The 61,197-nt window shown below is 34.9% G+C and overlaps 12 protein-coding genes and 1 long non-coding RNA gene across 15 annotated transcripts; 7 read left to right on the top strand and 6 right to left on the bottom strand.

The window, feature by feature from the left end:
* The first annotated feature begins 656 nt into the window (after positions 1–656).
* Positions 657–4,772, top strand: LOC135121849 (prolyl endopeptidase-like). The gene is made up of 15 exons (XM_064046131.1): positions 657–664; positions 936–1,192; positions 1,247–1,372; positions 1,432–1,716; positions 1,772–1,880; positions 1,935–1,996; positions 2,055–2,254; positions 2,307–2,370; positions 2,432–2,551; positions 2,601–2,699; positions 2,769–2,921; positions 2,976–3,039; positions 3,092–3,191; positions 3,412–3,628; positions 4,666–4,772. The coding sequence occupies exons 1-15, from the start codon at positions 657–659 to the stop codon at positions 4,770–4,772; spliced, it is 1,971 nt and encodes a 656-aa protein (XP_063902201.1).
* Positions 4,773–4,781: 9 nt separating this feature from the next.
* Positions 4,782–6,392, top strand: LOC135121842 (GPN-loop GTPase 1-like). The gene is made up of 11 exons (XM_064046123.1): positions 4,782–4,889; positions 4,945–5,078; positions 5,127–5,231; positions 5,285–5,342; positions 5,404–5,519; positions 5,586–5,674; positions 5,726–5,829; positions 5,891–5,944; positions 5,998–6,142; positions 6,198–6,254; positions 6,312–6,392. The coding sequence occupies exons 1-11, from the start codon at positions 4,806–4,808 to the stop codon at positions 6,344–6,346; spliced, it is 981 nt and encodes a 326-aa protein (XP_063902193.1). The 5' UTR covers positions 4,782–4,805; the 3' UTR covers positions 6,347–6,392.
* A 1,056-nt stretch (positions 6,393–7,448) lies between these two features.
* LOC135121837 (ABC transporter F family member 2-like) lies at positions 7,449–10,079 on the top strand. Its single transcript, XM_064046116.1, is given in 15 exon segments — positions 7,449–7,531; positions 7,608–7,770; positions 7,824–7,989; positions 8,046–8,144; positions 8,228–8,300; positions 8,358–8,487; positions 8,546–8,675; positions 8,730–8,749; positions 8,751–8,879; positions 8,947–9,053; positions 9,110–9,200; positions 9,261–9,410; positions 9,470–9,572; positions 9,636–9,824; positions 9,890–10,079. Coding segments are annotated over 15 exon segments (1,785 nt in total). The 5' UTR covers positions 7,449–7,457; the 3' UTR covers positions 10,051–10,079.
* A 30-nt stretch (positions 10,080–10,109) lies between these two features.
* LOC135121838 (mitochondrial carrier homolog 1-like) lies at positions 10,110–11,774 on the bottom strand. Of its 2 annotated transcripts, none has more exons than XM_064046117.1 (10): positions 11,732–11,774; positions 11,579–11,643; positions 11,440–11,524; positions 11,116–11,249; positions 10,928–11,045; positions 10,781–10,869; positions 10,609–10,726; positions 10,471–10,550; positions 10,289–10,411; positions 10,110–10,236 (listed from the first exon to the last, which is right to left on the bottom strand). In XM_064046117.1, the coding sequence occupies exons 1-10, from the start codon at positions 11,736–11,738 to the stop codon at positions 10,114–10,116; spliced, it is 942 nt and encodes a 313-aa protein (XP_063902187.1). In that variant the 5' UTR covers positions 11,739–11,774; the 3' UTR covers positions 10,110–10,113. The 2 variants fall into 2 exon arrangements, with proteins under 2 accessions (XP_063902187.1, XP_063902188.1); XM_064046118.1 differs by having other exon boundaries at positions 11,579–11,631; positions 11,732–11,755.
* A 2,757-nt stretch (positions 11,775–14,531) lies between these two features.
* Positions 14,532–15,396, top strand: LOC135121848 (guanylate kinase-like). Its single transcript, XM_064046129.1, has 5 exons — positions 14,532–14,652; positions 14,722–14,799; positions 14,862–14,959; positions 15,017–15,136; positions 15,214–15,396. Exons 1-5 carry the CDS (start codon positions 14,532–14,534, stop codon positions 15,394–15,396), a joined length of 600 nt encoding a protein of 199 aa, XP_063902199.1.
* Positions 15,397–15,444: 48 nt separating this feature from the next.
* On the bottom strand, positions 15,445–18,122 carry LOC135121845 (uncharacterized). 2 transcript variants are annotated; one of them, XM_064046126.1, is made up of 11 exons: positions 17,799–18,122; positions 17,585–17,701; positions 17,445–17,530; positions 17,334–17,388; positions 17,182–17,283; positions 17,020–17,088; positions 16,909–16,968; positions 16,513–16,617; positions 16,275–16,454; positions 15,623–15,677; positions 15,445–15,550 (listed from the first exon to the last, which is right to left on the bottom strand). In XM_064046126.1, the coding sequence occupies exons 1-11, from the start codon at positions 18,070–18,072 to the stop codon at positions 15,466–15,468; spliced, it is 1,188 nt and encodes a 395-aa protein (XP_063902196.1). In that variant the 5' UTR covers positions 18,073–18,122; the 3' UTR covers positions 15,445–15,465. The 2 variants fall into 2 exon arrangements, with proteins under 2 accessions (XP_063902196.1, XP_063902197.1); XM_064046127.1 differs by lacking the exon at positions 16,909–16,968.
* Positions 18,123–21,472: 3,350 nt separating this feature from the next.
* Positions 21,473–24,084, bottom strand: LOC135121839 (uncharacterized). Its single transcript, XM_064046120.1, has 18 exons — positions 24,081–24,084; positions 23,951–24,031; positions 23,782–23,903; positions 23,603–23,722; positions 23,430–23,537; positions 23,289–23,376; positions 23,085–23,230; positions 22,934–23,004; positions 22,802–22,874; positions 22,697–22,739; positions 22,573–22,642; positions 22,458–22,512; positions 22,261–22,407; positions 22,140–22,209; positions 22,019–22,087; positions 21,895–21,960; positions 21,751–21,843; positions 21,473–21,696 (listed from the first exon to the last, which is right to left on the bottom strand). The coding sequence occupies exons 2-18, from the start codon at positions 23,976–23,978 to the stop codon at positions 21,473–21,475; spliced, it is 1,593 nt and encodes a 530-aa protein (XP_063902190.1). The 5' UTR covers positions 23,979–24,031; positions 24,081–24,084.
* Positions 24,010–26,839, bottom strand: LOC135121840 (uncharacterized). Its single transcript, XM_064046121.1, has 17 exons — positions 26,778–26,839; positions 26,478–26,550; positions 26,327–26,423; positions 26,188–26,270; positions 26,010–26,094; positions 25,895–25,942; positions 25,694–25,844; positions 25,538–25,644; positions 25,370–25,466; positions 25,209–25,323; positions 25,088–25,146; positions 24,913–25,010; positions 24,778–24,847; positions 24,618–24,722; positions 24,411–24,535; positions 24,150–24,355; positions 24,010–24,093 (listed from the first exon to the last, which is right to left on the bottom strand). The coding sequence occupies exons 2-16, from the start codon at positions 26,525–26,527 to the stop codon at positions 24,242–24,244; spliced, it is 1,404 nt and encodes a 467-aa protein (XP_063902191.1). The 5' UTR covers positions 26,528–26,550; positions 26,778–26,839; the 3' UTR covers positions 24,010–24,093; positions 24,150–24,241.
* A 449-nt stretch (positions 26,840–27,288) lies between these two features.
* On the top strand, positions 27,289–29,929 carry LOC135121843 (uncharacterized). The gene is made up of 14 exons (XM_064046124.1): positions 27,289–27,371; positions 27,505–27,566; positions 27,751–28,010; positions 28,256–28,518; positions 28,578–28,644; positions 28,702–28,757; positions 28,811–28,863; positions 28,923–29,028; positions 29,086–29,184; positions 29,235–29,299; positions 29,352–29,454; positions 29,513–29,554; positions 29,612–29,703; positions 29,764–29,929. Exons 3-14 carry the CDS (start codon positions 27,818–27,820, stop codon positions 29,804–29,806), a joined length of 1,182 nt encoding a protein of 393 aa, XP_063902194.1. The 5' UTR covers positions 27,289–27,371; positions 27,505–27,566; positions 27,751–27,817; the 3' UTR covers positions 29,807–29,929.
* Positions 29,930–30,066: 137 nt separating this feature from the next.
* On the bottom strand, positions 30,067–31,476 carry LOC135121844 (exosome complex component RRP43-like). The gene is made up of 6 exons (XM_064046125.1): positions 31,393–31,476; positions 31,242–31,305; positions 30,807–30,926; positions 30,491–30,751; positions 30,316–30,435; positions 30,067–30,139 (listed from the first exon to the last, which is right to left on the bottom strand). The coding sequence occupies exons 1-5, from the start codon at positions 31,447–31,449 to the stop codon at positions 30,362–30,364; spliced, it is 576 nt and encodes a 191-aa protein (XP_063902195.1). The 5' UTR covers positions 31,450–31,476; the 3' UTR covers positions 30,067–30,139; positions 30,316–30,361.
* A 4,906-nt stretch (positions 31,477–36,382) lies between these two features.
* LOC135121847 (uncharacterized) lies at positions 36,383–37,736 on the top strand. Its single transcript, XM_064046128.1, has 6 exons — positions 36,383–36,423; positions 36,472–36,554; positions 36,617–36,735; positions 36,985–37,123; positions 37,251–37,490; positions 37,678–37,736. Exons 1-6 carry the CDS (start codon positions 36,383–36,385, stop codon positions 37,734–37,736), a joined length of 681 nt encoding a protein of 226 aa, XP_063902198.1.
* An 18,866-nt stretch (positions 37,737–56,602) lies between these two features.
* LOC135121841 (SWI/SNF-related matrix-associated actin-dependent regulator of chromatin subfamily A containing DEAD/H box 1-like) lies at positions 56,603–60,457 on the bottom strand (the record flags this gene model as incomplete). Its single annotated transcript, XM_064046122.1, is given in 25 exon segments — positions 56,603–56,715; positions 56,767–56,881; positions 56,953–57,067; positions 57,119–57,186; positions 57,239–57,284; positions 57,336–57,408; positions 57,461–57,553; positions 57,611–57,706; positions 57,764–57,882; positions 57,937–58,042; positions 58,105–58,223; positions 58,278–58,407; positions 58,464–58,661; positions 58,664–58,731; positions 58,780–58,839; positions 58,888–58,990; positions 59,044–59,105; positions 59,344–59,402; positions 59,458–59,520; positions 59,582–59,682; positions 59,745–59,890; positions 59,939–59,989; positions 60,049–60,125; positions 60,338–60,391; positions 60,444–60,457. Coding segments are annotated over 25 exon segments (2,214 nt in total), but the record flags the coding sequence as incomplete, so codon positions are not given.
* Positions 60,458–60,864: 407 nt separating this feature from the next.
* LOC135121836 (uncharacterized) lies at positions 60,865–61,197 on the top strand. The gene is made up of 3 exons (XR_010279138.1): positions 60,865–60,909; positions 61,027–61,077; positions 61,150–61,197. It is a non-coding gene; the product is annotated as an uncharacterized LOC135121836 (long non-coding RNA).

Genomic DNA, 61,197 nt, shown 5'->3' with positions numbered 1-61,197 from the left:
TAAAATACAAAATTGAAAAGAAAAAAAAACGACAATAAAGAATAAAATATTGTAAAACACTATTTAGCAAAACCGGCTGATTCTACTAAAATATTTGTTAATTCAAAATGACCAGAAAGAATTCGTGGAATACAATTGACTTGAACTTCTGTAGGCTTTTTATAACTTAATAAAGTGCATTGTCTATCGAGCCAAGAGTGAATTCCCAGATCCTTGAAGCTTTGAATGGGATTTCTTCCGTCACCATTGAAAAAAAAAGTAAAAGAATATGACATAAAGTAGTAGAACCCTACAATATTGGTAATTAATACCTTTCAACTTCTCTATATCGCTGTTTATAACATCTTCTTCCTTCATGCGTTAATATTTAAATAAGAGAAACCACTATAACCTGATGATGGGCCCTAACTGAAACACTTGCATCAACTAAGAAACGTGAAACGGGTCGCGTGCATATTTTTTGTTTCTTTTATGAAATAATCAATGAACCTTCCTGTTAAGTATTTGTTTACTTATAATGGATTAAATATCTTTAAAGATGTATATATTACTTTCAGCGATAGCTCACTGAAAAGGTTTTTACACAAAGGAGAGTTTACATATGCAAACGGTAATTACCGTGCGGGTAAAAAAGTGAATTTAACTAAGAACTTTCAATGGCTAAGTCAGCGAAGAATCAAAAATTATTTGTATTCTAAAGCATTCTTAAAAACTTTAAGACATTATAAATTATATAATTATCTAAAAAAGGAGAGTTCTATATTCCAAGAGTTTTTGCAAAATAATGTAGAAAAGCTTACAATTCTGTCCAATCATATTAATAAATTAAACTTAACCGTTCTTAATAATGAATTGGAAAGTTCCTTAAAAGTAGGAGACTACTTTTATACTGTAGTGCCTAATCAACGAGATTTACGCTTTTCAAAATGGTATAGAAGTAAAGCATGTTTGGAATTAAATCAAAACAGAATTTTACATGAAGCCGTTGTTTTCATAGATACTGAAGATTTGACTAACCGCTTAAATTCAAAAGATCCCTTAGTTGTTCACTACTTAAAGGTTAGCGGAGATCAAACCCATCTTGTCTACGGTTTTGGACCTGAACATACAATTTTTGGCATTAACGTAGTGGACGTGAGAGAAAAGCCATCAACTATATGTTTTATTAAAGGAGCTTATGATGCTGAACTTGGTAATATTACTCTGTTGTTTTTTAACTTTTTTTAAAAAAAAAACATTTTATTAGGTGGAAAAGTTTCTACCGGCAATTTATGTTTATTCTACACCATTTTAACTTCAAGTGGTCGACCATACCGACTTTACAAGAAATTTTTACATAAACTACCGTTGCAAAAGGAGCCATTTCTACATAGTATTTGTGTTAATAGTCGACCATTTACTTACTAATGTTCGGTTCCCGTTACTCTTTAGGGCTTTGGAACTTTTGTTACGCCTTTAATGTACCTACGGAGGATGAGCTACTTTTTGAAGAAAAAGATAATCGATTTTTCTTAAATATTTCTAGGACAAAAAACGGGCACTTAGTGTTGCTGGGTTCTCATTCAAAGACATCATCTGAGGTTTGGTTAGTCGATGCACACACATCCTCCCAGCCAACAGAGATACACACTCATTCCCGTTCAAAAATACAACTTTTATGTTCAAGAAATTCTAAAATAAAGTATTACGTAGAACACGTTAGCAGTGACATACCTGGTAAACTTTTTAAAAGGTAAGCTTTCTTTCGAGTAGTTTTAATTCACTGATACAGAAAACAGCTTTTACCTGCTTATTTGTCAAAAAACTGAAGCCACAGACTTGGAGATAGTAAAAGCTTATCATTTAGGAAGCGACCATACTTTAGGAGAGAAGCTTTTTAAGTAAGCAGTCGTTTATTAAGGAGGGCACTTTTATTATTTTGGTGTTCCATTAAGTTCGAACTCTGAAACAAAAATAGAAGAAGTTGACGTTTTTAATACATATTGTGTTATATACGGTACATTTAAAAGCGATTATATAATTAAACGTTAGAAAAAAATTATCAAAAACACTAGGAAAACTGAAAAGAACAGGTGATGCAAGCGTTAAGGTTTTGCATTACGACGGACGTAAAGTCGACGACGTTGAGTTGCCCGTCGCCTACTGCACTGTTGCGCCATGCCCCTCTTTAGATTATACTGCTGAAACTTTTAAGTTTACCTTATCATCTCCTATTTTGCCTCCCCTTCTTTTAGAATATGATACTGTTAAAAAGGTAGTAGATTTTTTTTTTTTAAATTATTATAGTTAAGCATGATATAAGTTAGGTTTATAAAACTCTTAAAACCTCAGAAGCAACCTCGGGCCTTATATTCCGCCTTTTTAGTTTAGGTGACTTCTCTTTTATTACTTATTAATAGTATTTTAGACTTGCGTGCTTTTTTATCTAAAGACCTAACTTCTTGTGAAATTAAAAGTATTACCGTGAGGCACGGCGACGTTTTAATTCCAGTCACTCTTATTCATAGTCAAAGTGTCATCGAAAACGGCAAAAACCCACTCATTTGCTATGGTTTTTTTTTGGCAGAAATGCTCAGTTTGCTTAAAGTGCATTCTTCTAGGTTATGGTGCTTACGGAGAATGCTTAAAACGCGACTTCGTGCTAGAGAGAATCCCTTTACTAGCAGACGGCTGGTTACTAGCGCTTTGCCACGTAAGAGGTAAAGATCATATTAAGAAAAGCAATATTTTCTTTCATATACACATTAAATCCAAACTATTGCTTGAAGGAGGAGGTGAGCTCGGTACGCACTGGCACGAACAGGGAAAACTAATGTTAAAAAAGAACAGCGTGGATGATTTTAAGGCCTGCATCGAGTGGCTACAAACAGAACGTCCGTATAGCAGTCCACAGCTAACCGTCATACACGGCTCCAGCGCTGGTAACTTTTTTTACTTCCCGGAAATAAAGTTTCAAGGTTATTTTGAAATATTAGGTGGCTTGTTAGTGGGGGCTATATATAATAAACAACCGAAAATGTTTTCTTGCGCGATAATGAGGTTTTCATTTTTTTTTTTTTATAATATTCAATTGGTTTGATAATGTATACAGAGCTCCTTTTTTAGACGTTTTAACGGAAATGCTCGATCCCAATCTTTTTTTAACGGAGCATGAACGTGATGAATGGGGAGATCCTCTAACGAATAAAGAGGTTGCTACTAAGTATGCTACAATTTAGGAGGCATTAAGACGTATTTGATCCTGGTTATTAATATCACAAAAGTTTTTGGTCTTTAATTTTGTAAACGAGAAGTGACTTTGTTTATAAATTAAGTCACTCTAGTTATTTCGTAAGGCAAAATTAACACGTATACTTTGTAGAGAAATAAAATTGATACTATTAATTTTTAATTACCATCCACTTATTTTAGGTTTATGACTACATCAAGTCTTACTCACCTTTAGAAACTCTAGAAAGATTTAGCCAATCCCCCCCTAATTTACTTATAACAACCAATTTATACGATTCCGTCGTCCCATTTTCTCACTCTGCGAAATATATTATAAAATTACGAAATTGTATGGAAAAAAAGAATTACAAATCGGAAGCTTTTCCTTTAATTTTGTTGAATGTTATTGAAAATTCTGGTCATTCTGCTTTAAGCTTGCACGATCTTGTAATTGAAATGTTGTTTATGTATAAGTCAGTTAACTTAGAGCTGAAGTTTTAGTACATCTGAAAAGTTGAAAATAACTAAAAGATCTATATTTTTAAAAAACTATTTTCTTTTACTTATTATTTGCCTGCACTATCTACGTCGTGTTAATTTAACTTCTCGAAAGCTGGTGCTAGCTTTATACCACATTGTTACATTTTTTTTAGCATTTTTAACTGTTAAAAAAGTTTAAAATGCAGATTTTTTAAAAGGATTACTATAAGATACACTAATTAAATGATCCAAAAAGTAGCAATTTTTCCGCCACCTTTTCTTTTAAGCAGCCCTATACTTTATTTAGTAGTTTTTTTAATACTCTAATAAGCTTAAAAACATAACGCAGAACTGTAAAACAAACAAGACAAAGAAAAACTGTATATTGAGTTCTTTAAACAAATATTTCAATTAAAAAATTAATAGTACTTTTAGTTCTTAGTTTACGATCAACTAATGAGGAATTAACCAAACGATGACCCTTTAAAAAAATTATACAAGTACGAAAATCATTAAAATACATTGTGAGAGTAGTTGTTTCTGTTAATTCTTTATTATGTTACCAATCTCCTTTTAGACTAAGTTTATAAAAAACCCAACCAAGTTAATTCCTAATAATAAATTAATGAAATTGTTATAATTGCTTTTTAGCAAAATTTAATATAACTTTAAACAGTAATCGAAGCTGTTATAATCCTGATTCCGAGCTAAGGAGTAAAGGATTTTATAATTATAAAACTCTAATTACCTAAAAGTGATTTTTAAAGATGTATATATATACATATGGAACTTAAGAGAAAAACGTTGGTCAAATATAACCCGCCTCTGCAGGTTATCACGTTTAACTAAACAATAATATATATAAAAAATATAAAATAAAAAGTTTTTAATAAATTTAAATTTACAAAACTTACTTGTATTATAAACGCTCAGTTGAATAATATTTAATGCTTCAATTCTAATAAAATGATTTAGTACAGCTGCAAGGTAAAGGATTAAACAAATACCATGAATGGTCAACGCCGTTCATGCTAAAGGTTTTAAGCATGACTAGCACGAACTTTCTCGCTATTGCGAACTGAATAGCTCGCTTTTGCCTTTATAATGTATATAATATGAACAGAGAGCCTAAATATTACGACTCTCCTGTTATCCTAGTTATAGGAATGGCTGGTTCTGGTAAAACCACTTTACTTCAGGTTTTATAACGTGTAAAATCTTTTACGAAATTTGAAGTTAATAACTACTCTCAAGCGCTTAAACGCCCATCTTTGTTCGGCTAGAAAAAGGCCTTACGTTTTAAATTTTGATCCCGCTGTACACACCGTTCCTTACCCTGTTAACATAGATATTCGGGATACAGTAAATTATAAGGAATTAATGAAGCAGTAAGTTTATTTCCTATGGATTTTTTTAAAAAACTTTAACTTGCGAAGGTATCAATTAGGACCTAATGGCGCTATTATTACATCCTTAAATCTGTTTTCTACCCGATTTGATAAAGTATTAGAAATTGTAGAAAAACGACAGCAAGATACTGAGTACCCCAATTTTTATTAGCTTTAAAGTTTTTATTTTTTTTAAGAAAACATAGTTTCTTTTTATGCGATACTCCAGGACAAATTGAAATATTTACCTGGTCAGCTGCGGGAGTATTGCTATCTGTTTTTTTAGATCAATATATTTATATATGTTTATCATATTTATATGTAGGCCGTTATCACCGAAGCCTTTTCAACCTCGTTTCCTACTTTGATTGCTTTTGTCATAGACACTCCTCGTTGCACCAGTCCAATAACTTTTATTTCTAATATGTTATATGCTTGCAGGTACCACTTTAACAGTAGATGAGAAGTATATATTAATATTATTAATAATTATCTTTTTACATTTAGCATTTTTTATAAAACCCGGTTACCCTTAATTCTTGTATTTAATAAGTGCGACATTGCCGACTTTGAATTTGCAGTTGAGTGGATGACAAGTTTTATTTATTAAAGTTATATAATAGTTTTCTCAATTTTTTTTTTTTTAGATTATGAATCTTTTCAAGATGCCATTGAAAAAGACACCTCATATATGGCGTCTTTAGCTAAATCACTAAGTTTAACTTTAAATGAATTTTATCAAAATATGAATGTTAATATATAGTATACTAATTTTAATTGTCACTTACGAAACCTTTTTTATTATTACAAAGTTTGTTGATGTATCTGCTGTCACTGGCTCTGGAATGGATCGTTTTTTTTCAAAAGTAATTATGACTATTTTTTTATAATTATTGATCTTTACTCTAAAAAAAAAAAGGTAGAACTTGCTGTCACTGAATTCAGAGAAGTTTATCTTCCTGAGCTGGAACGCCTCAAGAAGCATAAATTGCAGAAGCAAAAAGAGCTGGAGGAAGACGCATTAGAAAAAAATTTGGGCAAGGCAGCTCTTGTGTTTCGCTCGAGTTGTTTTTTCTTTTACATTTATCATTGGCTACTTTTAAATTTTATTTTCTTTAGAAGGAAATTGTGAAGATAATGACATCGAAAGTAGCTGTAGTGATTCCTGTCAATCAGGTCTTTATTATTTTCTTTTTTATTGTATATTTTCTGTTAAATAATGATCTCCTTTAGATTCTGATTCAGAAATAAGGAAGAAAGAAAATTAAGATTTTTTGCAAAAGCAAAAATATGTTAATTAATAAAATTATCAAGCATTTTACTTTTGAAAATTATTACATGCTTTAAAATGTTAAAGATATTTATTGTACTGAACGCGCAAGTTTATAAAACGATCCCTCAAGAGATGTTAAGGCAGAATTTTCCTTATAATTATTATAAGTTTTGTTTTACTAAAAAATCTTGTGGAAGTCTTCAAGCTAATGTTAATCGAGAAATAATTTCATACTAAGCAGTTAAAGTTAAATTTTTAATTTTAAACAAATTTACAAACTGTAGTATTTGAAAAGCACCTTTGTAATTGTGCTAAAAAAAAAGTTTTTTATTTTATTTTTTAATAAGTGCTCTATAAGATGGAGGACTTTAATCGCTTTAACATTTTACGTATTCGGCTTTAAAAATTTGCGCTTTTAAATTAAATGCTAATACGTAGACTTTGTAAGTGAAAAAACAGCTTAATGCGTTATATTAAAAAGCGTTGCTTGCAAATATTACATAAGATAATGTTTTTTTATATACACTATTTGCGTGTATTACCTAGTTAATTAAACTATATTAAGCCAAAAGTTACTGTATAAGTTGACCGGCAGTGCTATGGGTTTAATTTTATTTCATGTTATAACTTTCTTTTCCAACACATAGTTTTTAAGTTTCAGTAAAGTAAAAGTAAAGTCATTGAAGCATTTTAAACGATAAATCTAAAATTTAAATATGATAGCACTCTTTTAGCACAACATTTTTTTATATGGCGAAAGAATTCGATAATAACGCGCAAATCCAAAAATTAAAAGTAAAACAATTCCACTTACAAATAAAAATACACTTTACATAAACGTTTATACTATAAAAGTATATCTACAGCATGTTACTCTCATGCAACTAGTGCGAGGGCCACCGAGAATCTCGTAATTAAGTTTAAGCAAGCAACACTTGCAATTATAGCCAAAACAGGGATAAGGCTAAGTACAACTACAAAAAAATAAACATTTCAACAAATCCAGCCTCACGTGAGCCGGCATGCGTCAAATAAATGTACAAAACGTCCTTACGCGTATTAAGAAAACTTAAATGTTTTAAATTACAGTGCACCCATGAAGAAAAATGCCTACTAAAAGAAAGCCAAGAGGAAGGGCTGCAGCTAACTTACCTAAAAATGATTTACCTAAGAAGACGCCGTTCATTTTTTTAAAAAATTTTTAAAGCTCTATAAATTATTTTTATAAAGGTAGTTTCCTGCAACTTTTGCTTTAGGTTTACGATTACCGAGCTTCCGAAGACAAATATTGTAGAAGCAGCTATTAATGACCGTAACACAACTGGCGTCTTAGTGTCCAGGCCTGATGCTTTAGACATAAAGATTAATAACCTTTCCCTTTCGTATAAGGGGCAGGTGTTAATCCAAGCTACCACAACTGTACAGTTATTTTTCATTACTTAAATGTTATAATTTTTAAAAAAAAATTAAAGCTTGAACTTACAATGGGGCGGCGTTACGGTTTGCTGGGTAGAAACGGGAGTGGGAAAACAACTTTTTTAAAATCTCTTGCCGCTCGCGAATTTCCCATACCAGCGCATATTGATATATATCTGCTACAAGAGCAAGCAGAGCCTTCTGATATGAAACCTATTGAAGGCATTTTAATTATTTATTTTTATGTTATTGTTCTTCAACCTTATTTTTTTTTTTAGCTGTAACCCACTTCGCTAAGCAAATTCACAAGCAGCTCGAGGACGATATTGAGCGTGTTCTTGTTGAATTAGGGCCCGAATCTCCTCTTCTTTCAGAACGTAGGATTCTTTTTTTAATATTAGGGTTTAAGGGTTATTTTAATAGATTAAATGTTCATTACATAAGTATAATTCTTTAATAGTATATGAACGACTGGAAGTTTTGGATCCTGCAACCTTTGACAAACGCGCTGGCCTACTTTTGGCTGGCCTCGGGTTTTTCTTTTTATATAAGCTTTAAGTGTTTTTTTTTGTATTTCGAATTAATAACAGGTTTGGGCAGGAGATGCTTAATAAAGCCACGAAAGACATGTCCGGTGGATGGCGCATGCGAGTAGCACTTGCGAGAGCTCTTTTCGTGCGACCCACAATTTTGCTTTTGGACGAACCCACAAATCACCTGGCCTCTTTCACTCCTTTCTGAATGTATTTTTAAATCTTACAAGGGAATTTTATAACAGGACCTGCAGGCGTGCGTGTGGCTGGAAGAGTACTTGAAGCGGTACGACAAAATTTTGGTCATCGTTTCTCACTCGATCGACTTTATGAATGGCGTTTGCACAAATATCATGCATTTGACTTCAAAAAAGGGTGAACATTGTAAAGTTCCACGACACCGTGCACTAGTGACTTATTTTTTTTTAGAACTTCAGTTTTATAGCGGAAAATTACGACCAGTATGTAAAGACTAGAGAGGAAAATGAAGCGAACCAAATGAAACAGTATGCTAAGCAGCAGGAAGAGATTAGACACATTAAAGAATTTATTGCCAGCTGTGGGACATACGCCAATCTGGTCTGCACTGCTTTTTTCCCGAAAAGTAAAGGGTATTTATATACACTTCTACTGACGGCTATGCCAGGTGAGGCAGGGGAAGTCGCGGCAGAAGCAACTCGACAAAATGGTCGCTGAGGGACTGGTGGAACCCGTCGAGAAAGAGAAACCAGTCAACTTCAAATTTCCTTCCTGGTATACTCTTGTTTGTTTGTTTGTTTTATTTTGGTACACGCGACTTTTTGCCGCAGTGATACACTTTCTCCGCCAGTGTGCGCCTTCCAGAACGTCGGTTTTTCCTATAGCGGGAAAAAAGGCCCTATGCTTTACGTGGGTTTGGAGGTCGGCGTAGTTAAACTAATATATTGCGCCAAAAATAACAAAGAATTTCTTTATTCACAGTTTGGTATTGATCTTGACTCACGTATCGCGCTGGTGGGCCCTAACGGAGCAGGAAAGTCAACTTTGCTGAAGCTTATTAACCAGGAAGTGGCCCCCACCGTTGGCACAATTCAGAGGCACAGTCACCTGAGAATCGCTAGATACCATCAAGTATATAACTTCCCGCTGGCTAGCCTGCACCCCAACTAACATGTTACTCTTTGCTGAAGCATTCGGAAGACCAACTTGACCCGGAAATGACACCGCTAGAGTACATCCAGAGCCAATTTAGAGAAAAGGGGCTGGAGCTTGAGCAGTGGAGGCAACAATTAGGTCTTTTTCCCGAAAAAATATTACGCTATCGTTATCGATGTGAACCCTCTCAACGCCCGCTAGGACGCTTTGGTATCTCAGGGAAGTGTCAGACGTCGCCCATAAAGACACTGTCGGACGGGCAAAAGTCCAGAATAGTTTTCTGCTGGTTGGCGCAGAAGACACCGCATCTTCTCCTTTTTGACGAGCCCACGAATCACTTAGATATGGAAGCCATTGATGCGCTTGCTAAAGCCATCAACTCTTTTGAAGGTTTCCTCGTGACTATCACGGAAGAAACGCTGCATAAAAGCTTCCCTTTACTTTCTCTTGCGCAGGCGGCATGGTCCTTGTCTCGCACGACTTTCGCCTGCTTGATCAAGTGGCGAAAGAGATTTGGGTCTGCGATAAAAGAACAATTATGCCGTGGAGGGGCGACATTGTCTCGTATAAACGACATCTCCTTAAGGAAATGAAGGATATTCTCGATATTATTTAGAGAGAATTTAATGGAGAGAGACCAGTTTACTTTACACCTAAATAAAACTTTGTCTCGTTATAGTCAACTTGCTAATTGTCTTCCGCAAACGGTCTTCAAGGTATTACTACTGAGCACCCTATTGGTAAGCAACTGACTCCCCATGTACTGCACACGTGCTTCTCGAAGATAAGACCAGCAATGGGCCTGGTAAAGGTCGGCTTACATAGGTAATCAGTGCCATCTTTCCGTACAGTACCCAATTAGAAAAGCGAGGCCAGTCCGCAGTAACTTTCGGAAAGTCTTTTGAACAGGAGACGCACATGCGCGTCGTCACGTGAGAGAGAGGATAAAGGCAGTGCGCGACGACGACATGAATTGCCTATAGAAATATCCAACTTTCAATACCATTAAACGCAACCTTTTATTTTTCAGCGGGACCTTCAGCGTTAACTTAAGGAAAGCATCCGAATCGGTCTCAGTGCTGTCGAACTTCGATTCGGTCAGGTATCCGGTCTTGTCTTTACAAATAGTTAGGTGATTGCAAAAGTAAAAAAACACAGCGGAGCTCTATTGTACCAAGAGAGGGATTTATCAGAGAAGATAGAAGATAGACAGCCAATGGCCTCATAGCTCTTAAGAGCACCTCCGCTATCGCAAGAGGTACAAACGTGTTCATAAAAATTGGTCCAATGTGCTGTTTAACAACCAATCAGTAAGCATAGATTTGGTATAAATACTACAGAATGACGTTGTTGTCAAGAAGCGACAAGAGACAGGTCATCATGCCTGCGTTGGGACTGCCTTCTAAACAATACGCTACGGAACGGACGCTGGCAACTACGCAAAAAAAAAAAATGGCAGGCAACTTCTTGGTAGTAGTGCCGTTGCTTATCACCCAGGAAAGGCAGAGAGACAAAGGTTCCTACAATAGCAGCTGCGCACTCTATAGACATCTCCTTTAACATATTCTGGAAAGAATAATTTTTAACGTTTGCGCTTGTGCCTGTGGCCTCCTTGTTGGGATGGGCAACGTTAGAAGCATAAGAATGGCACGCAGTAGATCCATATGAAAACCCTGCATACCTCGTAAAAAAAGTTCTTATAAAAATAAGCTTTTGTGCTTCTAGTAACAATGTTGCGAAAAGCTGTGTGTAATAAAAAGGCAGGACAACCCATAAATATCTCAAGAAATCCTCGTTGCTTTAAGACATGGCGGGCTAAGATTAAAAAAAAAGTTTAACAGAAATGCCACGTATGTTACCTATAGTACAAAGTTACTTCTGAAAATAAGTTACCAATATTTAAATGAAATCTATAATATTTATAATAACTAGCAGCAGAGTAGTAATAAAAAGCTACGATGGTATTAGTTATAACAAACTATATTCAGATTAAGAGGGCAACTACCGTAGGTCCACGCTGAAGGGAGGTAATAATAATCTCTTCGAAACAACGTATACTTTTTTGGGGGGAGTGGTTCATAGCCAAGTTGCTATATGTACGGAAAGTAAAACAAAAAACCTCAAAAACAATATAAATTACGTACAATAAGGATTCTAACATATTCCAGAGGATACAAGAAAACTTGTAAAGCTACATCTAGTAAATTATCTATCAAAACTAATGTTTAAAATTTTAGATTGTGCAAGTTTTTTAAACAAGTAAAATTATTAGAAAAATTCAGGTAGTGGCACTTAACTGGTCATACAAAGACGAACTTTACTTAGTTAAAAAATAAAAACTAGTTACAGCTTCGCTCCTAAAAAATTCTGTGGTATGAAGCTAAAAGCGAATTGACTATCGTAATATAGGAGACTTGTAATGTTGCCAACGGGGCACATGCTTGAATGACGTGACCCTACCACTACGTTAAACGAGATGAGTTTTTGTAGTAAAATATTTTTCGCAGTCTCGCTTAAAGCATATTTTTTTCTAATTATATTATACAATTTAACATAATCTTCATTGATAGATCAATCGTTAATACAAGTGCACTGAGTTCCTTACAAGCAGTGTCCCGATTTAAAACAAACTTTTTTAAGTAGATTAGTACGTAGGAATGAAATGAGGAAGACTGAAAAAGGGTATCTAAAGTCAAACAGGTTTAGTTAAATCTACTAGTAAAAGTTTATGTGGGATAGTAATATAACCCTACAACTTTGTGCTTAGCCTTCAAATAAATTGTAAAAAATGGGCATAGTTTTATTTTCAATCTAAGCGCTAATTGCTGGTTTTTATTTTAAGGTAATGCATTTATTTTAAGAAGACTATTTTAAAGTTAGTCTATATTACCGAAGCCTCGAATGCAGCTTTTATCAGAATACCACTGTAAGCTTGCGCTTTCGTATTTTTTTCCGTGAACGCATTATCTTTATATGAAAGGCTTATGCAGAGAAGACCTACAAATAATAATTAAAAAAACCAAAGACAAAAATCGTATATACAAATCATAGATCGAGGCACTAAATTTTCTTGGGAGATGGCCTATCTTAAAAATTCGAAAAGCACTATATCTTAACCTTTCAGGATATCTTAAAAAAACAGAAACAAAATTTTTAAAATATTTTTTTTGTAGTTACTTGAAGTATGAACTATTACAACCTCAAAATAGGAGACAATTAATTTAAGAACTTAGTATCAAAAATTTTGTTCTACACGCTTTTATAAATAATTTTTTTTTTCATTGGTATCCTCATTCCGGTTATAACAAAATTCGTGTAACGGAAAATGCTATTATTTTTTTGCTAATTTAAATTTTTAAGAACTATATAAAAAGATCTTGATCATACTAGTACTATACCATTAATAATAAAGTGGTGGTATTAAAAACTCTATACCTATAAAGCAAGCGGAAGATGAGTTAATAGTGTACACCAACATAACTAATAATACAAGTTTTTAATCACAGCGTACAAAAAAGTTTGCGTACTGCAAGGATTAGATAAAATCTTGAAATAATTTATTTTTATTGAAGACATTAATAAAAGAAGTTATATTTACATCAAAACTAATAAGCTCGAATATATTTCTTTTATAAAAGAAATGATAATTTTATATAGTATAATATAAACTTTATAAATCAAAAAGGTTCAGAGGAAGGGAAAGGCTTCTAGTGCTGCCGAGCTGAGGTCCCAACCTATTGTATTTTTTTCGCCATCTTAACTTAATAAATCTTTTAGTAAGCAATATGGCAAGTAATTAGCTAAAATATTGTGACCGCTACAATATTTTAATAAAAAAGTAGCCTTCCGCCAAAATATATTTTTACAAAATTATGATTGACGGTTTGTAAAGGTCCATTTTTGGTTTAGTTCCAAGCTAAAATGAATAACTTTTCCCTTGAGGTCTGATACTTCAGTTAACTTTTAAATTTAGATACGTTTGGTACTTATAAAGATATATATACAACTTAAGCAAAGTATAAAGTAGTAACACTTTATCTTGCCCCTTAGCATTTTATTTACCGCTATACACCGTTATTGACCAAAGTAACAATGTAAATTATGCTCTTCTTATCATAACTCAGCTGCGTACCTATTATTTAGATTTCCTCGCGATAAATGCCCTACTAGTTATAAGGGTGCGCAGACTTGTAGAATTTCATTTTTTAGTAGTGTGTTTAGCGATGCGTTTACTTGATGACGATCTACTAAAGGCTTAAGTTAAAGCACTCAGCAATGTCTGTGTCTGTTTAAATATATAGTTGGGGTAAAGTTATAACTTTAGGATATAGAACAAGTCTCACAGACACGCAATATCTACATGAGAGTTTGTAAAAAAGCCTTTTGATTAATTATGTAAAAAAGCTTACCCACTCTAGGTTAAATACTAGGCCATTACGCAAAGCAAACCATTCTTTGTCCACAATGCGACCTTTATTGAGGATGCTACTACGAAAAATTTAGTTAGCACTAATATAAAATTTAGGATATAACATATACGCAACTCAACTTGTCACGTGCATAATCGTAGAATAAAAAAAAACAAAAATTAATTTACATCGTTCTTATCTGCATTGACACTATTTAATGTATGAAGTAGGTGGTTATGCCATCTTTCAAGTGGGAGTCTACCTTTTGTTTTATTAGTCCCGTCTTTTTTTTCCTTTCTACCTTAGTACAATAAAATTTGTTTTATTTATTATTACTGATAGTAAGTTTTCCGTTAATATGACTTTTCACAATTTCGCTTTTTCCTTTAGTTAACACAAGAAAGTATATGTATAGTAGTTGGCTTAATGTTTTAATAGTTTTAATAGTCTCTAACAGATTTCATTGGTCTTATATATTTATATAACTATTAACTATGGAAAAGAAATAAATAGCATTTGTATTAATCATGCTAACTACTTTTACTATATGAAGATGAAAACCGCGTAGTCCACCGACTAGAAGTTTAGAATGTGTTTAACGTTACACGTGGCTAGAGACTGACTGTGAGCTTATAGTGTTCTAATAAAATAGGACTTCTCTTTCGCTTTTTTTTGCCTCATTTAAAATATGCAGAGCAGCAGGTTATATAATACACTTGTCCTTTTTGGCCCTTCTGGAAGTGGGAAGTCAACCCTACTTAAAAACTTATTAGCAGAATTCCCTAATATTTTTGGCTATAGCATTTCGCGTTGGGCTTCTACTTTTTGCACTTTATAATAGCGTATATTTTAAAACTTTTTGATTTTAATTTTAACAGATACTACAAGGCAACCTCGTTTAGGAGAGATTGATGGGAAGGACTATCATTTTATTAGCAAAGCTGAAATGCTTGCAAGTTTTATTTTCCTGCTTTTCTATTAATAGTCTTTATGCAATTTATAACAAATAATTTAATAGAAATAGAAGATAATATGTTCATAGAAACTGCAGAATATTCCGGTAATTTATATGGGACCAGTAAATTTGCAATTGAGAGTGTGATATCAGAAAATAAGGTGGATAATTTATTTCATAACTTGGTTTGCCTTTAATTTTTTATTTAATGATAATAGATATGCCTTCTTGACATAGACATGGTTGGTGTTGAAAAACTTAAATCGCTTTCATTTCACCCCTTTATTATTTTTATAAGACCGCCTTCTATAAAAGTTCTAGAAGAAAGGCTGAGAAAGGTTAAAGGACAATTCGCAATTAAGTTTAAGCTTAAAGCAAATTCTTTTTCACCATTTAATTTTAAGTTAACTTTTAGCGTGGATCTGATCCAGAATGTTCTATACAGAAACGCTTAGAAATAGCTGAAAGAGAGTTGGAGTACGCTAGTAAGGCTGAGCACGTAAACTATGTTATAGTAAACGACAACTTGCAAGAAGCATACAGCAAACTTAGAAAAGTTGTTCTTCAGTGTGTTCTTAATAAAAAAGATACTGAATAAAAAAATTTAATTTTTGTTATTTTCGTTATTTTAATTAAAAAATTTCATAAGCTAAGAGTTTTTTTATTGTCAACTTCCTTTTCTTTTGCAGTATTTTATAAGAACGTCATCGGAGTAAGGCTGTGGGAAGGAATCTCCGTCAGGCGGATAGCACCTGAAAAAATTTAACATTAAAAAAATTAAATTTTAACTTTATCCAACTTTTCTTGGTTATTTCAGTCTTTACCAATAATTTATTGCAGTGTGACGTTTTCCAAAAGATTTTACGTTGTGAATCCAGCCTTTAAATTTCCAATTTTTAGCAAATGTTAAAACATTTGGGGTTTTAAAAATTTATTTAACTATTCATAATTTGAAATTAAATTAAATAAATTTTAAAAATTTAACTTTAGTTTTTTAGGTAAATAATAGATCCTTTTTAATTTAAATTATATTATTAAATTCAAAACTAATATTAAATATAATTTGATTACTTCTAAGATTAAATCTTGTTTTTAAAAAGTAAAGAAAATTAATTTAAAAATCTACTATATGATTAAAATGTGCTAAAAGTGAAAATCTTTTAGCATTTGTATTTATAAATTTCATAATTATTGAGTTGAATGGATAATAGCTAAGATAATATTTATTATAATACATCAAGTTAACTTAGCCAATATAGAGTTTAACACAAAACTTATTTAAGTATTACAGAGACATCTAACTTAAAGGTAAAACTGTTAGTTTTAACTAAACTAATAAATAAAATTCTTTCTGATTAAATTTTTAATGAGGTAAAAATATTTTGTTTTCTCTATTAATTTTATAATAACATCTGCAATCCTTTTTAATTGATTATTAAATTAAAAAAAATTAATAGTACGAGTAATAAATGAGACCAGCTGGTAAGTAGAGCATCTCGTTTTTGTTAACCAAAACTTTCAAAAATTTAATTTTAGAAAGCAAAGGAAATTCCTTTTCGGCCACTTTAGAAATCGCTTGGACGCGCGAGAAATTTTCGGGAAGTTTTTTGTTTAACTGAGAAGATATTTTTTCACTTGTTAATCCTTTTTGTTTTTCTAAAATATTTGTTGTGTAAAATAATTAGTCAAAAAAACTTAAAAAAAATAATTTTACTCTTTGTTTGAAGTTGAAGTAATAAATCCAACTTTTCTTCAATCAAGCAGTCTAACTGCTCCTTTTCAGTTTCACTTGTTGCGCACTCATAAAGATTTTCAATTTCTTTAAGATGAACCCAATAAAATTTAGGTTGAATATTTAAGAAGTATACAATATTAAAAATATAATCTTAAAGATAATAAAAATTTGAAGTGCATCTTATTATTTCTTGAGATAATTTCAGAAAACCATAAATTTTATATTATTAATTAAAATATATCTTTTACAGTTTTGCTCTGAAAATTTTTTGTTATACAACTTAGAATAATTTAATTTAAGTTTTTTTACGCAATTTTACAAGCTTCGCGAAACTGTAAAAAGTAGTATTGCTTAGAAAACTTTATAATTAACAACCCTTAAGTTGATACTTAATTTCTGTTTGCTTTTCCAATATTACAATGCTCTTTTCGAGACCTTTAATATAATAAAATTCAGTAAGATTTAAAAAGTTGTGTAGGCAAGAACCATATTCAGTAACGTCACTCATCCCTTCGTATAAAATTCTTCCGTTCTTAAAAATCTTTTTTAATTTGCCTATTTAAAATCACACCGAAACAGTTTAAGATAATTCGTACTTTTTGTACCAAAAAAAAGTATAAGTTCCTACAATAACATTAATAACTTGACCTTGTGTATAGACATGAGGAATGTCGAGAGGACTGGCAAGAGTAAATTCCTTTCTGCCATCCAGCAAAATGTACAAATTATCGTGATAGTCGTGATGGAGGCCTTTTCTCTAGTTATAACAGTTTTAACTTTTAAAAATATTACCTACAAACCTGAATTAGAGCCCTCAGGGCTGCATCCCATCCATAAATTTACTTGATGAAGAAGCTTTCTTATTTTATTTATTATTATCGAGCTAAATAAAGCTTTATAGAGGCGTAAACCAAATTCCCTAAAAGACTAGGAAAAGGTTGTGCTCCGCCCAAAAGTAATGATAAAGGTGGAGAATAAGCTGACAAGCGCAGATGCTCTTAAGAACTTTAAAAGTCAAGGTAAATAGAGGTTTCGGTAAGTAAATTATCACTATGCGTTTCGTCGTAGGCGATGCTTTCTTCAGCATGCTGAGGAGTTAAATAAAGAAATTTATTGCCTCTCTCAACTTCCGATAAAAAGTCAGAAAAAAGCATTTTCTTTTTCTTACCTAAGACAAATATACTATTATAGCAACACAGACATAAAACAAAATATTTAAAATTCTATAAGAAGCAGTTCGCATTAACTTAATAAATATTAACAACCTAAACCAAAGTTAACATTTTTCTTATTAATTCCATTGTGGGAAAAAGAAGTGTATTCAACTTCTACCAGACATTTTCCAGCCTTTTTCATCATGTATTCATTATTCCAATGCTGGACATATCTCTCAATTTCCAAAGGAATTGAACTGATGATACAGGGCTTTCTCTTAGATACATAGTCCGTATAAAAAGTAACCGGGTCCACCTCGTTTAGGTTAAGCCTGCCTATAGAAAGCTGGTTTTCGGTGAAGGAGTAACCGTTATAAGCCAGCATTGTCTACTAAGTTTAGCAATGCACGTATACTTTTGGAACTGCCTTGCAAGGTTTGCTTCTCCCATAACCGTGCTCTTTGTAACATACATCCACCCGTGATCTGACAGTTAACTCTTCGTTAAAGCCACCAGGTGTATCGCGTTAGTAAATACAGATATTAGCTAGTCGGTACCACCGACTAGTGTCGTCGTTATGAAGTCATAGTGCAGGAAAAAAAAAATTCATTTTTTCCTCTTCAGCGAAGTAGGGGGCCCCTACTGAAGATTTATTCATGAGCAACTTATCAAAATTATAAAAAACATTTCTTATTATGGTTCATTTACTCAAAGAATTTCGCTGTCTTCCAAACGCAATGAGTACATCTTTATTCACCTGAAAGCCTATGGGTTAGAAGACAAATAAAGCAGTTAAGAGTCTCTTATGATAAAAAAGCTGATATAGTTCTTGCGACAGAAACACACTTAATTAAAAAATATCTTTAAAGTGCCTAACTGCAGAATAAATCGTTAAGAAAGAGTTGACTCTTAGAAAGGATTATAGCAGTCCTAGTCAAAAGACACCTTCCCCACGCCGAGAATTTATTTAACTACTGATTTTATACATTTAAAGTGATGCAGCCATTAAGGCTTTTCTGTTAAGTTACGAAGGACGTCTTATGTGGCGACCTAAACTGTAAAATTTATAAAAAAAGTGGAATGGTAGAGTGAAAAATACTAATGGAGGAGCTTTCAACAAGTACGCCGATAAAAAAGGGTTAACTGTTTTGAGTCTAACCAACCCGATAGGCAAAACTAGGTGGGGTACTGCTATTGTATTAGGCATTGCCGTCATATAAAATAATTTACGTCTCGACTTTTCGCAGACGATTTTCACTGAGCTTCCTACTGTTCGCCTATCTATGGTTTTTGATAAAGGAACCTAACAAACTCTTTTACGTAAATCTATATTAGAATCTTTTCCAAAAAATTTGAATGAAAAAATTAAGGGCATCCCATGCGACCTAACTCTTTTGACTGACTCAATAGCTACCTTAAAAAGAACGGTCATTCAATCATCCCATGCAGCCTCTACCACTATAAAGCAATTACTTTTAAAACATGTCTGCGGCAGAAGTTGACGTTCTTCTTCATTTCACGAAATAGTAAAATAGGAAGGCGTTAACACCACTCCCTGAAGCTTAACGACTACTAAACGACCTTGATAAAAAGGTTAAAAGAAGCCTTCTTACGATTCAAAACTAAGAATTAAAGAATAAGCTTTTCCATCTGAAACAACAACCCTCATTCTTGTTTGTAATTCGTCAAATTTGTAAAAAGCCGTCATAAGCATTTTCCCTATGGCCGGGGAGGCCTGGCTGGCAAGGGTGCTGGCCGGTATCTCTAGGTGGCCTCGGGTTTTGTGCCCAAGGCTGTAACAGGCTAACTATGTGTAAAACATCATACCGGACTCGAGAGATGTCGTCGCAGCTCAGCGGTTAGAGCATCGACGCGCATACTCAAGGTAGTGGATCCGGCCCCCACCGACTCGACTCTCTTTTTCGGTCTTTGATGCTATTACCTATTTAACAGTTAGGCTGTTCCTCCCGGAGGTGGTTTTTAGTTGTTTACACTAGACCAAACGGTAGGACTCTGGGCAGGTTACTTTTTTTCCCGCTTTTCCGGTCTTTCTGGATAAACATTATAGCACTATGAAGAGCGTACACTGGTGGTTACTCGTGCCCTAACCCCTGCAGAAGAAGAAAATTCAGATCAAACGACTTAAGAACTCTTAGAAAGACCGGTCGTGGTATGGCAGTGATAAAAAAAACATATCCCTACATTTATGGCAAACACCTAGAATCGTTTACGCAGGTAAAAGAGCGCAGAAGTCTTTTCTCAGTGCCTCCTTTTTTAATGCCTATCCTTATAAAACTCTAGTGATTGGGTAGTAACTCTCGCACAAGTCGAAGTACCTTTAAATGAAATATACAGACTCCAAATAAGTGCAATCAATTATGAAAACAACTTTTCATCTAAAAATTGCACACCGCTCTTGTATAACAAACTTTATGGTAAAAACTTTCCCCCTCATTGTGGCCTCCCTTTCTTTCTCACAATTTCTAAATCATAAAAAAGTAGCTACAGTTATTTTTCTTGTAATAAGTCTGTTATTCTGCATTGGACTAAAAAGTTACTTCTAAGAGTACAGGGGTAACAAAAACAAACGCTTTGTATGTTTTTAAAAATTCTATGGTTCATATCAGATCTTAGCTACATCGAATTCTAAAGCTCTTTATGTTAAAGGGCTACCTTAATATAATTGCTGAGAAAACTTTTGCTAAAAGAAATATACGCTCCTAACTTAGTAGTTACGACCATGAAAAATATTGGGAGTATTTATACATTGGCATCTATTATTGAACTGAGCCTCATAAAGCCCTCCATTGGATATGTTTATTTTAACAAAAAAACGTTCGTATATATTTTAGGGAGGTAGCCTAAGGCCTAGTTTAGCTGCATACTATTATTGCGATAAATAGATAATCATTTTTTTATCAAGTAGAAGTTTCGAACGTAGTATGGCATGACTAACTTCAAAAAAGAAATCATTCTTCACGAAAAAGTTTATTTATTGAGTTTGTAAAGGGCTAAAAAACATAGCGAAAAAATTAAGTTTTTTCCTTGAATGTTTAACTGGTAAAAGCTTTTTTTTTAAAACGATTTTGACTTTTTAAAAATAATATCACCGGATAAATATAAGTTACTAAATAATGAATTTAGTTAGTGTCGCTCACCTTTTGGTCAAGCGAAGAGGACTCTCTTCAAACGTTGCTTTCACAGAAATTTAAATAATTTGAGGTATGTCATGTTTTTTTTTTAAACTTAAAAATGCTTTGGCTTTTGCTTACTTAAATTAATAAAGGAAGTTAAATCAACAACTTGTGACTAATTTTTTTGAGTAAGGTTTCAATACTAAATTCTGCATATTAAGCATAAATAGTTTGTCACATAAAACGTTGACTATAGCTTCAGTTAGATTATTAACAAATCGATTAACGACTAATGATTTGGCTGCGCCATAGCCGTATTATTAGGCATTACCTTTAAACATATGAGTATACGAAATAAACTTTGGATAAGACGGTTCAACAATGAATCATTGTTGACTTTAAATACAGCAAGGACACATTAGGCCATATGGCGTCCATTTTTCTTTAAATAATAGTAAAAAATGTTAAATGAACACGCTTATAATATGCATTAATAGCCTTTATAAACTTGTGAATATTTCTAAAAACTGCGTCGTCTAACAATTTTAAACATTTTTAAACACCTGTGGTTTCATAGTGGCAGGACAATAATTCCTTAGCGACAACGACTATAATTTTGAGTTAAAGCTTTATTATGTTTTAAGTGTACAGTCAACTTGACAAAAATTCCAGTACGTTAGCAGAAGTATCTTTTACAAGTTTCGCGGGGACAACATTCAGAGAATTTGGTGCAGAATTCGTACTTTTGAAAAAAGATCTTTTAAGAGCCGATTCTTCTCGAGCGTCCGCAAGGCTCGCCTGTTCGTTTGCAAACAGGGAATACAAATTTTGTATGGAAAGCTTACAGCCTTTAAACATGGTATCTTGTTTGTTGCCTGAGATAAGCTGAGTAAGAAAGAAAAGAAGGATGTTCAGTTTGTGCACCTTACCAACATAAATAACACTGCCAAACTCATAGCCGTCTACTCTTTCTTGAAAATATTGCATTAGAGAACCTTCCCCATACGAAAATAGAAGGATGCCTTTAAAAAAGGTAAAAAAAAGGGGGTAAAAAAAGCAGGAAGGTCGCATACCAGTCTGGCGGAGGTAGTCCAGCAGGACTGGCGCTTCCAGAAGAAGCCAGGCGGGAACATATATACCTAAAAGGTGTGATAATGGCCCGCTGGTAACACATACATGCAGTCAGATAGTATATACCTAACAAAGAATGGCTCTTCGCAAATAAAAGAGACTGATGAAGAGAGTCATCCTGATGAGCTGTTCTAGCTGGAGAGGAAATTATAGCTCTATAGAACCAGAGTTGCAGGTGCAAACTCGCCTGGGCTCGCCTGAATAAAAACGGGGAAGTTCGGCTGCTTCAAGTTCACCATCAAACAAACTGCTTTTACCTAAGTATATTCTATTAATGATATAGAGGATGAACTTTAAATAAAGCTCACATCTGAGGAGAAAATAAAGGAACGAGAGTTCCCAAATATAAGGATATAACTTAAGAGGGCATCAATGACCCCATCAAGCCTTGGAAAGGAAAGATTTTCATCTTGTTGCCCAAGGAAAAGGCAGATCCCAATACGAAGAGGAAAACGCTGTGGTATATTAAATGAATTGGTTTTTTGCAATGCCATGAAGCTTCTACTTGTAAAAGGTCATCAAGCTTATAGAAAGGCCGAGTGTGGCCCGTGTATAATTCACTAGTAAAATAGGCAATGGCGTAAGCAGGCGTAAAGAGGGTTGTTAAGATCCGCATTTACCAAAGCTCCTGGTATGTCAACGATGAAAAGGGGAGAGAAAGAACCTCGCCGGAACTAAGCGGGATCACAGCTGCAATGTAGCCAAAAGTAGGCCATTTAGAGTAGGTGACGAGGGAGAACTTACCGCGTGCGTCATCACTGACGACAAGGGAGCCATCCGCGAGAATCTGGGAGCGAGGGGCACCCAGAGGTGATAAATGCGACAAGTCATTAAATGGGGTCCGAATACCTTTAACTGCACTTTGATATATTCGGATTCCAAAGAAGTGAAAAAAGCCAGAGTGGAAGTACTACCATCAATACTAAATAAGATAATAACATTTATGGTACCCCGACGCTCTAACCAAAGATTACTGCCGACCTTTTTGCCTTGAGGTACTGTTTGTCTACGTAGTCCTTAACAGGCTCGTGCGGCAGGGAACCACGTAACGGCTTTTAAATGGTTACCATAGCACGCAAGGTACAATTTCTTTAGGAGTCACACGAGCTTACGACTAGTAACTAATACAAACCGGGTTGAGCCGCCAGTAAGACTTGCTTAACTGAAAAACTGAGGGGGGTAAGGAAGGCGTCCTCAAAGGGGTAATGACCATGTACTGAAATGTGACCGTCCCTAACATCTCGAGCTTACTGTTCATTAAAGCGCTCATTATAGTTCCTAATAAGAGGTGGAGGTAAGAAAGAAGCTACATGGGTTTAAGGGACACAGTATTCACCTTTCAAGTTTGCGAAAGAACTGGGAAGTACCATGGCGCGACCTACTAGTTCGGTGGACTGACTCCCGAAAACTGGCAGGACATCCAACTGTAGAATGTGGCGAAAAGAATGAGACCCTAGAGAGACGATTTGTAACGCACCTGCAAAGTCAAGTCTGAATAGTGATCCGCTTGGAAAGTAAAGCACTCCGTCGGATCCTGAATGGGCAATACAGCAAGTTGCGGTTTGGTATCGTTTTTACCATTGGCCTTTAAAGGACAATAAAGTTTCGGACCTTTAGCGCATTGCCATTAATAATGAAAGCAACACAGACCAAGCTTAGCACCAATCGCAGAGATAGAAAGTCATGCCACGAAGAATAAAACTTCACCGGCGAGTTACTGGGGTCAGCGTAATCGTGAACATCTACGCCTGTTTTTCCATGTGGCGTACGCTGCAGCGCAAAAAGGCAATTAAAGTTCTAAAAACATCTAATTATATTAATAGGCGCACCAGTTGTATGTTTAGCTGGAACTTGCCATTTAAATGGTTGTGTCCGTAACGGCGAAAGGGGATAGCGGGAGAAGACAAGCGTAACGGAGGCATCCTCCCGCTCGGTAGAGCACCAGAAACGTCTAATAAATAAGCAAGACAAGCACTAGTCGGGCACTGTTACGTTAACCATCACCATCGCCGCTTCGAGTATTCATATTAGTCTGAATGCTCGCTTCTTCTCCGGCGCCGGTCGCCTCAGAAGAGTTTGCTGGAGGAGAATAGTAAGTAGTCGCCAAGGGTAGTAAATACGCTGCAACTTCGATGTGGCCTCTGCGATGGAGCAATGTCCAATTAAACGTACATACCGCGACAACATCTTCTGCAACCTAAAGAGCGCATGGTCGCGTGGTGTCCAGCCTAGACCGTCAAGAAGAGCCACGGGGGCGTTTCCTGCACCCAACAGTGACCGTCATCAGGCCTAAAAATCCACGAAACAATAGAGAGGAAATGACTTTCCTTGCTCCACCAAAATCTTGACGCAAGACAGATGGCCGCGACTTGCCGCTTCAAATAACGGGCTCCACTTCGATAACTTATAATAGGCTAATAAAAACTATGCACATGAAAGTAGGAGCAAGGTTGTAAACCTTATCCACGTTGTCCACTCGAGCGTTACAGTTTAAAAGGGTCGCGCATATATCCGGGAAGCCATACCTGGAGCAGTAGTGCAAAGGAGTGAGCCCTTGGTCGTCCGCGTGGTTGACATCGACATCTATAGTCCAGAGGGGAGGGAAGAGTCAAGGCAAGTCAGCCAAATAAATAATTGAAAAAAAAAAAAGGATATGCTAGCGGGCCTCTTTGAATCAACAGGCCGACTATTTCGCGATTGCCGTAGATACAGGCTACCGCTAGAGGGGACATGTGGGTATTTGCTAGCCCAAAATATTGTTCTTCATTGCCTTTAACCAGTAAGCCAAGTAAATATATATTGAAAGGGGAGACGGGTCAAACAACCTTTGTCCAAAAGCATGATAGAGCAGTTTGTCCAACCATGTGCAATGGAATAAAACAACGGCGTATTTCCCTGTTTATAAAGATTATCGTAAGTTCGGGTTATAAAGAGATGCGTGGAGGTTAGGTATAACGCGCCTCGCAATCCTGCGCCGCCAAGTCGGGATCCCGAGAAAGCAACAGAGCCAAGACTGCTTCATTGCCGGTCATTGCGGCGTAGTGCAGAGGTTGCCTCCCTTCGCCGCATTTCCAATATAAAAATTACTTTGTCAGACTAGTTTAAAATTTAATGCAAAGGTAAAATAAAAGTCACCATTGACGTCGCTAACGTGCACACTGGCGCCTTTTTCTAGTAAAAAGTTCAGTGTCTTTCTACAAAAACAAAGGGAAAAACATTGTAAGCGCAGATTTTCTTAAATTTTATAGGGCACTACATTTGAAGGTGAATAACAGCCTTATGCAAGCCTGTCCGACCATTTCTGTCAGTAGTGTCCACAGATACAAAACCGCTTTTTAACATCAGTTCAATGACGTCGTGGTATTCAGGCCCTAAAAAAATGATAAGTGGCGGATTGCTGTAGTTCGCTTATGAGACCTTCATTGCACGCTCTCACGAAAGGAGGCCCCAATAAATAAGCAAAGGAATCCTGATTGCCTGTATTTCCTTGTTCGCTGCACTGCTGAGAAAGTTCCTATATGCCCCGCCCTTACAGGATAAGAGGGCCGCCGGGCAGAAAGGGAACAAAAGACGATTAAATAAAACTTTGAGGAAGTCCTCTATGCTCTCCAAATCATGGCCGACTACCGCGGACATAAGCCTTCGGGATTCCAGCCCTCGCCCTTGCACTCCCCTATTCTCTTTCGAGCGCACTAAAAGACTAGTGATTGCGCGAAGAAAAACTTATTCAAAAGAAAAAACAGTTGGCAAGGCGATCTGCTAGAGAAGAGAGATAAGAGTCTATAGAGGCAGCCAGTTTGTCCAAGACGGAGTGGTTAGTGCAGAAAGGCTGCAGGTAAACTTTGTGGCCAAGGTAGATCTCTTGGGTCTTCTGGCTTAATTTCTTGTCGTGCTAAAAAATCTGTGCGATACATAAGTGAACAAAAAACACAATTATATAACCTTCTTAAGTATTTTACGGAAACCAACGCGATTTAACTCCACAAAATCCTAAAAAAAAAAAAAGGAGGCGGCCTTAAAAAAAAAACTCCAGATTTGAAAGTTTATTAAAAGATACTTTAAGAAGAGAAAGTTCGCTTTTAAGCTGCGCAAATCCAACTTCCAAAGAACGAATACCCAAGAGATCTCTACATTCCTTTTGACTAATAAAAATAAGTTTATTTCCGTTAAGGTAAAAACAAAAAAAAATGACAAAAAACTTAATAAACTTAATAATGCAAAGCTTTAATTATAACCTTAAAAACGCTTTGGCTCTTCGAATAGCGCTTCCCAAACGTTTCTCTAGATTACTTAGCTCTCTTACATAAAAATTAGAAACCTTTTCATAATATTTTTAGTGACTTTAATATAGATTTCGTAAACGGGTAATGATACTTTGTCCAGGTCCCTATCCAAAACAAAAAAAAAGACTTCGTTGCCGTTCCTTGAAGATTTTATTAACTTTTTTAAGCCTTTATAATCTATATAATATCTATAAACGAAAATAAATTAAATTTTGTAAGACAACTCTAATGTATCATAAGACCTGGCCCAAGGAGGATAACGCTGCACAAGTAAAGTTTTACCAAATTTCATTAGTGTAACTTAATTAGTAAGGGCTGCTAAGATTTATCAGTAAATAGTTAAAAGTTTAAAAGTTGAAATAAAACGTGTGCCCGATCTTCATCGAAAGCAATAACATAATAAAGTTCTTAACCCTAACCACCCTCTCCTTATAGGTTGGCAATTTACTTGTGCACAATGCATTATGCTAAAGCTTGTATTAATAATTTTCCGCAAAGTAATATAACTTTTTAATATATAGAAAAAAATTTATTTTTGTAACCTTAAGCTTGGGAGGCTTCGCTCTCCTAAGCTCTTTCTGACTTAAAATATTACTAGATTTCTTTTGGCAAGCGTAAGGGGGTAGAGCTAGAAAAAACCCTGATAAGGATGCAAAAGAGCATTATTGTGACCATGGACACAGCCTTTTATGTTCCACGCTTGAACTGGTGCTTGCAAAGTTCTAAGTATATATAGAAACTATAATTTTTCCAGCACTCAATAAAGATATAATTATGATAATGAGCTCTTGTCATAAAAATTATTATAGTTGCTACTTTTTTGTAAGTTAACAAAAATAACGGAAAATTAGCCTGTTAAAGTTGTTTTTCCCTAACGAGTGATCTTTCCCACGTGGGCCTCACCCAATTTAGGCCATACAGTAAGGGTTATTTTTGAAAATGTTTGTTCTGTTTATACTTATCTTTTTATTCTTTAAAGTGAACGTCTTTATATAAACAAGTTTTTCTTTGAGATTGCGATTATGATAGAATACGAAAATGAGGAAGAACTTGATTTTGGTGCTGACTTAATTGAGGGAGATTTATCCACTAATCTTTTCGAAGAAAGTCAAAAAGATAATACTTCGTTAATAAAAGTTGTTTATAAAAATAAATTTTCCTTGTTTTTATAATAATTATATATATAATTTATTATAATTATCATTAAACATACAAAGTTTATTTGTAAAGATGTCCTAAATTTTTGTAAGACTAGACTTCTTTTTATAGGAAAATTTTCAAGTTGCAGATAATCTCAAAGAAAATCTTCCCAAACATCTTACGATAAAGAAGTTAGATGCTTTTTTATATTTTATACTGTTATATCTGATTTTTTATATAAAAATTTTAAGAAGAGTTATTAGAAGCCAATCTTTTAATTTATAAAGTATAAATCTGTTATTAAGTTTTATGTAATTTATATTGATATTATTTTATTATATAAAATAACAAGTATGTAAATTATTTACTTAATAGAGTCACTTCCAAAGAATTTCAACCAAATTCTGACGTTCAAAGTTTTCTAAGTGAAAACAATACTGAAATGATAAATAATGTTCAACTCGCTACTGGCTACAGTTCTGAGCTCAGAAAAATTTCTCCTCCGAAATTTTATTATAAAGAACAATTAGAAGAAAAGAATTTAGTGAAAATTCCCTTTAAAGATAGATCCGGACATAGACCCCTTAGGCGGCCCTTTTCAGCTGTACACTATCATTCTACTTCCAGAGAAGGAGGTTAGTCTGGGGTAGATCTCATCTTTAAAGCATATAACACTCTGTTCTGAAGCCCTTTTAAAGAATAGATTGTACGAAGGTGATTATAACACGTAATAGTACTATTGTAGTAAGCAATTATTACAAAAACCTTATAAATAACTATTATTGAAATTAGCTAATAGCTTTTAACAATGCTATCATAGTAACTAAAAAAGGGAACATGTGTATTTTGTTTGAATGCTTCTAAATTCTGTACTGAGCAGGGAGCTTGTTACCTATGGCCTTCCCGTTAGCCAGACCGCCCCCGTTGCTGCCCTTGGTTGTGCCGGGGCTCCCTTCCCCTTTTCTTCCCAGGCCCCTATTGGTCTATTCTCGCCCGTCAGCGTGTGACCTACGACCGGGTTCCGGTCACTATTCCCCGCGCGGTCGGTCTAATCAAGGCTGGCTTGCCCGGCCTCCTGTCTGTGTGGCTCCCATTTTCTTTGATTATCCGCTGGAGCGGGTGTATCCTGCCGAGTTGCCTCGAGTAGGCTTCTATTGGAGCTGAGTAGCAATATCTATTATACGCACTCCATTATATCACAGAAGCTACAGTATGAAATGATAATGCGTGGGGAAAACAAGGATAGAGGCTATTTATTACATAAAACAGGTGTGCTAGCATTCTGCAATTTTTTTTTACTATGTTCTGCTACCTGCTTTCGTAAAGGTTACCCTGAAGATTCTAATGATACCCATTTTATCAACAGAGAAAGGCGCCCTTGGGTTTATTAATTATTGTTTATTATTTGTTAAACCAGATTAAATATAACAAACAGCGGTCGGGAAGATTAAAGCTCTCAAGTAATAAAAAAGTTTCTGAGCGTTACGGGTGTGAAGCACATTATTTGCTGAAATAATATTTACGAGAATTTATGTGAACTTTCATAGTTCTGTACCTGGAGCACGTAGCCCTTACGTTAACCCCCGATTTCTTAGAATTGAACGCGCGCACGATTTAAATTTTAGATATGGAAAGAGGCGCCCTTACGAGGACGTGAGGCTTTTTTGCGATCGGCACATAATAAGTAGTAATAAATCACTTCTTTATTAGCAAGAAGAACACGTAACCCACAATGGCAAGCGCTTCCGCAGGGAAGACAGCGCGCGCCGAGATAAACAAATTTTTAAGCGAAAAAAGTTTAGGGAAAAAGTATAACTGCGCCCCCTTTTAGTTTTTTAAATCGCTAAACTTTCAATAAGCCTCCTACCAGACCTGAAGTCAAAAAATATAGGAGAAGCTGTAGCCCCCAAAATGGAATCAAGCGGTCAGAGCAGGAATTTTTTATGCGCATGCATAATTAGGTAACCTGGCAATAGAGCTGCTAAGAAAAACGGAGAAGTGTCCACTACAACAAAATTATTGAAGGACAGTGATAAACGTTCAGTCACTGTCGCGAACCTTTCTGCCGCTACAAGCCCCGTATTTCTCAGTATTTTACCAAAATTGATTAATTGCTGATAACATTAACGCCCAATAGACAACTTTAAAGAAAATGCTGAGTTCTGTGGGAATAGTTGAGGTTCTAGTGTTTTAACCCTACCGAATTATTCTTTGAAAGTGAATTAATACTCTTAAGCATGTTAAATTTTGCGACGATCCTGAAATAAAAGTAACTGCTACATTTGCGGAAAGCAGAGGGGCTCTCGCTTGTCGACGTCGATATCACAAGTTTCGTACTATAGCGAGGCATCACAAATTTACTTATTTAACAACTCTGCTTTGCTATAGGCATCTCCTAGACGGACGAGTGATCACCGTAACGTTACATTAAGGCCTTTAGAGAAGCCCTGATTTCCTTTGTAACTGCTACACAGCACTTAATTAAGAGAGTAATAAAACAAAAGTATTGGAGGGAGAACCACAGAGATATTGTAATCAACCAATAGGCGGTGGGTGTTCCTCCCGTTCACTACAAACCATTGGATAAACGTGCAAGTATCGCTGATAGGAACTATCAAAGATTATTTTGATAAGATCCTCGCTGACAGGGATTCCTCCGAGTTTTTGGAGATGGTGCACTTTTCCGTCTTTGCCTCTCGTAATGGTGACGGTGAAATCCGCCATCAACAGTTCATTTTTAGTGGGGTCCGCGATTATAAATTCCCTAGAGTTTAATTAAATATTAAACAGTTCTGAAAAAGACTAGCACTAATGCTGACAATAAATATTTTACTACAGTTTATAGTTAAAAATAGCGAAGTTGTTAGTTAAATAAGTGTAAACAAGTAAGTAGTAATTGTAATAAAAACAATGACAGTTAGATAGAATAGCAATTATTACTTGTTTACTAAAGAAAAGGTAGAGGACACTAAAAAGTCATTAATTTTTAAAGGCGAGCCGTTTTTGTATTAATTTGAGGAACATCCGAAGAACCCTTTGAAACAAGTTGAGGTAACTTGACTATTTTCGCCAAATTAATAAAATATTTTTTAAAGAACTTTTTTTATATTCTTACCGCTCTGTAAAGCACTTTGAAAAGCCATCATCACTGCATCCTCTAAAGCACCGTCGTCATCCAGACACGTGATGTCGGCGTACAATACCCAAACGATTTCTTTCTCAACGATGCACAGTTGATTCAAGTCCACCACTATACTGGCTTTGTTACCCGTTGCGAGCACTCTTTGCACTATAAGATTTGTAAGGTGAGCCGCATAGTCTGTAGCTTGTTTCCTATTTTTAGAGGAGCAGACAGGCGAGATGACGACTGCAGGCACTACGTGGTTGTTTATTCCAGTCAAACGAGCTGCGCTTTGATAAAAGCGTGCTACCAATAAATCCTTGCTTTGGATGCCTTTCAGTGGGCGGGGCAAACTTAGCCTGCACACTACACATCACTGATGTATTCCCTATGCGCACAACAGAAGAGCCAACTGCAGATTCAAAACAATCTAAAGTCAAATCAAACATATAAAAGTTATATCTTTAATATTTAGATACTTGGAAAGACACATACAGTAAGCAACCATATATCACTTGTTAACATTCGGGTTTAATTAAAAAACCCACTAAGGAAAAAAACCAGAACGAATTCTAGGTGTTGCCAAACGGCCCCTGCACGCAATAACCTTTATATATCCGTGGTTCACTTAACTTTATTAAATACGATAATCCTTCTAGTTAAATAGAATGGAAAGCTTATTAAACGGCATTCACTACTATAAAAACACAATATCTAATATTTTAGTAGGCTACAATAAAATCACCTATTTCTACTCCCGTTTCCCTAAATTCCATAAATTTTCGGCCATCAGGGCGTATATTTTTTCTCTGTTATAAATATCAATAAATTCTATAAAAAAAAAGTATTTATACTTAACGATTTGATAATATAGTATTTACAATAGTGATTATTACTAAAAATTGGTTATAATATTCCGTTGGATGGACTTTTCTAAAAGTTTCTGCCTGCATTAAATTACCGAATACTTAGGCGCTTCCTTGGCCTTTCCCTGCAGTAGAACAAATAGTTTAAGATAACAAAAGACATTCCTTTCTTAACGTACAAAAGTACTATTAAGACTTAGAATAAGCACGTGCTTAGTTGTGGGGAGAAGGGTAGGAAGGCGAAGGACTGTTTTAATTTAGGAAGTGGGCTGAGACCGATGGAGAGTTGACTCCCTACTCCTTGAGCTTAGCACATTAAACCACCTTTTGCAAACAATACAGTCATTTTTTGCAGGAGCCTAAACAATAATAACTACATCTCCTCCTTTTTTAGGGAGACTGAAGCGCCCGAAGTAGTGCCTTGCTCTCGCGAGAAATGACTGGATACCGAAAAGTATTAGGTTCTACCCTTTATCCATAAGGGAAAAACCGCTAGAAGACAACTTAAAATGTGTAGGGATTGCCCCTCAATGCTGCTGACGGTTTTATAGTCGATCCCCGCTTTTAGTGTGTAGGAAACCGCCTACCAGACAAAAACCTTCTGTGCAAAGTAGTCAAGGTTAATATCGAGCTTGTTCAATATTGTCGAGTGACCCTTAAGCTAATAATAAATTTTTACCACTCATAAAAAGGGGCACCCACCTGTAAGGAAATTATTTAGCGAAGTATCAAATTCTAATAAATCACAAAAAGTGGTTATTGAAGCTAATAAAATAAGAAATGAATGGATAAACGTTGTTACAATTGATATAGTGATAGTGTGTTTCTGATGACAAGCCCAAAGTTTACATTAAATCTCAGAGATGAACGTCCTTTATTAAGAAATTCCATAATTAAGACAAAATTAAGCAACAAGCGCATTTTATTTCTGAAAGCCAGATCAACATCAGAAAAAAACTCGATCAGCTTTTCTTTCTCAATTGGATCAAGTGCGCGTAAATTTACATATTCATAAAAGGGATTTCAAATCCATAGTTTTCCATTAGATGGAGCGGAACTAATTTTAATGTCTTCCTCTCGTACGAGACTATCCCAAGGAGTCAGTTCTTTTTAAAAAAAATTCCTTTTATTTATTAACGTAAAAATATTGGAGAAGACCCCTGAAAAGAAAATAGTAAAGTTCGTTCATGAGGTTATCTATGCCCGCCATGTACGCGAGCTTAACCGCTCACTCCTCCTTAAACAAAGTTTCTACTAGGTCAGAATTATATTCTCGCAGAGATTGATTTACTTCTTCCCTTAGTTCAAACTAGAGTGCAAAAACTCTTTCTTTCGATAAACAACTTTCTTCCCCTTGGCATGGGATATGTGGGTGATGTGAGTCCATTCTCTCAAGCAGTGTCTAGAACAATCTTGAGCTAGTAGCTCAAAGTTTCTGGGGATCATGCAGTGTTTGAACAAAAACTTCTAGGTGATCAGCTTCTATCATTTTCCCAATTACCCCTTGAGCTACCAAACTCATGTTCGCAGCACCCACCGTGCGCACACCGACGCAACCACCCCAGTTTAAGCCCCTGTGCTTGGAAAATATATAGATTATTAGATATCTCTGAATTAGTGATCCGTCCAGGTAACTTTAGTCTTCATCATGCACTATACCGCACGGAGCAATAAGAGAGCATGGTTACTCCCACAGTTGATTAATCAAGTTTACTCGCAAAACACCTTATTTCTCAATTCCCTCTACAATCTGCCTTTTAATATCATTGACCATGTCAACAATTTTCCTCTTAGCAACATTTTTGGAAAGCGGTATAGCCTCTGAATTTTGAGTGACTTGAGAACCCAAAATTTCTCATGCAATATTTAATATTCAAGACTTCACGAACTCTTTTATAGTAAACAGTTATTTCGTTTAGCTTTTTAAAGAGCAACTAAATAAGACGCTTGAAGCAGCGACTAGTCATTAGTCGTCATCGTTTTCATTTTACTTTTCTGAAAGTTCATTTGGTCGCATAATTGTTCAGAAAATCTAGTGGCTTATTAGTAAATTAGTACGCTTCGAATGCAAGTGACGAGCCAGTTTGACGACCCCATAACGCCAATGGAAAGAACTTTCGTAGTTCTCTGCCAGGGGCTACAATGAAACCAAGCTTTAAAATATTCCTTATCAGTTTGCCTAACGAAGTTTTTGTTCTATTGGTTTGTATTGCGCATTTCGAAGAATCAAAATATTTTTATATATAAAGTACTAGTTCTTGGCATACTTTCGGAACACTGATTTTCTTATTAGTACTTTTGCCTCCATTAAGTTAGAAGATTTTGCCTGTTTGATCTTTTTAAACCATCTTATAAGATTTAAAGGTATTTATCAACCAGGTCATAATATTAATTAAGCAAAACGCACGAGCTCGATACAATACGTAATTTGTGACCCGATATTGAACCAATCTGTTCTATAGATTGAGGCCTTAGCACACAAAGGCTAAGAAAACTACGGTGCGCAAGCGGAACAAAAGTGTTCATTGTTATAGCAATGTATTGCTACAGGCGTTAATAACATTCAATTGCTGCTTACCAATATTCCTTTTCTAAGGAGGGTGCGCAGCTAGGATTAGCTTAACGAGTCATTTGCGCCAATAACAAGATCAAATGAGTCATTTAAATAGTATATATATTAACAAGAAACAGCAGCAAAATATAAAGAATAATAATAATACATATATCTGTAGCATAATATATTTTATAACTTTTAGAGATTACTAAAATTAATTGTAATCTTGGCCATGACACCCCCTCAAACAGGTCTATAAATTATTTGGGCAGCAAGTAAATTATTAGAGTGGCTACTGGTCCTAGTAACTTAGTTCCCAAAAAAAGTATTCCGGGATAATCTTTATCTTTCTTTATCTTGCACACAAAGCATGGGAATTCGCGCCACAAGATCTAGCAAGGGTTTTCAGCTTTATTTTATTTAGTCGAATTAATTTTAATTGCAACGAAAGCATTTTCTAAATCGTTCATGATTATACCTGGGCTTTAGCACGAACGGCAACTTAAGGCTTGCCCCCCAAAATTAGAGCTATGTTACCTTTTTAATATTTGTTAGTTAATAACTATTATAGAACAATAATTGCTACCATAATTCTTAGAGTGATAATTAAATTTGTTGCCTGAGCCAGGCCCAATACGTTTTTCTTCTTCCTCTTGCTCACTTGCTTTTTTTTCTTATTTTTATTTTATATATTCTAATTACTTTTAACTTTTATTTAGTTTACTTTTTTTTTATTTTTATGAAAATAATTATAAATTATTTTTTCTTTTTTTTTTTTTGCTTGGTCTTGTTTATATATATTTATAGATAAAATTTTTAATCATGATGTTCAGCTTTAATTTTATAGAATTTTCTGGAGATAACTATTGGTATGGGAAAGCTGGATTTCTTGCACTGGCTTCCGAATTGGGCTGTAATTGGGTTTACTTGCGTAAAGGCCCTGTTTCAACCGATCCGGCATTTACCTCTGGTTAGAAGTTGAAGGCACATAATATTTTGGGCTTTGTCCATGACGCTCAAAATCCATGTGCCACGTAAGTACTACCCTCTTCTCCTGCTGAAGCATGGAACTCGTAACTAAGTGAATAGAGTGAAAGTCAACTCAGAACATTTTTATGCTAAAAAAGAGCTTATATAACTTACAACTTGAAAATTTTGGCAGTGTGCGAGAATATGTTAATCAAATAAGGTTTATTAATAGCCAGTACAGTAATGTGTTTGGAAAAAAGATTTCTGACATGGACAATAATCTCTTTTCTGAGAAGGCTTTCAAAATAATACAGCATCGTCATTGACATAATAGAGTCCCAGGTTAACCCTACTTTTCAAGCTGCCGTTGCGTTCATATCAGACAAGGAGCATAAACTAAAGATCTCTTTGGAAGATACAGTGATGAAGGCCAGTATTGTATCCGCTTCGAAGCCTAATTGAAAAGGAGCAGGATTATGCTGGTTTGCAAGAACAATTTTCTGAGCGCGTCTGCCCTATTTGTAAATTTGTTTGCGAAGGTCTCTTACAAAACTGTCGAAGCGCCAACCTCGTTGTATTAACTTTATTAATTGTAAGTACAAAACTACTATTACTTAGTCTTATATTCAATTTACTATAGTTCTTATTGTGAAGGACTATCTCTATTCATTTAAAAGCAAGCCTTATGGTGGCTTACGTAAAGTGATTTTAGCGGATGGTGGTGCAAGTTTATTTATTCACAGACTAGTTTATTACCTCTTTAACGCCACTTTTAACACCCATTATAACAGCCGGCGGAAACATCATATATGCGACCTCTTAAGGCGTTGTTAATACACTCGGACTAAGGTTACTAGCCTATTTTGCAAAGACCTTAAATCTAATCTTTAGTCGGTTAGTAACCTTACAAAATGGGTATACTGTCCGGTTTAACAGCGAAAAACTGGTTTAACTAGTGGGAAGAAGGTGAACATTCCTTTCCCTCGACACAGATATGAGTAAAGCTTGGATATTTGGCAATGTAGACTAGGTCAAATTTCTGAAAAAGTCGTTCTAACTATGCCCAAAAATAAATTGGTTGACAACCTTGATACGATTTAAAGTCATTCTATTGGTTCTATCTGTGAAAATGACAACTGGGCAAGTGTAAGAGAACAGTTTTTTTTAAAAAGGCCAAGCATAAGGCAACTAGTGCATTTGAAACTTTGCAATTTTAAGTCAGAGAGCCCGTCAAACCAACTGCGTTAGGAGGTTATACATATGCTATATGTTTTATATGTGTGTACAGTGGTTATAGAACATGGTACTTAATGAAATATTGGAGTGAAGCTCTCCGCATAATGTTAAACTTCATAGACGCAATAGTGAAACCAGTAAGATGTGGTCCCATAAACCTACACTGACAACGCTAAAGAATTTCCTCTAAATTTCTTATTGATAAGTTAATGAGTAGAGGAGTCATAGTAACTTACACGTCCCCATACACTCCGCAAAGAAATGGAGTTGCTGAAAGAAACAATTAGACGTGATTTAGCATTGTAAGAGCCATACTAGTCTCCGGTCTATCCAAGCTATTGTGGGGTAAGGCTCTTCTACACTGCCTTTATTCTTAATAATATTACGTCATCTTTACCGCCTCAACTGCACATGCACTACTGGCGGAGCGAAGGTCAGGCATGAAAAAGTTTCGCTTTTCACTGTCACAAATTATTAATCCAAATTCACTCAAAGTCGTATTCAGCAGGGATGTTCTTTTTAACGAAAGTGTCGTTTCCAAAGATGTATCCGTTCATGGTCGGAGAGTAACTCCCTGCACGTACTTGACAGGAGTTCGACCGCAGCCAACACAGGTAGAGATGTCGAGTCAATGCAACTGCGTCAAATCCAAAAATTAGCCACTGTAACCATTCACCATGTGCCAACCTTTCTTCCAGCAATATAGACACTTAAAATGACGTTGGTATGAAATCATTGGTGGTAAACGCACCAGAGCTGGTGCGAGTGGTACTAACCCAAACTTTGTAAATCTGATAAAATATTGGCACCACCTTATTAACTCAAGCTCTAACGACTAATGCGCGCGCTATTGCCTCGGCAAGGACTCTTGCTGGAAACGATGGATAGCGACTATAAGTCGGGGTGGTTATATGCTATTAATCAGGAATTCTCTTGTCATTCCAAAAACTGCGCTTGGATCCCCGCCGTACTGCCAAAAGGCTGAAAAAGAGTCAGTTGCAAGTGGGTCTTAAAAGTTAAAAGCAACCTTGACGGCAGCGTCAAAAAATTTAAATCCTGAATTTGTGCTGAAGGTTTTACTTAAGTATATGGGGAAGATAATCCGGAAACCTTTAGTCTTGTTACGAAGTTAAAGACTGTAAGGCCTTTTATCTGTTTAGCTGCCTCTATAGGATGGAGGTACTACAGTTTGACGTAGACGGTGCATTTACAATCCCAGCATTAAAGGAAGAAATTTATACGGAAGTTCCGCAAGGGGTGGAAGTTGGCAAGCAATATAATTGTGTTAGATTGCTAAAATCAATTCCTGGGTTAAGACAATCTAGTTTAAATTGGAATGTAACCATGCACGGTGACTTGGTTCAGTCTGGTTGTTTTTTTCAATGTCAAGCGATTCTTGTTTAAACATAATGAAAAAACACGGTGAATTTATTATGCTTATAATTATTTGTTGAGGACTGTTTAGCTGCCTGTAAGAACAAAGCCTTTAGCGACGAAGGGGTATCTTACGAATAATATAAGGGTTGAGAGTCATTGATTTCTTTGGAGAGTCGCAGGTCGCAAGAAGTTGACTCAGTCGGGTCAGAGACGTGCGGATCGAAAGATCTACTCTTAAAAATGGTAAAAACTCGTCGGTTACTTTAGTCCTTCGGCAGGTTCTATCTTACCTTATGGTGCAATGTTTAGCTGACTAAAGCTGACAAGCTTGTCACGGGAACTTTGAGCTGTAGCGACTGACTATTGTCGTCTTAGTAGCTTGCTCGCTTCGAGCCTCGCGTTGGGTACTAGCATCGCCTTTCGAAGCGGTTTTAAATCTAATTTGCTTAGAAAGATCTGTTGACGTTAACTCAAACACTAGTCCAACAGTTAACGAATACAGCTAAGTTTCTAAATTAAGCTTTTTTGGTGTTAGTAACAAAAACGAACGCAGACGAAAGGAATGATTTAGCAATGAGTGGTGACTACCATACACAATTCCCCGATCCGAGGATGCAAACTTAATCAGACTTGTCCTATTAGGTATAAAATAGTGCTAGTGCTATATATACATGTATGTTTACAGGTGCAATCTTGTGTCGTTCTCATATATGTATATATAGTACTAGGACTATGTATAGTCCTAGTACTATATATGCTCCGGCGCAGCTCCCGGTGAGATAGCATTAAAATTCTTGGGAAAGTTTTTGGGTTTTAGGGATGAACGTTGTTTATAATGACGCTGGAATTTTTATTATTCAATATAAATATATTAATGACATCCTAACAAGATTTAACCTGAATGACGCAAATTCACTTAGAAACATCAGCTTAATCGAAGAAGACATGTCAAATGATGCTCTAGCCGACGTGCCGTACAAAGAGCTAATCGGCTTTTTACTCTACTGACTGCTGTAATGGGCCTGATATATCGTTCGCTATTGGAAAATTAGTTAGAAGGGCAAGAAGGCCATCAAAGTCTGATTAACTGTCAGCGAAAAACATAGTGATATATTTAAAGTGGGCGCTAAGCATTATAGCACTTAGTACTTATAAGAAACTGGGAAGTTGTAATCAAAAGGATACAGCGATAGTGATTATGGCAATCGTAAGCCAACTAGATACAGCTACCTCCTTTTGATTAATGATACACCGGTGACTTGGAAGTTAGTTTTACAGAAGAATATATCCCCGTTCTACAATGGCGGCAGAGGTTATGGCCACCGGTGAACCCCTAAAGAGGTCCCATGTTTGAAGTCCTTATTAAGAGGTCGTAAGCTCAGGTGATGCTATTCCAATCTTTGTGGATAATCAACCTGCAATTCGGGTTTGTAAAAACCCAGAGCATCATGAGAAAACAAAACACTTTGACATCCATTGTTTTCGCATTCGAGAAGAGCTTAAAGCTGAGACCGTTCAGCTTAACTATGTTCCAACAGAATATAACCCCGACGTATTAACGAAAGTGATTCCTTCCGCAAGCTTTCAATGTGTGTACCTAAATCATTCTAATGTATATTTGCCAATATTAAGGCGCCTTTCTTTAGCTCTTCTTTGAGTTCCCTTTCAAGCTTTTATTAATAATACTCTTGCCTGCGCACAGCTTTAACTTGATTGCGCCTAAACTCCAATCTTGTTCTATCTTTTAGTTTGTGTTTTCCCTTCATATTAGCTCGCCTTTTGTTTCAACTATATTACCTACCCTTACCTGTCAAAAAGTTATACCGTGGGCGCTTTCTTGCTTCAAAAGAACTTTACGATCTTAGGACCATAACATTTCACAATTGTTCTCAAGACGAAATTTTGCAATATTGGAGATCACTGCGTATGCTTTTTAGATAATAAACCCAGGTTTTAGAGGCTTAGACCACCAGCGGAAGTATAGTTGCTTCATATCACAAAAGCTTGTTTATTAATGGCAGTTACTTTTCCTGCATATTAGAGGGTGCAAAAACGGCCAAGTTTTGACTGATTTTTTTGGCAAAGTAAAAATTTGAGTATAGCTAAGTCTGTCGTCTATTACCACCCCAAGGTATTTAAGTCTGCTTACTACGAGGTATAGCGGTTTGGTTTTTGGGAGACTTAGATTTGGAAGAGGCCCTAATTCGCGTAATAATCATATAGCAATTTTTAATGACGTTAATTATTATCTCCATGTCAAGTTTTATCTCTTGAGCACTCACAAAAGAATCGCCTGTTTACAAACACCAGCCAGACGACGCTTATACTAATTTATAAGCGGTCACCTGTGTAGTATATTTAAATTTAAGTGCCTTTTGACACATAGTACATGTAGATAGAAAAAGGTTAGAGGGACAATTAAAAACCTTAGGGTACGTTTACCTTAGGATTTTTAATAAGACTTAAATGTATATCCCCTTGCGGTTAAGATTTTGTTAGTAACGTATGGAAGTACTACCGCAATTAAGTAGAAGGAGAACTGGCAACAATCATCTTCAAACCAGACTGTCATGTCGAATATTTCATGTAAGCTTAACTATTTGGTGGGCGGTGAAGTAAATTTTGCGAAAAACCAAAGTGAAGACTTGGTTCTCTCTAGTTATTTATTAAAAAATAAAATATTATCTATATATAATAGGTTGAAAATCTCTGGAAGGTGCTGTAATAAAGTGTTAATCCTTAATATATTATTATTGGGAGAATATTAAGTGAGGATCAAAGAAAATTTATGCGATGTGGCCCTATAGTCAACCGCACTTTTCTATTATAGTGACTGCAGGTTAACTATAGGCGGAGGAATTTTGCCACACTAACTTAAACTTTGAATAAAGCGGATATTTTACACTATTAAAAATAGACACTATATAATTTGTCGTGCTCTGGTAATATTTTTTCCCAACACCTAAAATTTGACAAACAAGGCGAATAGAATCCCGAACCAAGTTATATTTAGCTCAGAATGAGTAATAAAATTTAACTAATATTTTTTATATTGATTACAATAAAACTTTTACTTAATTTATAATATATATGTTGTTTAGTTAACAAATTTAATTTTATTTACAGACTTTTTGGCAGTTTTTTTCTTGCTCAAGATTATTATTATCTTATCTCTTCTTTGGCGGCATAAAACAGTTCTTAGCGATACTTTAATTTTTGATACAAAAGATGTCTTTTTACACTGTAAAGAGAGTCATTTAGTTATAACTGGTAAAAATAATTAGTTCTAGTCCATAAATATATGGGTAACTATTTTGCAACTTGAACATCTATTAATTCTCATTTTTACAGTATTAAATATTAAATAAAGTAACTTTACGTTACTAAGATTTTCGTATTAATGGTGACTACAACTAAGTGCTTTATATTAATAATTGGTAGTTAAAATTATTTTTTACAGCGACTTATAGTTAAACTTCGATATTTTTACCCGGTATCAAGGCAAGAGCTATATGTATCTTAAATAAATTCTATATTTGTAGGCTTTTACCTGTAAATTACTGTGATATAACTTCAGTGTACTAGGCGTATTTGACGACACTGCAATCAGTTCTGAAGTAATGTGTCTCCTTTCTTCCTTGCTAACTTCATTTTCTATTCGAGTTACGTAAACAAAATTTAACTTATTGCTGTATATATAAAAAATAAATAACCTATGGGATCAACATGTAGGTTTATACTACAATTTAAATCTCCAAACTGGTATTTTATGTTATGAATTCCTTCTGTTGTAATTTTTTTCTGCGAAGGGCTTAACTTAAAAGGGCAAACATCTTCCACCAACGCTTTTAAGTGGGAAATAGAAACGTAACCTGAAGGGTTTAACTTCAAACTTTTGTTTACTGTGGGACAAATTATAACAGGTGTTTTAATTGAAAAAATTGTTAAGTTAAAAGGTTTTCCATTAAAAACAACAGATTTGTATAAGACATAAAGTGTATTTGAACGTGGTGAGTCCTTTTTATTTCGGCATTGTAGGCTTTGGTTAAATATTTGGAGCAAGCCGTCATCAATTTTCTTAATTAAAAATGAAAAGAAGTAATTAGAAGTATTTAACGTTGCCTTTTGGATGTCTTTTTCGGAGTTAAGCAGAAATTGGAAATCACTACGGATCCTTGGAAAATCATCACAGAGACAATTATCTGACCTAGGTCTTTCTATTGCTAATATGAAATTTAATGTAAAAATTAATGCACTTATAACCGTAAGCATCTTCATTAACTTGTTAAATTTTTTACTCGTAATACAGAAAATTAATAACTTAAGAGTTATGAGTAAAGCTTTATGGTTAGGATGTTGATAAAATGTAAAGGTCATTCTATAATTAATCTTATTATATCCTTAATAATAAGATAGTATACCGCGTAGATAATTTGTTTATAAGGTATAATCTTATTAAAAATTTAAAATATAGTAGTTTACCTTTTTTTTAAAAGATTAAATCTCATCTATATAAAACTCAAACATTTAAATTAAACATTTTTTTTGTATAATAACTAAAGTACGCATAATTTACCATCTTTCTTTCTTTACCCAAACCTATCATTATTTAAAGATGTTACCATGTCGATTCTGTTACCAAAACGACATGGAAATCAAATTTAAGTGTGGTTAAAGATGGTGAAAAAAGGACAGCATCGACTAGTGATAACCAAACAAACTTCCAAACTTTATAAAAAAGGTGAAAAAAAATCCAAAATTATATAATACTTTGTTGCTTAAATATCTTATAAGTTATTTAACTATTTAAACTAAAATTTTAAAATACTTTACACATGTATGTATTCGTTTTTCCTGGAGCCCGGCTTGGTATTTTTGCTACCCTTCAGTCAGTTTTTAATTTTAAATTAAAATTTTAGCTCTAATGATGACCTAAAGAAGATAATTATGCACTAAAAAGTTTTTAATGAGATAATTACAATATACATATGCCCTACCTACATAAAAACAATTTTTTTAAATTTACTTTAATTACAACCTATAAATTTGCCCAAAGATAATCTAAATAAATTAAAAATTAATATATAATATAGTTATTTTTAAGGATACCGCTTCGATGTCACAACATTGAGTATACATTGTTCTTAAACCTTTTTATCAATCGAAGGTTTTCTGATTTCGTGATTTCCCACCTTTACAAAGAGATCTAAATTACTCACTCATCGGATAGTAAATGGAAAAAGGTTTTAATCTTGCTTACCTTAATTATTTGAATCTACCAATACATATAACATAAACGCTCGCGAATAAGAAAGCAAGGCCTAACTTTTTACACAACTAGAAGAAAAATAGTTGATGGCAATGCATGGGTTTTTCAGAGCTAGGGCCGGCATAATAGCGTTAGCCCTACCCTAGCAGAGTTTGAAAAACTTTCTTATTATAACACCAGCGAGTTATGTAAGGCTCGATGAAGTCTAATAACGTCTTGGTTATAAACTTCTTCGAAAAAACTAAGTACTAGTGAGTTGCCTAAAAGAGTTAGAGAAAAATTAAACTTGATGGTGGAGTAGGAGCACTGTGAAATACTTTGACTTTTATCACCAAACTAACTAAAGGAACTAAGACCGCAGCAAGTACTTGTCGATCACAAGAGATTGAAAATTCATAAAGGTCTAATGAGGACATCGCTTAATAATAAAATTTGTTAAAAATCCGTTAACTTATATACTGGTATCGAAATTTTCGTATATAATAGTAGCTGAATCAGGTAAATTGCTGATTTTATGCAATAAATTGTTACGTTGAACTATAATCTCCCAAATCATTAAGTACACTAAAAGCAAGAAACAAAGAATCAATCTTATTAATAATCGACGTACCACTTTAAAAAGGTCTAATATACATCGTAATTATAACAAAGTAGTTACACCTGTTAAATAATTCTACTTAGGGTTATGTGCAAGCGTGGCTTTTCGATAATAAATATCTTCTTAATGTTAACACCATTAAATACTAAGAATACATGCTTTAAATACACAGTTTTTAGGTGGTCTCGTATACCTACTAATAAAGGTTAATAATGTAGACCTCTCCACCAGGTAGTGCGGGATAGAGAAGAGGGAGGACTTTTTTTACGGTTTCTTATAGATTTTTACTCACTAAAACAGGGAGCACTAGTAAAAAAAATTCCTTTATGTCAATTATTATGCAAAACTAATAATTTAGTGAAATTATGCGTGAAATTTCTTTTCAACATGAAATCTGGTATCCTTTTGTTGATTCTAAAACCTTATCAAATAATAATTTCTTACTTTAAAATAATATTTATGAGTGAAGCTGAAAAACAATACAATGCGTGGCGAGGAGCTCAGGTGATTATGTCTCAACACTTTTTCTTTGTTTTTTGGTGAAAGGTGAGGAATCTTACTTGCTCGGTTGAGCATGTTTGATGTTCTTTGGGGCAATAGGAATGAGTGTAAACAAGCCTCAACATGCTAAATAAGTTTATGACCTTAGCTTTGTTTAAGCCCCTCAGATTACCACATGCATCCTATTGTTATTGTGCTAGAATTTAGCTTCTGTATTATGTCTCCAAGAGATGTGTCATTTCTCCGGACAACTTTTGTTTTAGTTGTTGAACACATGGTTAAACTCAGCAAAGAAACATAAGTAGGTTTATTTCCTATTCCAGTTTAAAACTTAAGGATCACGAAATACCTTGGCATTCTCCTAAGGCGTGTAAAAGGTGCCAGGGAAACCTTTGTGGATGGTTTAAGGGTAAGAAAAACTTACTTCGTTTTAACAATTTAAATATGGGAACTGAACAGCAAAACCACACGACTGATAGTTATTTCTGCTGAGTAGATGTGAAAGACTCTAATACAAAATATAAAAAGAGAAAATATCATTTTCAACCTTAACTCAGCTATTAATTTAGTGTTTATAGCTCTGAAACTCCAGTTCTCCTCCTACTTTCCAATTTGGATGATATAAAGAGTGATTCGGAGCGGAACTATTACCACCGCAGGATGGATCCAGCTCCAAATTTTCTGTTGATGAGAGACCCAATCTTTTTGCTTCCCCTGGAATATAATTCTCGTGGTACAGGCACCGAGATAAATAATGCATTCGGATTTCCCCCAAAGAAGGGAATTTCATTCTTTGTAAGAAGTTCAGGGACTTACGCTTTGAAATTTTATCGTGTTTTCAGTGAGTAGTCTAAAACAACCTCAGTAGTCTTACTAAATAAAGGAAATACATTTGCATCTCTTTCGGTGCATTTGGAAGAAAACTCCAACGATTTAATTATGATTTTTTGAAAGAGTCAACTATCAAAAATATTAATAAATGATTAGTAGAGATTTCAAACAGATTAACCATGTTGTTAGGCCAGTAGGCAGATTATACAAAACATACCTGTTTCTTACGCAGGTGGAACAACCGCTTTAGAAACCTCCATTGGACTAAAACTTATTGGCCACTTCGAGATAAAAAAATCACCGTGGAAAATAATGTAATTAATATGATCTTCATTCCACTCGTTAAAGTTTAATTACCTTTTTTAATTATAATAGGGCTCATAGAGCAGTTTGTACTGCCAAAAAATGGAAAATATTTCACATATTTGTGTTCGAAGTTCGCAATACTATCTGAAGCCAAGCTGAAAGAGGAATTTTTAGTTGGTTCGGCATACGAAAACTGTTAATTAATAACCTCTTTTTAAAAACAATAGGGATAAAAAAAAAAAAAGTTGGGGACTCCTTTAAAGACATAGAGCACAAGTTTTCAAGGAATACTGAAGATCCTCTCTGCAAAACCAATGTTCAACGCATGTTACTTGCATATAAAGCTCAAGGTCGCAAGATGAGCTCAAAAGTTCATTTCTTACACTCCATTGTCGATTATTTCCCGAAATTTTGGAAGCTTATATGGAAGATCAGGGCGAAAGATTTCACCTGGATGTCCGTGATATTGAAAGACTCTACGAAATGGATGTGAATATGCTAGCTGACTACTGCCGGATGCTCAAGCAGGAAACGGTAAATGGAAGACGGTGTGTTCGGAGGAGCATTAAGAGGGGGGAAAAAAATGTTTTCACTAGCAAAAAGAGTTAACAATGAATGTCAACATACCATGAAGGGATTGTTTGTTTGTTATGATAAATAATGTTTAGTTTAATGTAATAAAATTAATGATTTTTTTAATCGTTGTCATGACTTTTATTGTAAACCCTATTATTTTGCAAAAACCGAACGTGATAGGGGGATTGGAGGTTTTTTTTAAACTCAGCATTCTAGAAAACATAAAAAAATATTCCAAGGAGCTTAAAAAAAATATTTATTTTTGCAGACCTTTGTATCTTATCCGTCAGAATGAGTGGTAGAATACTTCCATTAACTTAACACGCAGTAAAAACAAAAGTTGGCGCAAGTTGGGAATATAATTTTAAGAACAATGCCAACTCAGATTATAATTATTTTGGACAAAATAAAGATGCTGCTGAATTGACAACCGCAAGCTTGCTCCCCACATTATATTTGTATCTATTATTTTAATCATAAAAAAACGACACCCTATTTACTTTGGGCTTCATCAGTTACCTTGAATATTTTACTGAACCGCTATAAGACTACAAATTGGAGGGCGTAAAGCGGTGTGCGTTACAATAGCGACCTCTCTGCGTAAATCACATTTACCTGAGGAAGATGAATACCTCCTCAACTTAAGTAGACAACAAAATCTTCAGAGACCCGAAGATAAACGATATCTTAACAAACTTGCCAAAAAAGAGTCAAAAAATACCTCAAGTTGCGCAATGTAACTAGGAATCGAAACTAGCCGAGCTCAAAAAAGTTTTGATTATTAAATAACGCAAGAAACCTGAAATTCCGCTTCATTAGAAGGAGGCCTATTATTTCATGACCACAAAGTTAAGCGTATGTTTTTGTGCAAACTTTATTTATTTTACTGCCTAATTACAAAAGAAGTAGCTGCTGCAACAGGATATAGCGCTATTAGCGTTAACCATCCGCGAAATGTAACTAACGAATGCAATGCACCGACACGAAATAAGTGATACTTATAATAAACTTCCCTTGTACCAAAGAAGCGACAGGTGCTGCGTCGTAAAGGACGACTTGCTTGGATGGTTGCAAAAGCGTTTAAAGGCATGGCACGCTATGCTCACAATTAAACTATCACCTGTACCTGAGGACATCTTATGTCATAGTATAATAAGCTAGCTTTCTCAAACAAAACTGGCTAAGGGTGTCTCACATGGCTCGCTGCTACCCTCCATTCTTATTTGCTTTATATATATCGCACTTACTCAGACCTGCGAAAACCTACACAGTTCTGTCAGTTTCCGGATGATACGGCATTGTTTACGCCTGCTTCAAATCTCCTTCTCTAACTTTAAAACACGTGCATATGTATCTTTCTGTACTCGAGGTTTGGTTTGATCAGTGGCACATTACAATTAACCCAACTAAGAGCAATGCCTTATTTGTATCGAAGGGGAGCGTAACACAAAAGCAGCTATTGTTTTTTTATCACGCTCTAAGGCCAATCAGCCCCCTAGCAGGAGGAAGTCAGATATTTGGATGTTTGGGTTGACAAGAAATTTTGGTGGTGCTATCACGCCAAATACCTAGTTAACAAAGCGAAGTTAGCTATAAAAGAACTTTATTTTCTCTTGTGCAAAAAGAGTTCTTTCTCACTGAGTAACAACCTTAAGCTATATTTTTAAATTATTTGGCCGACTTCGACTCATGCCACAGTAGTATGGTCGTATGATAGAAAACTGAAATATAAAGCGACTTCAAGCGATTTAAAAATCGACTGTTGCGAATAATTACAGGTGTCTATGGATAGTTGCTCTTAATATTGTAAACCCAAGGTTAGCAAAAGTGAAAAGGCAGGTGCTAAATTCACTGTTTTCTTAGAGGATGGCTTACCGTCAACGTCGTATATGGACGATGTGGAATTATACCTTGATGAACGACTTTTTTTTTAAGCTTCAAACCTGTTGCAGTGAAAGGCTATTAACCTTAAACTCGTTCAGAACGAAGCTTGCGCTGGATATGCTGGCGCTGCCTGTGTAAATTGTCAATTCTTAAAGGCAAGGAAACAAATCTAGTGAAATTTTGATTGAAGTCTTTACGAAACTAGCTAAGTTATACATACACGTTGCGCCCTTTAACCGCTAAGTGCGTCAGAAGGTTCTCGGTTGTAAGAGTTACATGATGAGCGGCGAGGCTAACACTATACTCGTAACCAGAGTCATTTGTATAGTTAGACTAAAGTAATTTTAGTTTGGCTCATTAACTGAACTGACCAAAATAGACATGTATAAATGTGATAAAATGTGATATAGTGTGTGCTTCCATGTACCTTTGTTGGTGTGTAGTAGTATGCACTGTGTCTATTAGTGTTAGTACCCAGCATATATATATATATATATATGCGTTGCGGTTCCCATTCCCGGAGTGCTCACTTACATCGTGAACTGTTTTTATAAACATTTCCTGAATAATTTCACTCTTAATTGTCCCAACGATTTATTTGTGTTCAAGGGTAACCTATGATGCAGGGGCTTAAGCTCGTTGTAGGAGACCACGACACCATCTCACCGCTTTAACAATTTCAAAACGAAAAAAGAGTCTTTTTTTAAATTAGAAATCAGATACAGCAGTATTTTAGGCCCTCTTCTAATTTTGACCTGACTGTAATATGTCAACTTTATAAATAAATAAACAAATTAAACAATCGCGATTTTGCGTTGTACTTTTGTCCCTTATGTCTTTTGTATTTAGTTGCATAGACCCCAGTCTTTTTAGTTGAAATGGTCTTAAATTTAAAAGATTAATTGCCTTGATCTATAGGGCTAAAGCCTTAAGAGCAAAAATTAACAAAGGTGGTTGTCCTTCGTCACATTTTCGCCTGTAAGTTCGAATAAAGTTAAGCTTCATGAAATTTTAATATTTTAAAAAGAGGCACTCAGGATTGTAGTACTCTTCACTTCGTGTATCCTTCAACACCCACATTACTGTATATAACGTTAAAGCATTCGGCATGAAATAAAATTTCCTCCTTTAATCTTTTTACGTCTTGTTTTATGCGTTTAAGTTAGAGTCTTTTCATTCACAACTTATATAATATTATTCTCGTGAGATAACGTCAATAAATTTTAGGAAGCTACTAAGTTTAAATTATGACGACACTTATTTCATAACAGCGGTCATTTTACTTGAGGTTTCAAGCGCAAATTAATTTGCTTTATGCAAAAAAATATTATACTCAACATAACAGTTGGTAAAACATTTATAATTTTTTACCTATTAACAATTATAGCTATATTTATAATAACTGTTCTAAAGAAAACTTTTTAGTACAAAACGAGGAGCAAAAGTGTTGTTGTAGTCCCTCAAAATACTCTTTCTGTTTTCTTGTACATGGTACATATTTTCAAAAATAGCTACAACTTCAGTAAACGTGAAGCTTAGCAAAAACTGCTTACGCAGGGCGATCAGTTTTTAGTCAATTGTTCTCTGCTCTTATCCGAAAGCCCAAAAGGAAAGGGAGATGGCCTTTTCACCTTCTTAAGCTTGATGGGAAAGAGTGGGGGCACATTATGCTAACAGCCAAAATCCTCCTCCCAAATTTACAATCCAAGTTGCCGAATTTTCTTACCTACATTGTTCTAACAACTAGAGACCTTCACCTTTGAGACCTGCTGCGGTTATGAGTACGACCAAACACAACACCTGTAAGACATAATTAACTAAAAAAAAATGCCAATACTTTTCCACTCTTTTTTTTTTAATTTTTTGTTGGCACTTCAACACTCTCCTTTTCCTAGCTTGTCACGGACCATCAAGAGTGTACAGACGGCCCCCGCTTGTATCTTTGAACAATATCTGCAACCAACTTAAGCACAGTTTAATGAACTCTCAAAAAAAAGTTCCTCAACTAATAGTTCTTGTCCTCTGAGATATACCTCGCATTTTTCTATCTTCCTGCCTTGCACAAATTATTTAAAAAAATTAAAATTAGCGGGGATTATAAGAGTTTAAACAACCAGCAGTACCCAAGTATAAGCACATACCGCCTTAATAAGTCTAAAGTAGCACTATTTACAAGTAATAAACTAATGACTGCGGAAATTAATATGTCGTGCGCCAAGTTTAAGTTTAATTCAAAGTGAAATTAGGTGTTTCCACCAAGTTATAGTTTAATATGAATTTTTTTAGAAAAAAAGTGAAGTGAACCAAAAAAATGTTCAAAAGAACACCAATTTTTTTATTAGTAAATGAGCAGTAGTCTTTAATACTTATATTAAAATTCTAAAACTTAGAAAGTTTATATAGAAGAACATGTAATTCATGAAATTAAGTTATTATCCGTTGATTGTAGGGAACTTTTATACATCGGATTTATGTTCGCTTCCCATGCTCGGAAGTCTTCATTAGGGGAGGCAGCCCTTAAACTATTTAGATTTTTAATTCTATTCCTCATTATTAAGGCGCCTCCCACTAATGCAGATAGGAAAACCACTGCTCCTGCAGTTGCTAATCCTATAGTTAGAATACGATTGGTCCCTGTGCTTTCAGTTTTTTCAGCGGTTGTAAAAAGGTCGTTAGCTAAAGTTTCCACAACTGCAAAATTCTTCTGTGTAGCTGTTGCAATCGGTGTAGAGGGCTTCAGAGCCTCCCGTTTAAGTTCACTGTCGTTAACAACGCTTATTGTGGGAGAATTAAGTCCTTGTGAGCTGCTATTTTCAACCCCCAGTCTATTCTCTAAGTGGTAACTGTCACAATTTTCTGAGTCGGAAACCCCACATTTTGGTTCAATATTATCATGTTTTTCGTTATTAAGTTTTAATGAGTCATGCTTGTCTTGCTCGATCATGTTAACGAGTAATGAATTAGCGGAATTTTTCTCTTTAGGAGAAAATATAGAAACATTATTTTTACTTTTAAGAGGTAGCGATGCTGGAAGAGAAGCCCTAGCCTCACTTTTTAAGGTATTTTCGGTTGTTTCTGGAAAGTTCACGTAATCAGTGCTGTTTAATAATAAAGATTCCATGGAACCAGAAAAACCTGTATCTTCATTTTTTGAGGCATTCTCCCCTAATGACTGGCTAACGTCATTAGGTATATCATTATGATAGGGAGTTCCTTCGGTAGGATTTGCATCCCCCTGTTGAGATAAGACAAAAAGTTCATTTTCGCGAGCAGGTAAAATAGCATTCCTTTCCTTAATTCCTCCTTTTACTGGGTCACAAACTTCAGTTAGTATATTAGATAAAATTAATCCTTCCGTCTCGCGTGCATCTACTAGATCAGGTGAGCTATTAACATTCAGCGAAATGTTATTTAAATATTTTTTAGGTAAAGATGTATTGCAGCCTTTAGTAAATAAACGCTCAAAAATCTGTTCCTCATTAACAGCTTCGCTATTTTCTTGTAAAGAAAAGGTGGCATCGAAGGATGAGTTAAAGAGGATGGGTGACTCTTGAGTAGGTGTATCTAGAGGATTATTATCTATACTGTTTAACCCTGCTTCATTAAAGTCCAAATGGAATTCTTTTTTACTTGTCTCATTAAAAGAAAGCGTGGAATCGTATTGTTTTTGGTTAATGGTCTCTTCTTTAGTAATATCCTCCACTTTGTCTGATTGCTCTTTTGCAGATGTGTTTTCGCTTTCCTTTTTACTATGTAGTGGTTCAAAAATAACCTTATTGTCTATGTTTTTGATGTTATTGTTAGAATCCACTACGCTACTTTTAATACCTCCTTCTATAGGTAAAGTTAGCTTACTTTTATTTTGACTAAGTTTTTCATGCCTGTAATTAATGATGGTTTCTGACGTAACATTTAATAAACTTGAAGTGTTTTCTCTATTAGTAGACACAGCACTAATTTGAGAAGTATTAGTAACAATTGCATTTTTTAACTTTGTTTTTTTTGGTACTAGCTGCTTAGTTGTCCCTCGGTATGAACTTTCAGGGTCAATTTCCTTAGTATATTTATATAAACTGTTCAGATCATCATTTGGATGTTTAGGATCAAAAAAATTTTGTAGAGGATTGGCCTCATGTTTAAATTTTTCCCATCCATCCTTATCTTTAATAGCTGTGGCGGTACAAGGAACTTCTTTCTCAAGAGGATAGCATCTTTGACCATATATTCGAGGAGCTTTTATAACTTTTCTTCTCCAAACTTGATCTTCAAATACCTCATTATCAGCTATTGTACACTCGCTCCAGGGCGTCCGAGATGTCATATCACAATCTATATTGCAAATTTTATCTAAAAAATTTACAAGTTGTCCGTCCATTTCTTCAGAAGAGGAAGCGCTAAATATTAATTTTTTGTCTCCTGTTATTTCTTCCAAACCCTGTTTCCAAACGTTTCCAATACCAAAAGCAACAATAATAAAAGGATTTACCATTTCTCGTAGCTTAGAAGTTACACCTGCTACTTCATCTTCTCCAATATCTGCTGATGTTCCATCACTTATCACTATTAGCATTTTGAGTGCGTTTTCACGTTTGGGCGACCTTTTCCCAAACAGGGTATCATTAACTGCTCTTAATGTTTTACCAAGGAATGTGGTTTGAATTGAATCGTATTCTGTGTACTCAACCCTTTGAAGAAGATTTTTAAATTTTTGGTTATCGTAGGACGATCTTTTTTTAAAGGTGTTCGAAATATTATAGTCATAATTAAAGGCAACAATTGTAGCACGCGTTTGATTTTTACTGAGGGGAAGTATATCAACAATTCTGAAAATATATTCTTTTACAAGTTTAATGCGTTCTTTGGCGACAGTAACGTTGTCAACCCACTTTCCTTCTTCGTAAGAATGGGCAATGGAGGAACTTTTGTCGATAATAAAGGCTACATCAGCTATTAGCTTACATTCTTTTTCGGGTTGAAGGTGAACCCTAGATAACAAAAATGAGAGACTTAACAAGAAAAAAGCCAATATCATCTTCTATATACACTGCGGCTGTAATCTATTTTCCTTAAATAATAATCAATTTTTTGCATCACTATTGTTTAATGACGTTGGGTTGGATCCATCATTCTATTGTAGTTAAAAATTTTTATCCCTCGCATTCATTTCATTTTTTTTTACCCAGTCAGAGTCCATATTTAAAAGTTAAAAAAAAAAAAAATTATTTAGATGTAGGTGATAAAAGTATTATAATTTTATTAAATATAATTGCCTGGCTCACTAAATATAAAGTAAAAAGAGAAAAAATTGTTAAGTACTAGTAACCGGAAAATAGTGAGTGATGTGTACTTAAAAAAAATTGTAGTTGTCCATTAGTAAAAAATAATTTTTTTTTGAGTTTAGACTTAATTTATTACACTTAAATGTAAACGTATAGAGCTTTATTGGTTATATCAAATAATTTTTTTATCATTATGCATTACGTATATCATTTAACCTTCACTTTGTTCTAAATAACGAAGATCTAAAGAATAGTGGTTCTTAAAAAATTAAAAACGTTTGTTACTTTAAATGTGTATCAAAGAATAATTATTAATTAACGGAATTTTTTGTTGGTTATTTAAACTTATACGCAACTTTGGGTGAAGAGGAGTTTAGATGTTAAGTTAGTCGTTTACTTAATTTCTCCTGCGATTTAGAAGTGGTGTTTTAAAATATGATTTAATTTTTGATATATTAATTATTAGAGGACATTTAATTAGTTTATCATAGCTTAACTAATTTTCAAATTCTTGTTAAAACAATTAGTTAAACCTAATGATCATAAAATAGTCCACTAACTTGGAAAAAGTTATGTTTAAAGTGGTCAGCTCACGTGTGGTCCATATATTTTATATTTAAATGCACAGTCTTCGCATTAGTATATAATAGACCAAGGAAACGAGCACTCCCTACACTCATTTTCTCCTTACCTTTTATAATATTTCTAATGAATTAACAACTAAGTTTCATGAGGTCCTTTTTTAAAGTATAGCTTATTATATAAAATAATAATACTGAAGTTGGTTAAAGATTTGATAAATTGAAGCAGTCTACCTTTTTAGTAGTGATGCTACAGGATTAATACCTGTAAAGAGAAGGCAGGGTATTTTATAAGCAGCAGAGATATTAAAACTTTTAAGTAATAACAAAAACAGAATTATTGTAAAAAACTTATATGGCAATAACATAGAAATTTAAACAAAACTATACTAAATTGTGGGAGTAGAAAAAGATTAACTAAGCTTTATTAAGAATAAACACAATAAAACCTCTTTATCATAAGCGAGGTGAAGTTAGGTTATAAAACAGTGCTCACGTACTCACATCTAAGGGCTCTAAAATATTAAATGATAAAAGCTGGAAAGGTACCGAGGTACATGAAGACACCTAGTATTTTATTAAAAACAACAGAACAGTAAATTTAAGCATATCTCTTAAGGTTTTCACAAAGGTAATAAGAATATTTCCTTCGTAACTTAAAACAAAAAAATTGGTGGATGGTAGGCGATTCAGCTATAATAATCATTCGCAACTAAGGATTTTACATGGCCGGATTAAGACAGGGGCCACTTGAAGCAGAATGTCCGAATCGAATCACCGCTAGATCAAAATCATTTTGGAGGAAGTCGTTAATTCAGTCATACCTTAAGAAGTAACAATAGATAACAAGTTCAGGTTAATAAGAGTTCCACCGATAATAAAGCTTTGATAGCTCGATTCTCAACGTTGCAACCAATGCATTTTCTATATCGTCCTTATTATATTTGCGGTTTTAGCAAGTAAACAGCAACTTAAGGCTTGCTACCTAAAGTAAGGATCTGACCCTGTTATTTACTTTATAATAAAGCGGTCTTTAAGTTCCCTTTTTATATACTGTTCCCAGTTTCTAAGTTCTATTTTTATTTCCAGCTCTTGGTTTTTAATTCCTTTCTTGTCTGAGCACAGCTTTATTTGTTCACTTTTATGTTCGATTACCTCAGCTTACTATTTTCAGAGAACCTTACGATCCAGGGGTCATAACAGTAACTACTCCTGGCTGAGAGATAAATAAGAGGAACTAATAATGATTATCACCAAAAATCTTCACCAAAATACAACTCAGGTTTGCGAAGTTTAAGTAACTTTTATGATAATAACAGAATTTTCTTTAATGTTTTGATAAAACTATACTTAAGTGACCACACGTAGCAACTAAACTAAACGTTGGATTCTTTTCAAAACATTAATATCTATATATTTTTTAAATTAGATTTTACTAATTGATGCTTTATATATTCGTCAACTGACATATACAGCTCTACACAGCATCAACTTGTAAATCTAATTTTAAAAAAATATAGAGACATAAATGTAAAGAAAATGGCCCGGAAGCTCGCCTTAACTGGGCAAAGGTTAACATTACTAACCACGACATGAGAGGTGGCAAGACTCATTTGATTAGTGGGGGCTGGTTAGTTATTTTATAACTTCAATTTTGTTTTGATACCAATTAGTAAATTTGCGACCGTTATATAATAATTTTAATTCTTTTCCATTATGGTTTTTTTAAAAAGAAACCTCCAAAAGTTCTTTATTATGTTTATTAAATGCAACCTCAATAACAATCTAATATTGTTAACATAAATAAAATCGACGGGGAGACCTTGTGGAGGCAGTCCACTTCTCAGTACGTAGAAAAAACAATCCTAACGCATGTTGATTACAATATTCCTTTAAAAAAATGGCAATTCAGGTTTTAACTAGTTAGGGCAAGATAATCTAAAATGCTGTCAGATTAAACACTGCAAGGTTATTTCCAAAATTATTTGCATACTTATATAAATATAACTATGTTTTTTGAGTTGTATTTTTACCTGCTAAGAAGTCAACAAGGCTATAATACACTTGGCAAAAAAACATTACTATCCGCTTGACAATCGCTAAATATGAAATAATGGTTGTAATATAATATAGATGATAATATATCATAATACACTACGGAGGGCTTATCTGTAATCCAACTTTGTACTACTTCGTCATTTTCACCATCCATTGCGATTAACAAAAATAATGGGTTTTTATATTTAACTCAAATTCTCAAAAAAGTACTTAAGAATAATAAATGCATTAAAGTTTACAAATAAGAGGTAATCACAAGCAAAGTTAACAACTGACACAATTAAATTACCAGTACCCAAAAAACAGGTTTTCATTAAGTGTACAAAAAATATAATATTTTTTTGTTAAAATTTTTTTTGCAGATGCCCAGTTTTATCGAGTGCAAAACTATTTAGTCGGGGCATGGGGCGCAAGGCCCATCGTGTTACTTCTCTCAAAAAAATTATTTTTTTGTACCGAGGAGTTGGGAGGAATATCGAATACGGACTCACGCCTCTGTTTAAGCTAATGGAAAACTTCTAAAAACATCTATTAAGAGGGGTCCACTATAGGACCGATGCTCACCTTTTATTAACGTTAATAGACTTTAATCCTTTCTGATAGCTTTATTGACAAGTTCTACATGAATTCTATACTTAATCCTTGGCCTTTTTAAGAGAAAACTGTGGTTTATATGGTAAAAAAGAAAGCTTTTATTGTAATAAAAATCTCTCGCATCCCAATTTTTTGCTTACATTTTTAAAAAGCCAAGCATCTTATTTAATACCCAGATGATAACGAGATTAAAAGGTTTTTGTGGCTATGCTTGGTGGAGAGCGTCAGATAGGGTAATGTATAAGTATACTAATGTTTAACTATTTCATCTTAACTAGTCTTTCCAAATCCTAGAGAGTCATGTAAATAAGGTTCAATTTATCTATTAAACATACCTACTGAGCAAAGCTTTAAACCTGCAAATTTTTATTTTCTCGAAAAATATTACAAGTAAACAATATGGATTAGCATACAAACAGTGGCTGGCCCACCTCTTCATCAGTGAAATAGTAAAGCAGTAATGAGAAATATTATATAAGGCAACGGTGAGGTTTTGAGTAATTGTATAAAAATTATATTAAAAGAAATCCGTTGTCAATTAACTTGAATATAAACAATATCACAATTTTTCTTAATAGTACAACATTTTAAAACTGAGTAATAAATCTTTTTGTATAAAAATTTAATATTCAGCTAAAAAATTATTGTTTAAAAATTTGAGCTCAAGCAAAACGTCTGGCACCACGAGCGCGAGAAGGCGTCTGTACACAAGCCAGCCTCACAAATTCCTTAAGTTCGTTCTAACAAGAGGGGGTGCGTACAAATAATAATAAAAAGGCTCGGAGTCGAACCTCGTTGGAGTAACACTGCTTCATTTTAGACTCGAGAGCGAGTTTCGTAGCGGCCCGCTCGTGGATGATGCTCTCCACCGTGTTTTTGCTAATAAGCTTAATGATCTTCACTGGCCTACAGAGAGCAAAGGAACAATGAGGGAGCGTGGCAACGCCCGTAAGCATGGCCTCTTGGGCTCCACTAACTTGTCCTGGCCGACACGATGGACACGACTGCATGCCTGCGCATCGTTGTGAGGGTTGAAGTCGAGGTCATGCAGAATCACCACGTTGGCGGCGGTGATGTTCAGTCCGACGCCCCCTGTGCGGTGACGCTAAGATAGGTGCAAAAAGGAAACGCAGCAAGCCCGACCCGCCTTAGTGGAGGCCAGCAAGACGAAGATGTCCAAATCTTCGAAGAAGCTGTCAAGGAGCTTTTGTCTAATTCATAAGATGCTTAACAAAAGGAAAACCTAAAAAAAAAAAGCTCTGCCTCTCCTCCACGGCTGTGTTTCCGTCAAGACGTAGGAATTTCATCTCTGCGAAGAACTAAATAGCAAAATCCGCTTGATTATAAAAGTAGAAGGAACCTCTCTCCTTCAAGTAGTACTCGAGTATATCGAGCATCATTGTAAACTGCGAGAAAATAATCACGCGATCATTCTCAAAACAGAAATATTAATAAACTTTATAAGCAAAATAAAAGATAAGAAACCTGCTGCTTAAAAACAGGAAGTGTTTCTTCCAGGTATGAAAATTTTCCAGAGTCGAATAAAACATGCGCATCCAATTTGAAGGCGTCCAGCGCCTATAAGATCCAAAGGATCAAAAAAAAGAACACGAGCCAGCCGAGAAGCAGTTGAACACTCCAATTAGAGCAGAGGCTGTGCAGCTCAAAGTCAGTCATCACTTCCATGTCTTCTGTTACAAGCGCGGCGTCACTTTCTTTATATTCATTGTGCTACAATAGTACATGTGCTCAACGGTCCCATAAACATAATACGCGGATTTTATCGACCTTCTGCAGAGCGATAGCCATGTGTCTCAGTTTGTCTGAGGAATAATTATGCCGGTGCAGAAGCGGGTGGTTAGCTGCTTTTCGCAGCTGCATTAAAATATTATTCACGTTGCCTCGCTCTAAAAAAATGTTTTAAAAAAGGAGAAGCGCGTTTCCATGACTTTTTTATTCACCATCCCTTCTGGCATACTCTATTAGGCTGTAGTACAGTTGCTCCTGGCTAGCTGACATATCGCACAGAATCACCGTTTCAGTTTTTTCGGGCAAATCGTTCAAAACCTTAAAAAAGAAAAAAAGACTTGTGTTGTATGTAAGCACAGTGCATGAGATATTTAGCAAACGTCTTCTTTGCGTCTTCTGAGAACAAATGGGCGCATGATTGTCCGGGCTCGCTGTACCAGATCCAGCTCTTCTTCCAGACCCTCTTCGGTATTCTTGCCGCTCGAGTAAGCCGCGCTGCCTTGACGGAAGGAAAATATAAGCACAAGAGGCGTTCTTTTAAAAAAAGGAATACCTGAAAACAACGAAGTAATCTTCTCGGACTCATCTCCGAAAAGATCGGGAACAACAAAGTAAAGCAAAGACACGAGCTCGAGCAAATTGTTCTGCAGCGGAGTTCCAGTTAAGAGGATTCTGCAGGCGCTCTATATTGAAGCTTTAAACATGTGGATCGAATAACCAACAATAAGAATGTTGAGACCTCCATTTTGAAGAGCCGGCGGAATCGCATGGTGCTCATATTCTTCAGAAGATGGCCCTCGTCAAAAATCACACATAGAAATTTCTTCTTTTTCAAAAAGGGATAATTATGTTTAGACAAACAAGCATTGTATCTATAAAAAAAAAAGAAATGAAGCAGCGACGGCCGAAAATGCAGCAGCGTAAGGCAACCCACGTTGTGATGACGAGCACACTTTCTTTCGAAGATTCGACCTTTTTTTCGGTCTCTTGACGTTCCTTTAAACTTCCTATTCCATAAAGAATTATTTTTTTGATAAAAAAATACAAGTACTCACCGAAGAGCGGCAGAACGCAGATCCCTGTGCACCACTTGTGAGCTTCGCGCATCCAATTATCTTTGAAGCGGTGAAATATACAAGGATATTAAACAGTAAAAACCAAACCGGCAGTAGAGGGGGGGACGACCACCAGATGCAGGACGGGTGCTCCTTGCTCACGCGTTACGGTGCTTAAAAAGGAAAGCGCCTGCACCGTCTTTCCCAGTCCCTTTCTCATATGTGACAGAGAAGGACTAACAAGAGCAGCAAAAAAAAATGGACCATTTCATCGGCAAGAATTCCACCCGCTTTACTTCTGTAAAGCAAATACATCCAGTTAACTCCTAAAAGTTGTAAGAGCAGGAAAAATTAAATCAAAAATTTACACCGGTAAAGTAGAAAATATTACACAAAACTCTAACTACAACCCATTAATCTTTCTTTGGGATTTACAAGGCTATTATATTAATTAACTAAAGTATGATATACACAGCAGTGAAATATCAATTAACCTAAGGCACTATACGTGTGCCCACTATTTAAGCGTTAAATAAGATTTACTTTGTTAATAAAATTAATTACCCGAAACTTGATAAGGTTTAAGTACATTTCCTGTGCGACCTTTGTACTGCTGGAACCTCCTATGACAATAAAAAACTTATAAAGAAATAAAAATAATATCGAGAAAAAAAGTACGTTGGAAATTCGCACGTTAATTGTTTGAGTTCGTTTTTCATCTTTTCTGAAGTTTTTATACATCTAAAAAAAAATTAGTTAAAAAAATCAAACACAAATTTGCCGATCGGAAGAATTGTTCAACCTCCTGATGACGAGATCCACCGCAGAAAGACTCGCAAGAAGTTCGTTATAGCTCTTAACGAGGCCTTCAGAAACACCTTTAGTTTCTTCCAGTTTACTAATCTTATGTATATAAGCCATAAAAACTACAAAAGAACTATACGCAAGAAAGAGTAATAACAAACAAGATCATCATAGTTCTTAAAAGGACGAAGGCTTATTATAAGACGGGCTCGCTTTTCTGAGCAAGACGGGAGCCGACGTAAAAGAGCCTCGGAAGAGCTTTGAAAAAAAGACACAACCTTCTCTTCGTTGCTTTGGATGCCAGACCCTTTCGTACAGCATAATAATAATATAAAATTCAAAAAAGTTAATGTACAACGAATCCAGGAAGAGCTATGAACAGCAATCTCATTGGATCCTAGAGCATCTTTTATTTTTTTTAAATAAAGTTATAAACTTTACATTGGTAAGAAAAAAGGCAATTACCCTCTTTAGCTTCCGGATCAAGGTTTAAAAGGAAGGTGACCGCTTTTTCTATGCTCCCTTTTTCATACAATATTTTTCTAATGTACTTTTTAGTAAACTGTGGAAACATGTCTACAAGATGTTGAACTTCTAGGGAGAGTTCTTTTTTACTTTTAAAATCTAAAGTAAAGTCTTCAAGACGGAAAACTCTATCTTTAATAAAGTTTGTACTAGAATCTCTAAACTTCTTAGAGCTGTCAACAAGTCGAGTGTTTAAGGCAGTGCAGCTGTTATAGCTGGCTGTTTCTACCTCAAAGCAGTCTGAAACAGAGTCGGAGTCAATAACTTGATAACTTCTCTTGGCCTTAAGAAGTAATAGTAAACTATTTAATACAGTAAACGAGCAATATTACAACTTCTGGTTCCCCGTTTAATAATCTCGCCTTAACTGGGTAAGTAAAAAGATCATGATCGCTTTCGCTTGAAAAGGATTCTCTATCTATATTAAGATGGCACTTAGTTAAATTCTGGCTCCACATATGTCCCTTTTTGCGACTATAACAAAGGAATAAAAAAACAGTTTAATATTAACTGTTCAAAAATAAACTTTATTTTTTCCGGAGTTTCCGGAATAACTTCATCGCCTTCCTCTATTATAACTCTGCAATTTTTTCTTTTCATTACATACAACGTTAACCTGAGGCCTTAAAATAAGCATTCTTTATATAAATAGCTAAGTTGGGCATCTGGCAGTATTACTAAAGTCACACATGAGGTTTACAGTAAATTTTTAAAAAGTGAGGTTCGCTCAGCCTTAAGAAAGTTGACCGCCGATGTGCCAAAGCGAAGTGTGAGGTCCTTAGTGAGCTTTTAGGATGCTAGGTGAGCTTTTGTACCGCTTCATATCTCGCTCGTTATTAAAACTTTTCGAGTGTTTATAGTATTTGATAATTTTTTATAAGACTTAATATATTTAATAAGAATTTATTAACTTATTAGTACGAACTTGCCTTGCTTCTAATTTTATGTTAAAATCTGCACTTAAGACAAGTACTAGCAGGGCCCATACTTTCCTTATTCCCAACTCATACCCAAGTTATTTTAATCTTTCTTTATAAATAGCAAGGATCTCTTCTTGTTGTAGTTTGTACATAACTCGTGGTTACCTTG

This window comes from Zophobas morio, unplaced genomic scaffold (assembly GCF_036711695.1).
Source record: "Zophobas morio isolate AGI-343-1 ecotype UQ-CSIRO unplaced genomic scaffold, CSIRO_AGI_Zmor_V1 ptg000737l, whole genome shotgun sequence".
In the NCBI taxonomy this organism is placed as follows: domain Eukaryota; kingdom Metazoa; phylum Arthropoda; class Insecta; order Coleoptera; family Tenebrionidae; genus Zophobas; species Zophobas morio.
Note: the sequence above shows the minus strand (reverse complement) of the source record. Positions and strands in the feature narration are given on the sequence as shown.

Excerpts from the sequence above, each read along its gene's own strand:
- LOC135121849 (XM_064046131.1), top strand. Across the intron at positions 1,717-1,771 it reads CGTTAGCAGTGACATACCTG|AAAACAGCTTTTACCTGCTT; the intron begins GTAAACTTTTTA and ends TCACTGATACAG. Across the intron at positions 3,192-3,411 it reads ATCCTCTAACGAATAAAGAG|GTTTATGACTACATCAAGTC; the intron begins GTTGCTACTAAG and ends CACTTATTTTAG.
- LOC135121842 (XM_064046123.1), top strand. The coding sequence starts at position 4,806 with ATGAACAGAGAGCCTAAATATTACGACTCTCCTGTTATCCTAGTTATA. Across the intron at positions 4,890-4,944 it reads GTAAAACCACTTTACTTCAG|CGCTTAAACGCCCATCTTTG; the intron begins GTTTTATAACGT and ends ACTACTCTCAAG. Across the intron at positions 5,232-5,284 it reads AAACGACAGCAAGATACTGA|TTTCTTTTTATGCGATACTC; the intron begins GTACCCCAATTT and ends AAGAAAACATAG.
- LOC135121838 (XM_064046117.1), bottom strand. Across the intron at positions 10,551-10,608 it reads TCTGATAAATCCCTCTCTTG|ACAAGACCGGATACCTGACC; the intron begins GTACAATAGAGC and ends CTATTTGTAAAG. Across the intron at positions 10,412-10,470 it reads TCCTTAAGTTAACGCTGAAG|GCAATTCATGTCGTCGTCGC; the intron begins GTCCCGCTGAAA and ends ATATTTCTATAG.
- LOC135121848 (XM_064046129.1), top strand. The coding sequence starts at position 14,532 with ATGCAGAGCAGCAGGTTATATAATACACTTGTCCTTTTTGGCCCTTCT. Across the intron at positions 14,800-14,861 it reads CAAAGCTGAAATGCTTGCAA|AAATAGAAGATAATATGTTC; the intron begins GTTTTATTTTCC and ends ATAATTTAATAG. Across the intron at positions 14,960-15,016 it reads GTGTGATATCAGAAAATAAG|ATATGCCTTCTTGACATAGA; the intron begins GTGGATAATTTA and ends TAATGATAATAG.
- LOC135121845 (XM_064046126.1), bottom strand. The coding sequence starts at position 18,072 with ATGCTGGCTTATAACGGTTACTCCTTCACCGAAAACCAGCTTTCTATA. Across the intron at positions 17,702-17,798 it reads AAATGTTAACTTTGGTTTAG|GTAAGAAAAAGAAAATGCTT; the intron begins GTTGTTAATATT and ends TATTTGTCTTAG. Across the intron at positions 15,678-16,274 it reads GATGCTCTACTTACCAGCTG|GCTGGATTCACAACGTAAAA; the intron begins GTCTCATTTATT and ends GGAAATTTAAAG.
- LOC135121839 (XM_064046120.1), bottom strand. The coding sequence starts at position 23,978 with ATGAATACTCGAAGCGGCGATGGTGATG. Across the intron at positions 22,875-22,933 it reads CAGTACCTCAAGGCAAAAAG|TATTGATGGTAGTACTTCCA; the intron begins GTCGGCAGTAAT and ends TATCTTATTTAG. Across the intron at positions 22,210-22,260 it reads CCTTTATTTTCTCCTCAGAT|GTAAAAGCAGTTTGTTTGAT; the intron begins GTGAGCTTTATT and ends GAATATACTTAG.
- LOC135121840 (XM_064046121.1), bottom strand. The coding sequence starts at position 26,527 with ATGAAATTTGGTAAAACTTTACTTGTGCAGCGTTATCCTCCTTGGGCC. Across the intron at positions 25,324-25,369 it reads CGTGAGAGCGTGCAATGAAG|GGCCTGAATACCACGACGTC; the intron begins GTCTCATAAGCG and ends TCATTTTTTTAG. Across the intron at positions 25,147-25,208 it reads GCTGTTATTCACCTTCAAAT|AAAGACACTGAACTTTTTAC; the intron begins GTAGTGCCCTAT and ends TTGTTTTTGTAG.
- LOC135121843 (XM_064046124.1), top strand. The coding sequence starts at position 27,818 with ATGATAAATAATGTTCAACTCGCTACTGGCTACAGTTCTGAGCTCAGA. Across the intron at positions 28,519-28,577 it reads ATCCTGCCGAGTTGCCTCGA|AAGCTACAGTATGAAATGAT; the intron begins GTAGGCTTCTAT and ends ATTATATCACAG. Across the intron at positions 29,704-29,763 it reads TGTCGACGTCGATATCACAA|GCATCTCCTAGACGGACGAG; the intron begins GTTTCGTACTAT and ends GCTTTGCTATAG.
- LOC135121844 (XM_064046125.1), bottom strand. The coding sequence starts at position 31,449 with ATGCAGGCAGAAACTTTTAGAAAAGTCCATCCAACGGAATATTATAAC. Across the intron at positions 30,927-31,241 it reads GGAAACGGGAGTAGAAATAG|ATTGTTTTGAATCTGCAGTT; the intron begins GTGATTTTATTG and ends ATTTGACTTTAG. Across the intron at positions 30,752-30,806 it reads TCCAAAGCAAGGATTTATTG|TGCCTGCAGTCGTCATCTCG; the intron begins GTAGCACGCTTT and ends ACAACCACGTAG.
- LOC135121847 (XM_064046128.1), top strand. The coding sequence starts at position 36,383 with ATGGAGTTGCTGAAAGAAACAATTAGACGTGATTTAGCATT. Across the intron at positions 36,424-36,471 it reads ATTAGACGTGATTTAGCATT|GCTCTTCTACACTGCCTTTA; the intron begins GTAAGAGCCATA and ends TTGTGGGGTAAG. Across the intron at positions 36,736-36,984 it reads TTCGACCGCAGCCAACACAG|GACTCTTGCTGGAAACGATG; the intron begins GTAGAGATGTCG and ends TGCCTCGGCAAG.